Below are 72,089 nucleotides of genomic sequence, written 5' to 3'. Positions count from 1 at the left end.
ACTATCCGTATTTGGGAAGTGTTGGTGTGGCACCATGGTTAATCTACTCTGATGCATCAGGCATTGATGGGTGGAAATCCTGGCTGAACCATGCCTGATTCATCTTCACAAAGGTCAGTCTCTCCACATTTTTCGTGGACAGATGAGTTCTCCATGAGGTTACTATGGCCCCCGCCGCACTATACACCCACTTTGATGGCACACTACTGGCCGTTGGCATTGTCATGTCAAGGTATGCCACCACCTGCTGGTTCAGGTCCTGCTCCAGGTCTACCTGCTGCTGATAAGTTGCTTCACTATGCAGGTGAAGAAAGCTACTCATCAGTGACTGTAGACTCAGGCTACTGCTGATAGAGCTGGTACTGCTCCTGCCTCCCCACCCCTCCCCAGCAGCCATGGCAGTGGAAGGTGAGTGCAGAGGGCCCCCTGAGTCAGACCTGCGAGAGGATGGATGATGGCGCAGATAGGCATCAGCCAACTGACTACGTAGGATGTCTCTGTAGTAGGTCTGTTTGTCCTCCCTCTGAGTGGGTGTAAAAAAGACCCCCATTTTGTGCCGGTAGTGAGGGTCCAATAAGGTGGAGAGCCAGAAGTCATCCCGCTGCCAAATGGTGACAATTTGGCTGTCACTACGCAAGCAATTGAGCATGCATCATGCCATTTGTGCAAGTTACTCGGAGGGACTCCCTTCCTCCATCTCCACTGCATACTGCCACGGTGTGTCTGGGTCCTCTGTCTCGCTTTCCTCTAGCTCCTCTGGCTGCTCCTGCTCCTCCTCTCCTGTCAGATGACTAGAAAAACCACCCATATCGTGAAACCTAAACTGTGCTCCACTGTGCCCCTCCTTTTCCTCCTCCAGTTCAGCCCCCACAGAGCTCATGTGGCCATGAGATGTAGGCGCCACGTCTCCAGTGTCCTGACCAGCCATTGTTTCCAACACATGTTGTAGGAAATTAAGCAGTGGAATGACGTCGTTCATCCCATAATCCTGGCGACTGACTTATAATGTGGCTTCCTCAAAGGGCCTGAGCAAGCGGCAGGTGTCACATATGAGCTGCCACTGGTTGACATTGAAGTTACACAGGGGAGTCCCCATATCCGCTTGGATCATCAAGAAATTGGTGATGGCTTTTCTTTGTTCCAATAGTTGGTCTAACATATGGAGGGTGGAATTCCAACGTGTGGAAACGTCGCAAATCAGACTATGTTGTGGGATACCATTCTGCCGCTGCCACTCAAGGAGAGTGTGCTTTGTGGTGTCCAAGAGGCAAAAGTGCATTCAAAGTTTCCTTCCCATTGTTAGGATGTCTTGCAGATGGGGGGAACACTTCAGGAACCGCTTGAAAACCAAATTGAACACGTGTGCCATGCAGGGCACATGGCTCAGGCTTCTTTGTGGCAGTGCAGACAAGATGTTCTTCCTGTTGTTGGTCACCATGGTTCCCATTTCCAGTTTTAGTGGAGTTAGCCATGATTCAATTTCTTGATGAATGACTTTTAGCAGTTCCTCCCCTGTGTGACTCCGTTTGCCAAGGCAAACCATGTGAAGAACAGCGAGAAACCGCCGTGCCCTGCACACATGGTATGCTGGAGGGGCACTGAGACTTGTCTGTGCAGTGGAGGCTGAGGACATGGTCGAGGATGAGGAGGCGGAGTCGCACACCGTCACAGGACCAAAGTCCTGAGAGCATGGAGGTGTAAGTGGCAGGACCTGTCCAAGTTGCTGTTTTGGCTGTGCAGGAACCACATTCACCCAGTGGACTGTAAAGCACATGTAGTTACAGCTCCACATGTCGGCGCTGCCATGCACTTTGGTACACACTGACATTCTCAAGGACTGGCCCACCTTCTGTTCCACAAAATTGTGAAGGGCTGGTACTGTCTTTTTTGCAAAGAAATGACGGCTTGGCACCCTCCACCTTAGCTCGGCACAAGCTATCAGTTCTCTGAAAGCTGCAGAGTCCACCACTTGAAAAGGGAGGGACTGCAGCACCAGCAACTTGGACAGGAACACATTCAGCTTCAGTGCCGTTGGATCAGTGGGCACATACTGTTGTCTCTTGGACATGGCTTTGCCGATGGATTGCTGGCAGAATGACTGACTCGAAGTAGGAGGAGCAGGAGCATCTGGAGCGACATAAGATGGGTATGACAAACAGCTCTCTTTGGCTGAGGTCGTGGAGCTTTGGCTGGCTGAAACAGGGAGTGGCATGCCACTGGATGATGCAGCAGGCTGGACCACCACATCGGAGCCGCCATTCTCTCAGGCCGCTTTATGGTGACGCTGCATATGTTGACACAGGGCCGTGGTGCCAACATTGGGACCCTGGCCATGCTTCACCTTCTGCCAACACATCTTGCATGTGGCCATGTTAACCGGATGCTTGATGAAAAACGGACACACCACCGAGTAGCTAATTTTCTCACCAACAGTCCTGTCACGCACCTGGATGTAGGCAGTCACGAAGTTGGAAGTGGATCCTCCACCTGTGTGGCAGATGACTCGGACCGTATCGGGGAGTGGAGTCTAAGGTGCCGCTGGTTTTCACCAGAGCCTGCCGCAAGGCAGGATGGGCTTGCTGAGGCAAGCGACACCCAGGTCGCTACCCCCGACACGGCTCAACCACACAGGTAAATGTGAGGTACCGAAGGATAAGGCTGTAGCGTAGTCAAACGTAGCAGAAGGTCTAGGCAGGCGGCAAATGTTCGAAGTCAAAAAACGTAGCAGGAAGGTCTGGATATACGGCAATGGCAAAACAGGCAATGGGAACGCTTTCTCTCCGGCAGGGGTGTGTGGAGGTGCAACAACTTATAATGTGCTGTCAGGTGCGTTTACTAATTTTGGGTGTACTGGCCCTTTAAATTTCAAAGCTTCGGCGCTCGCGCCCTAAGGGACGGGGACACGTACACCGGAGCTGAGAGAGTGAGGAAGCTGCATGAGTGGGACTAGGTGAGTGAGGGCCTGGGGTTCGCATGCGGGCGTGTCCCGCGATGTGAATCCCGGCCCCGCCGGCGGTCGGGGACACTGCGCTCCTGGCCGGTACTTGCAGAACAAGTCCGCACTGATTGACTGCTACTGCTGCCAACTCCAGGAACCCCTGTTCCACTACCTCCCGGGAAGGTAAGCTGCCGTGAAGCAGATGGTCTACCCCGGGCACATTTGGCTCCAGACTTTCTACTTCTGCCACCATGCTGCCTGCCAACCATGCTACCACCTTGCTGGCTCAGCTGCTGCTTCATGGGCAACCTGCAACCCTCTTCTCCTGATGATGATGAAGCCCCTTCTGCACCCGGCTCCCAAGTGCAATCAGCTCCATCATCATCGAGTTGTGTCTGCGTGTCACTGATATCCTCCTCAGGTTCCTCAACAGTGTTTGCTTCCGGAGCCTGAACGCTCTCAACACCACCTGCCATGTCACTCTCCTCATCACTACTTGCCCGCCTATCAGAGGAAGTGGCAGATGTCTCCTCCACTTGTTGGCTGGGCAGTAGCTGCTGACTGTCCTCTGGTATATCGTCCTCACTAAATAGTGGAGCTGAACCCACAGCATAAGATACTTCTGTTGGGGAGGGATCAGCATAGGACAGAGGCAATGGTAGGACAGGGACTGCTCCTGGGCCATGCCAACTAAGGCTTTTGTCTGAGGAACACACCGACTGTTGGCTGGGGGTGTCAGATGTCACTTTTGATGAAGTGGATGACCGTGTTAACCAATCGACAGCAGATGGGTTGCTGGTCGAGACACGACTGCTAGCTGATACTGGGATCTCAGGCCTCTCGCTGCGTCTCCTGCTGCCACTCGCCCCTAGTCTGCTGCGGCCTGTGCCTGATGAATTTAGGCCTTTGCCACTCCTCTGTGCACGTCCTGGTACTTCTCTGCCTGACATACTTAGTACATATATGAGGGGAGGAAAATACACTCTACTAAGCTTAAAACATTATTTGTCTACAATACCAGCAGGTGTGTACTTTTGGATGGCCTTTCAAGGTAACTAGGCCTTTAGAACTTTAACAGGAACAAAATGGTACACCACTTAGATGTATGTACGTGGTATGCACTTATGAGGGGAGTACAATGTGCTCCACTATGCTTAAAACAGTATTTGTCTGCAACAGCAGCAGGTGTGTACTTTTGGCTGGCCTTCCACAGTAACTACACCCATAGGATTTTAACAGGAACAAATTGTACACCACTTAGATGTACGTACGGAGCATACACTTATGAGAGGAGTACAATGCACTCCACTGCGCTTAAAACAGTATTTTTCTACAACAGCAGGTGTGTAATTTTGGCTAGAGTTACTAGGCCCTTAGTACTTTAACTGGAACAAAATGGTACACCACTTAGATGTACGTACGTGGTATGCACTTATGAGGGGAGTACAATGCCTTCAGTACGCTTAACCCTTTAACCTCTTAAGGACGCAGAGCATACCTGTATGCCCTGCGCACGGTCCCGGTATAAAACGCGGGGTCACGGCGTCGGTCCCGGCGGCTAATGACAGCTGGGACCCTGGGCTAATAGCTTAGGGCACCGATCGTTGTGCCGCGCGCTATTAACCCTTTAGATGCATCTAAGATGAAAGTAAAAGCTTCCCAGCAGCTCAGTCGGGCTGATCGGGACAATTGCGGTGAAATCGCGAGGTCCCGATCAGCTAGAACACGAGCGGGGGTCTCCTCACCTGCCTCATGCCCAATCGGCGATTGATTGCCCCCAGCCTGAAATCCAGGCTTGTGCAATCGACCGCCAATTACACTGATCTTTGTCGTGTCAATGAACGGCAATGGTCTGTGTATGAGATCGGTATGTGCAGTGAAATAGCCACCAGGGGGGGCTATAACGCTGCAAAAAAAAAAAAGGTTAATAAACATCATTTAACACCTTCCCTAATAAAAGTAAGAATCACCCCCCTTTTCCCATTTAACCCCTTAAGGACTCAGACCCGGTGTAATGCGGGACCGGGCGCAGGGCAGAGGTTAAAAAAAAACTGTGTAAATAAAAATAAACATATGTAGTATCACCACGTGCGTAAATGTCCAAACTATAAAAATATATAGTTAATTAAACCGCACGCTCAATGGCGTATGCGCGAAAAAATTCCAAAATAGCGTATTTTTGGTCACTTTTTGTATCATGAAAAAATTTATAAAAAGCGATCAAAAAGTCCTAACAATTTAAAAATAGTACCGATAAAAACTTCAGATCTTGGTGCAAAAAATCCGCCGCCCTCATATCGGCCCGTACGTGGAAAAATAAAAAAGTTATAGGCGTCAGAAGATGACAATTTTAAATGTATACATTTTCCTGCATGTAGTTATGATTTTTTTTTAGAAGTACCACAAAATGAAACCTATATAAGTAGGATATCATTTTAATCACATGGACCTACAGAATAAAGATAAGGTGTCATTTTTACCAAAAAATTTACTGTGTAGAAACGGAAACCCCAAAATTTACAAAATTGAATTTTTTCTTCACTTTTGTCGCACAATTAATTTTTTTCCACTTCGACGTGGATATTTTGGTAAAATGACTAATGTCACTGCAAAGTAGAATTGGAGGTGCAAAATTGAAAGGGTTATGATTTTTAGAAGGTGATGAGGAAAAAATGAAAATGCAAAGATGGAAAAATCCTGCATCTTTAAGGGGTTAAGGACTACAGGTTTTTCCGTTTTTGCACTTTCGTTTTTTTCCGCATCACCTTCTAAGAATTATAATGCTTTCGATTTTGCGCCTACAGACTCATATGAGGGCTTATTTTTTGTGCCATCAATTTTACTTTGTAATTACATCAATAATTTCACCATAAAATTTACGGCAACTCAGAAAAAAAATATTTGTGGGGCAAAATTTAAAAAAATGTGCCGTTTTGTAACTTTGGGGGGGGGGGGGGGGGGGGGGGCTTCCGATTCTACATCATGCACTTTTTGGTAAAATGCCATCATATATTTATTCTGCAGGACCATACGGTTACAATGATATCCAATTTATATAGGTTTTTCTTTATTTTACTGCTTTAAAAAAATTATAACTACGTGCACCAAAATTTGTATGCTTAAAATTGTCCTCTTCTGACACCTATAACTTTTAAATTTTTTCCGTATACGGGGTGGTATGAGGGCTCATTTTTGGTGCCATGATCTAAAATAGTATACAAAGTATACAAAGATCTAGCAGACAAAGTGACCAAAAAGATGCAATTTTGGATTTTGGTATTTTCTTACGTATATGCCATTGACCGTGCAGTTTAATTAACTTTATATTTGTATAGTTCGGACATTTACACATGCGGCAATACCACATATGTTTATTTTTATTATGTTTTTATATTTTTTTATGAATTGAATTTGGGAAAAGGGGGGGTTTAAACTTTTAATAATGTGTTTTTATTTACTTTTATTTAACTTTTTTGTTTTACACTTTATTAGTCCCCTTTGGGGACTTTTAGGAGGAATCAGTAGATTCCTCATACAGATCAATGAGGTCCCATAGAACCACATTGATCTGTGTGAACTGCGCTCCATTGATAAAGCCTGGTCCTGCGTATGTGCTATGCACTTATGAGAGGAGTAAAATGCGCTCCAGCATGCTTAAAACAGTATTTGTCTACAACACCAGCAGGTGTGTACTTTTGCCTGACTTTTCACAGTAACTAGACCCTTAGGACTTTAACAGGAACAAAATGGTACACCACTTAGATGTACGTACATGGTATGCACTTATGAGGAGAGTACAATGCGCTCCAGTACACTTAAAACAGTATTTTGTCTACAACACTACCAGGTGTGTATTTTTCCTGGTCTTTCACATTAACTAGGCCCTTAGGACTTTAACAGGAACAAAATGGTACACCACTTAGATGTACGTACATGATGTGCACTTATGAGGGGAGTAAAATGCGCTCCACTACACTTAAAAAAACAGTATTTGTCTAGAACAGAAGCAGGTGTGTACTTTTGCCTGGCCTTTCACAGTATCTAGGCCCTTAAGACTTTAACAGGAACAAAATGGTACACCACCTACAGTATGTACGCACAGGTTACACTTAATAGAGAACAATAGGCTCCACTACTCAACCAGTATTAGGCACTAATAGCAGGTGATTGTGGCTTTTAGTGCTCTGCTCACCCTAACTGGCACCACCAGTGCTGCAGCACACAGTCGCTGTGTACTACACCCAAAATTGCACTTTCTCTCTCAATCTCTCTCCCTTCCCTATCTGTGCTTCTAGTTTGGATTTGGGCTTGAGGTGAATCGCTGCTGTAATAGACGCACAATTGCACTTTCCCTCTCAATCTCTCTCCCTTCCCTATCAGTGCTTCTAGCCTGAATTTGGGCTTGAGGTGAATCGCTGCTGTAAAAATGCTTTTCTGTGCAACACACACACTGCTCTCTGTCCCTCTTTCTGCAATAGAACACTGATGTGAGTGGCCGCAAAATGGCTGCCGATCATATAGAGCTGTGACATCACATGGCTGGCTGCTGATAGGCTGCATGCTGCATGTGATTCAGGGTCATCCTGCCTACCTTTGTTCCAGCCTTCCCAGCATTCCTTGCCCCATATCCTGACATGTGGAGCCGCCATCTTAGATGCCCTGAAGCCTGGACAGCACTAAATGGAGTTTAATGAAGCGATTTGTGCAATTGAATCGCGGTGATATTCGCATTCGTTGCAAAGCAAATTTTTCATGAAATTCGTAACAAATTCGCATTCATCAGATTCGATTCGCTCATCCCTACATGCTATGATAGAATATACAAGATTAGGGAATTTCTAAATTGTGACTCTTGTTTTTTAATATAAAAAATCACATGTTTGAGCTGCAGATTAACATATATAGGTTTCACTATGTGTCAAATGTGTCCCAACATTTTCGTGAACTTCATGATGGTGATATCACTAATATGCAATTTTTTGCCATTGAGAAGGTTCACAAGCAAGTTAGAGAAGGGGACTGGCTGAAAGCACTTAGAAATCGAGAAACTCTGTGGATATTTAGATTTGATTGCTTTCAGCCAAAAGGATTAAATAACCATACTGATTTGTTTTTCCACTATTGAGTTTGTTTTCTTTTTTCCTTTTTTTCCAGCTTTTACTTTATTTTATTTGTTTCACATTTTTTCGTACTGTTCAGATTGTGTGTTTGTTTTAGTCTCAACTGAAGTGCATGTAAGGGGTTTGTGAGTGTTTGGTGAAGGACCGGAATGGGTTAATACTCCTGCAGGTATTACTATTACCCCCCACTCCTCCTCCGATTTCATGATTATAAATGTGTTACTGCTACATTCATGCTACAGGTTTCATTAAAGGATCATGAACCCGAAACGCGTCAACTGTACATGTTGCCTGTTTGATGCTATCATTGCTTTGTACATCCTGATGATTTCATGGCTGCAATAAATTCAGAGTTATATTAAGTGCCGGTGCTTATTCCAATGATTTCTTCCATCATTGGAATCATACTTACCAATAGAATAAAGCTAGCATGTCAGATTTACCGTACTGTGAACCCCAAAAAAATTATTGCTCCTCAAAATTGCACACTTGCATATTCTTTTTCATTTTTGCCTTACATATAGTTTTTTTCTGGCTCCCTAATACATTACATGATAAACTAAAGTGTGCCAATTAAAAGTACAACTTGTCCCACAAAAAGAAGCCCTAATACAACTTTGTCAGTGGAAAAATAAAAAAGTTATGGGTCTTAGAATGTGAGGAGGAAAAAATGTGAGCCAAAAATAAAAAAAATGCTGGGTCATGAAGGGGTTAATGTCCATGATACAGCCACAACTCTTGCAACCTAGAAGTCCACTCAATTGAACTTAAATGATTATGGATCTCTATGGTGATCTAGGCTAATTTCCGCAGAATGGTCAGGGTGTAGATGTTGCTGCTGTAATACAGATGCTAGAATAAGGCCAGTTTTAATGAGCACTGTCAGATACAAAAACTTTTTATATGTTGTACATCAACCTCTCTAATATACTTCATTTATTTCCTTTTTATAGAAATCATGGCTTTGTTCAAGCTGAAGCACAGGCATGGACAAAGTCCAGTAAGTGAGGATGGGCTAGTACTCTTCTGTGCTCTCTCCTGTCTGATAGGACTCCTCTGTGTTCTCTCCTGTCTGATAGTACTCCTCTGTGCTCTCTCCTGTCTGATAGTACTCCTCTGTGATTTCTTCTGTCTGATAGCACTCCTTTGTGCTCTCTCCTGTCTGATAGGACTCCTCTGTGCTCTCTCCTGTCTTATAGTACTCCTCTGTGCTCTCTCCTGTCTGATAGGACTCCTCTGTGCTCTCTCCTGTATGATAGCACTCCTCTGTGCTCTCTCCTGTCTGATAGGACTCCTCTGTGCTCTCTCCTGTCTGATAGGACTCCCCTGTGCTCTCTCCTGTCTGATAGTACTCCCCTGTGCTCTCTCCTGTCTGATAGTTCTCCACTGTGCTCTCTCCTGTCTAATAGTACTCATCTGTGCTCTCTCCTGTCTGATATTATTCCTCTGTGCTCTCTCCTGTCTGATAGTACTCCTCTGTGCTCTCTCCTGTCTGATAGTACTCCTCAGTACTCTCTCCTGTCTTATATTACTCCTCTGTGCTTGATCCTGTCCTATCAGAAAGGAGAGAGCACAGAGGAATTCTAGAGCACAGAGGCGTGCTAGCCAACCTTCACTTACTGGCACACTTGTTGCTATTATTATTCCAAGAGGATCGGGTCTGAAAACCCAGATTTATTTCTCTGCATCTACCACACTGTCCTTATCGGTACAGAGTCCCCGCAGCACCGATCTTTTGGGAGGCAGCACCACATCACGATTTTAGCTTTTTGCTTTTACAAGTTGTGTCTTTCTGAACACAACCAATCCAAGTGAGCAGTTCATTGTAGAATTTAATTACATGATCCATGTCATTTAACTTTTTTGCAAGTTAATTTAAATTTTATTTCAACAACAGTTATACATTCCATATAAAATCACATTTCCATTTTTCTTTGTCTATTATCAATATTTCAGAAAAAAATAATTTTTGCCCCCCCTTAACATCTCTCCAATTCGGTTCCAGTGCCCTGTCCGACCCTCCCCATCTAAATATTCCTTTGCTTTATCTAATACTACCCACCCTCCCCCTATATAAACCTTCCTATCGCTAAAACCAAACAAAATAGGAAAGTAGCATTTACTCATTTCCTCCCCCTCGCCTATTTCCTCACTCTCTCTCTCTCTCTCTCTCTCTCTCTCTCTCTCTCTCTCTCTCTCTCCTGGTCTTTACCATACATATCTTCATTCAATTACCCGTTTTATTCTTTTTTTTTTCCCCTTCCTTTCCCCTTTTTTCCTTCCCTTTCTTTTTCTCCCTTCCCTTTTCTCCCTCCCTCTCCCCCTACTAATTTAGTATTTACAAATTTCCTCCACTTGCCAGCGAGGAGTGCTGCGCCTTCACGCCCCACTCCTCCCTGACTACTTGTTCTCCACTGCTGAGGCATTTATTATGTATTCTCCAGGATCAACCATTTCGGGGAGGACCTTTGAAGAGCTATTTTACCTTTTTCCCCCTCAATTTATTGGGGAAACCACTCATATTTAATTCAATCACTTGATCCGGTGCAAGGGCTCTCAGTTTTCATTCCAACTTGGAGAGAGGGGGAGCGGGGGAGCCAAAAAGCATGAAAGAAAACCCATTAAAAAAAATAAAATAAATAAAAACAGGGAAGATAGAAAGAAAAAAGACAATAATACCTACCCATCTTATAGTTACTACTGGCTTCGGTCAGACAGAACCTTGTCACTTAACTTTACTACTCTATGGGAAGCTCTGAACTTTTCTTTTCTTGTCCAGAACTGCATATTTGATCGGACCGCGAGGCGGTCTCCGAGTAGATGCTATATGACAATCACATTTGTCTGATGTCCCTGAAGTTTTAACATCTGACTCTGGTATTGACATACACACTGCATCCGAGTAGCATGGAAGCATCCCTTATTAGACAACACTAATTTTGATCACCAGGCACACCCATTGCAAGACAACTCGTGACTCTTGTTGGGGTGTCTAGAACTTATGGACAGTTCCTTTGATGTGTGTTGTCAAAATTATCACAGTAGTCTCTTTATCCACCAGAACCTTTTGGCTCGGTTTAAGATGCATGCCTTAGCTACTGGCGTCTTCTTCAGATCTGTTACCAATAGGAATTATGGCTTCTGCAAACATACTGTGTGATTTTTAGTGTGTACCTAGATAATACAGGTGCTTCAGTAAATTATCAGGGTCATGCATTCAATCTTTGAAAATGAGTTACAATAAAACCACATTCCTGACTCTCAAAGGAACAATAAAAATGTCAAAATCTAGCAGAGGTGACTAATGTCAAACCACCCCCTTAGGGGACTTTGGAGACAGACAGTCAACGAGATTTCCTGAAGGTAAAACTAATGAGGGACAAGAAGCCCTCTAGTGCTCTTGCTCCTTAGGTGCTGATTGAATGGTATAGTCAGTCTCAGTACTGGTTTTTCAAGTTCTTCTAGATCTTCACATTTTTGCAGGGTCCCTTGGTATTAGTGTGTTTTATTTGTTAATAAATTGATTAGTGAAAGATAACAGAAGACAATATACTTGATATCATCAATGTGAAACCTTGGAAAGCAACTAGTGTTTCACTGTAAACACCCTTTTATTATTTGGCCTATATTTATATGAAATGGACTTAATAGTAATTCCATTCTAATAGTTCCTTACAATTATTAGTTCAGAATTAAGTAATTAAATAAAATCCCTGACTGCCTTTGTTCATATTACACATTTTTGATTATTTACTTTCTAAAGTTTTAAGTGTAGCATCTTAATACAGTCTTTATATTAAAACTTCACTTTTGAGAGGCTTCAAGGGCATCTACATCATTCAGTATGATTACTTAACTTAAAATTAGCCCCTGAACTATGAAATGTCCAATTAATCAACATAACCACCACCTGGTCCTATATATATCTAGTCAAACGAACACTGACTATGTGCAGTAAAATATTTCAATTGATTGCAGCATAACTAAATACTTATTTGAATAGTCTTAAGCTTTTGATGTGTGATTTAAGGGTCATTATACTGTTCAGTTCAATAGAACTCAATGGTGAATAAGTGGTCAGGTTTAGGACATTTTTGAAAGTCAAGACAGCTGTTTATAGATTGTTTTAGATTCCAGAAAATGGCCCAAAAACTGATAATAATTACAATAATAAACTACACAATCTCCTGCAGCTTAAAAACAAACAAACTTATCCTACTTCTATTACAGGCATTGGGCACATATCACAATATTATATACTGTCTGTTGTTTATGAACCATGGGCAATTTTAAGTCAGAGATATAGAGATCTTATTTCCATAAAATCTACACACAGCAGATACTCTTCTACATTCTAACATGGAATGCTAGGTCATTTCCTTATATATATATGAAAACAGGTACCTTTACTTTTACAAAGCTGAACTAACATGAATAAAACAGATTGTCTCATAGTTGTTATTAACATGCTGATCACATAAATCTACTGACAGATTATATTTAATGTAAATCCATGTACAGTAAACTTAAATGGAAAGTACTTATCTATACACATTGCATTTCAAAACTTTAAAGGCCATTTCACTTTTTTTTCCCTTACATTTTGTTATACTGTGGCCTGGTGCTAAAATAGATTTTAAAAAATCTGGGTTTTCCATAAATCCCTTTGCACTCAATACCCCATAACAACAACGTTTTGCAAATCTATTAAAATGGAAAAAAAAAAGTTTATTTTTTTCCGAGGCAAGTGCTCTCTATCACCCAAAGTTCAAGAAAAAGTGCAAATGTGTCACACTAAAAAAACGTGCACAAAGGATGCGGTCTATGGCTAAGCCCTTCTCCAACAGGAGAGAGGCACTCCCAAAAACCTACCCTTCACCTCGGGGCCAAAAGGCACCTGCAAGGATTTAGGTTTGATTCCCCTTTTCACCGAAGCTACTAAGGACCTGAAAATGCTCCTGGCTTCAACCTAGGTGTTAACCAAGGTATCAGCCGAGCAGCCGTATACTGATGGCATCTTGACCAAAGCCAACATGCCCAGGGAGGTGAGGAACCTAATGGCCACACACACCTCCCCTAGAGTGCCAGGAGGGACACCCAGAAGGGCTACCGCATCCTGACAATCCTGTGTACAAAAACAGACACATAAAAGTGGCACAGTGACAAACAAAAACAAAAAAGTGGACGAGTTCAGATATACTGTCCGGTCATCCGGCTGGATCTATAAAAATTTCCCTGATCCTAGCCAGAAGGCCAGGATGCCAAGGGTGAGTGCCAAAGGTGAAGAGTAATGGTGCAGTGCTTTCACTCAGTGAGTTTTAACACCCACACTCTTCTGAACGTGATTATACCTGTTATTCTCCGACGCATAACACATATTCACGTATTGACATTTTTGGTATAGATCGCAGTACCTTAGACATATTAAAGTCGTCTTCCATTTTAGAACCGTCATGGTCAGACCACTCTCCCATACTGATAGAACTGGAGGAACGCAACTCTCCCCCTCCGAATTACCTATGGAGATGCAACAACTTTCTTATGTATCATGTTCAATGTGGGGGAGTACTGGAGAAGGATCTGGAGGAATACTTTGCTAGCAATGTAACGGATGATGTGTCCGCTACCACGATTTGGAATGCTCACAAAGCATACATTAGGGGATCCTTTATTAGAGTAGGGCATACATATAAAAAGAAAAGGGAAGAACGTCTAAATAATCTCCTACTTAGACAAAAACAACTAGATACAGAAAATAAAATAGGCAAAACACCTCAACTGGCGCAAGAATTAAAACTGATTAAAACGCAGATCAGGGACCTAATGCTAGATTCGTATCTCAAAATGTCAGTTAAATCTAAAGCTAAATATTATGCCTTTGATAATAAATCAGGTAAATTATTAGCTGCAAAAATGAAAGATAAACATATCAAATCCAGAATTCCATTCCTCTTGGGTGACTCTGAACACTCTAAGCTATATAACCCATATGATATTGCAAATCAATTTATGCAGTATTATGAATCTTTATATAATCTAGATCAAGACCCAGAGATTTCTCCGCCCACAGATATAGATATAAATAGATTTCTTCAACACATAAATTTACCAAAAATCTCAGACTCTCACTTATCCTTACTAAATGCTGAAGTAACCCCTCTAGAAATTAAAAAGCTTATTACCTCCCTCCCGTTGGGTAAATCCCCGGGACCAGATGGCCTGTCGACTTCTTATTACAAACGCTTTTCCCATATTCTACTACCACACTTACATAACTTTATAAATGAGGTTTTCCTAACTGGCTGCCTTCCTAAGGAGAACCAAGCGGCTATAATAGTCACGTTGCCTAAACCTGGAAAAAACCCAGACTCCCCTAAAAATTTTAGACCTATCTCTCTATTAAACGTGGATGTAAAGCTATACGCCAAATTATTGGCCTCTAGACTGGCCCCTATTTTGCCCTCAATAGTGAATGTAGACCAAGTAGGTTTTGTGCAAAAACGTCAGGCATGCGACAACACTCGGAGAGTATTGAACCTTCTTCATATAAGCGAAAACAGGGGGGAGCCAGCGCTCTTTCTGTCGCTTGATGCCGAGAAGGCGTTCGACCGAATTAACTGGTCGTTCGCCTTCTCGGTACTGGAGAGAGTGGGTGTGGTGGGGACGATCTTTCAGGCTATTAAAGCATTGTACACTCTCCCGAATGCGAGAGTATTCACTAATGGGTCTCTTTCTCGGGAATTCTTGATAACCAACGGCACCCGTCAGGGATGTCCGCTGTCCCCGCTAATTTTCGTTCTATGTATGGAGCCCCTAGCACAGGCCTTGAGGGAAGATGGAGAGGTTAGATGTATTAAAATTGGAAATAGTGAACACTTGATTTCTTTATATGCGGATGATGTAATCCTCACCATAACAGACCCAGAGACCTCTTTACCAAGAATTTTATACTTAATTCAGCAGTTTGGATCACTTTCATATTATAAACTGAATATGCAAAAATCACAGGTGTTGCCTATTCACATGACCCAACAATTGCGAGACTGTCTAGCTAGAACACACCCCCTTGACTGGCAAACAGACAATATTACGTACCTAGGACTTAAAATACCTACCTCCTTTTCAAAGCTATATTCTTGTAACTATGTGCCATTTTTACATTCCCTGAAGAATGAGCTAGAGAAAATAGGGAGATATGAAGCATCATGGATGGGACGAATTGCAGCATTTAAGATGCTCTTACTTCCGAAACTGCTGTACTTATATAGAACATTGCCCATACAACTTCCAAGATCATTTTTTCAACAAGCACAATCTTCACTTTCCACTTACATCTGGAAACATAAGAAACCTAGAGTTTCTAATAAACTATTAATGAGGGATAGACAGAGGGGAGGACTGGACCTTCCTGACCTACACAGATACTATGTGGCTACACTTATATCTCAATTAAAATTTTACTGGGCGGGAGCTGTGGAAACACCTTGGGTCAACATAGAATTGATCCTCAGTGGCCTGGTGGAGGTGAAAACTCTCCTTTATCTACACATATGGGACCAAAAACTGACCCAGGGGGCGTCTCCGTTAACGTTCGCAGGGCTAGAATGCTGGCAGATGGCTCATAAGGGGTCGTCCCAAACGCACACCTCCCCACCCCCACATTCCCCAATCCACATTGTTTCTTATGTCATACCTGACCTATATCTCCTAAATTGGGTAGATAATGGTTTAGTAGCTATATCCTCTATACTCCAAGATGATCACTTACATCAATTTAGATACCTAAGCTCCACATATAATTTGCCCAAATCGGACTTCTATAAATATTTACAGGTCAGACATTTGCTTCAATCACACAACAAATCCGGTTGGAAATACTCCACTGACTTATTTAGACTGTTCCAATTACACTATAAAGGACTTAAACCAATCTACAAATTATTAGATTCTGTTACTGAACCGTTTCAAGATAAGCCATACCTTAGGTGGTCTAGAGAACTTGCATGCGATATTTCACACGTAGACTGGGAACAGTCATCCAATTGGATCTATAAGTCGTTAAAAAGCGTATCACAAATTGAAGCAGTGACTAAAACGCGATTATGTTGGTATTTTCCCCCTGTACGCCTGCACGCCATGTACCATGATGCATCACCACTGTGTTGGAGGAATTGTGGACAGAGGGGGACATTGTCACATATTTTGTGGTTCTGCCCGAAGATACATACATATTGGAATAATGTTGAGTTGATCCTTAAAAACGTATATCCATTGTTTCCTAATCTTTCTCCCAAATTAGCCTTGCTTCTGATAGGAGTACATGAGATACAGCTGGAGATGCGAGCGTTAACTTGCAAGGTCCTCACAATAGCTAAATTGATAATTACAAGGCATTGGAAGGAGATAGAACCTCCAGATATAAAAGAGATGGTGGCGGCAGTGGACTTGGCGTGTAGGTACGAAACACTACTTGTACAACATGGAGGTGATTTAGATACGCGTACTATAGATATATGGAAATTGTGGTCGCTACGTTCTTTGACATCTATCTAATGTCCTATGGACAGATCTAATGCTATCTCGATGTTAAAGAGAAGTTCTGGGAGACATGGGAGATACATGTGTCAATTATGTCATCTATGTCATATATATCGTATATGCTTTGCATATATAAACATCTCAGCAACGAGGTAATGTACCTGCGTTCCACAGGTTGACTGTTTAATGTTCAATATTCTTTTGATGTAAGACTGACGTGATACTTTAGAGAAACTGTTTGTAACCTTTCTTTTGGTTTGATACTTGTATGTTCGATAAAACCTTAATAAAAATTATTGAAACGAGTTTTAACACCCAGTGAGTTTCGGCACCTCAGGGTCACCACTCCCCGAGGCACAGAAGTACCTCGGCTCTACACCCCTCTACCTCATGGCGAGACCCGGAGGAAACAGGTCACATCAGGACAGCTGTCGAGCTGATTCCTCAGAACCAGCCCCGGAATGCCCCGGTACACCTGCCCCCTCCATGCAGCACCCATCCCCACCAGCCCCAAACCGGTGTGACTTCTCCACCAGTATGAAACTGATAAGAACAGATACTACACTTGATCTTAGCCAAAAGGCCGAGAAGCCTGTCTTTTTTTTTTTTAAGAGCCGAGGAACGTGCTCTTAAGAGCCGAGGAACGTGCTCTCAAATCACCCAAAGTGCAAGAAAAAGTGCAAACGTGTTACACTAAAAAAAAATGTGAACAGAGGATGCGGTCTATCGCAAGCCCTTCTCCAAAAGGAGAGAGGCCCCCCAACAAACCTTACCCTTCGCCTCTGGACTAAAAGGTACCTGCAAGGTTCCAGGTTCGATGTCCCATTTTGCCGAAGCTACTAAGGGACCATGTATGTTACCGGCATCCCCCTTGGCGTCAGCCAAGGTATCTGCCCCCCAGAGCTGATAACGGTAGGTACCCTGCCAAAGCAGGAGTACCCGGGGTGTTTGCAGGGAGGTGCGGAACCTAATGGGCACACACACCTCCCCTAGACCGCCAGGACACCCAGAAGGGCTACCGCATCCTGACAAATCCGGTGGACACACAACACGCAAAAAAGTGACACAGTGAGACAAAAATAAATAAATAAGGGAATGTGTGCAGATATACTGCCCGGACATCTATAAAAATGTCTCTGATCCTAGCCAGAAGGCCGGTAATCAAGAGGTGAGTGCCACAAGGTGAAGAGATTATGGTGCCCGTGCTTCCACTCAGTGAGCCAGTACACCCAGTGAGTTTCGGCACCTCAGGGTCACCACTCCCCGAGGCACAAAAGTACCTCGGCTCTAGACCCTCTCAGCCTCATAGCGAGACCCGGAGGAAGCAGGTCACATCGGGGCAGCCGTCGGGCTGATTCCTCAGAACCAGCCCCGAAACGCCCCGGTACACCTGCTCCCTACCACCCATCCCCACCAGCATGAAACTAAAAAGAACAGATACTACACTTGATCTTAGCCCAAAGGCCGAGAAGCCTGTTGCATGGGCATAATTGCTATGACACTTGAAATATAGCTTTAGGAGGCCTCCAATTTCTCTGGATCATCTTTGAGATGTTTTTACACCTTGAAGGGAGTCACCTGTGGAAAATTCAGTTGACTGGACAGAATTTGGAAAGACACAGCCCTGTCTATATAAGTATATATGAAATAGATAGAAGGCGCTCCATAGGGTAAATAACACCAGAGACAGGATGGGAATCTGGGAAAGATACAAGCCGCTCACCCTGGGTGGTTGTGTAATAGCATACACAAAAATGCAAATCACATAGTGTAGATACAGTCATGGCTGTAAATGTTGGCCCCCCTGAAATTTCTCACAGAAAAGGATTGCAGTAACACATGTTTTGCTATGCGCATTTTTATTCCCTTTGTGTGTATTGGAACTAATCCAAAAAAGGGCAGAAAAAAAGCAAATTGGACAAAATATCACAGCAAACTCCAAAAATGGGCTGAACAAAATTATTGGCAACCTTAACTTAATATTTGGTTGCACACCCTTTGGAAAAAACAACTGAAATCAGTCGCTTCCTATAACCATCAATAAGCTTCTTACACCTCTCAGCCAGAATGTTGGACCACTCTTCCTTTGCAAACTGCTCCAAGTCTCTCTTATTGGAAGGGCACCTTTTCCCAACAGCAATTTTAAGATCTCTCCACAGGTGTTCAATGGGATTTAGATCTGGACTCATTGCTGGCCACTTCAGAACTCTCTAGCACTTTGTTGCCATCCATTTTTAGGTGCTTTTTGACATATGTTTGGGGTCATAGTATAACCTTATGCAAAAGTGAGCGCTCACTTTAGCATAAGGTCATACTATGTTTTTAATTGTGTTTTTAACTAAGTGTCTGCATCCTCCATTTTCGTAGTGCATGTTTGTATATGCCTCCCTCCTGATGACGTGGGGTTTCAGGAAGTATTTACCTGACCCCTGTTCACCTGGAGAGGCGTGACCCGAAGAAGTGCCGGGAGCAGCACGAAATAGCTATCGTCTCCTGACGCCCCGCTATTGTTATGGTTTTACCTGCACCGATGAAATAAAGAAGCCTGTTACCTGATCACCCAAACGTGAGTGCCCCCACTAATAATAACGCTTTATTTATTGTTGTCCTTAGTAGGATTTGAACCCAAGTCCCCAGCACTGCAAGGCAGCAGTGCTAACCACTGAGCCACCATGCTGCCCTTAGCATATATCTGCTATATATCTGCTATACATCTGCTATACATTTGCTATACCTCTGCTATGCATCTGCTATGCATGGTTGCTAAAATGGACAGAGATGTCAGCAGAGAGCACTGTGCTCGTGATGTCATCAGTGTTCCAAAAAGAAAGGAATTTCCTCTGTAGCATTCAGCACCTAATAAGTTCTGGAAGAATTAAGATTTTTTAATAGAAGTAATTTACAAATATGTTTAACTTTCTGCCACCAGTTGATTTAAAAGAAAAAAGGTTTTCACTGGAGTACCCCTTTAAATAGTGAGGTGTTAACCATTTCACTGACAAATGAAATCATTGCAGAAGATTTAACCATTTCACTACTTGACAGAACATTCACTACTTGACAGAACATACACTGTAAACACTGTAAAAAATAATAAATAATAGATGGTTAAATAATAAATGGTTATATATTCTGTATAACCATTTTGCATAATTGAACTATTTTATGTAAAGCCTGTACAGTAAAGTTTTAGGTGATATTTACTGTTGTATGTTCTATCAAGTAGTGAAATGGTAACATTTTCTTCAATGATTTCATTTGTAAATGAAATGATTAACACTTCACTATTTCAAGGGGTACTCCGGCGTTTAACATCTCATCCCCTATCAAAAGGATAGGGGATAAGATGCTAGATCACAGGGATCCCGCCGCTGGGGACCCCTGCGGTCTCTCCTACAGCACTCCCGTTTTTCACCTGCAGAGAGCGAGTAAAAATGGGGGTGCTGCAGGAGAGACCGCGGGGATCCCCAGCAGCGGGATCACCGCGATCTAACATCTTATCCCCTATCTTTTTGATAGGGGATAAGATGTTTAGCGCCGGAGTACCCCTTTAAGTCTACAACTTTTGCCATGCCTGATGAAGCTGCGCTTGCGCAGTGAAACACGTTGCATTCTGGATATTAAACTTGATTTTACTTGATCCTGCTGCTGTTCCGGTCCTGTCAGCACCGACTAGATCCCACCACTCCTTGAAGCTGATACAATATCACGCTGATCTGTCTATATAAGGTCTCAAAGCTGAAAAACCAAGCCATGTGGGGGGGGGGGGGAAAGAACTGTCTGAAGAGCTCAGAGACAGGATTGTTTAGATCTGGAGAAAGGTACAAAAAAAATTCTGCTGCATTAAAGTTCCCAGGAGCACAGTAGCCTCCATAATTCTTAAATGGAATAGGTTTGGAACAACTCCCTAGAGCTGGCTGCACCATAAAACTGAGTAATCAAGGGGAAAGGGCCTTGATAAGAGATATGACAAAGTACCCAATGATTACTCTGTCTGAGCTTCAAAGATCCTGTGTGCAGATGGGAGAAACTTTCGGAACATCGACCATCACTGTAATACTCCACCAATCTAGTCTTTATGGCAGAATGGCAAGAAAAATACTTCTCTGTTAAAGACACATGAAAGCCAGCCTTAACTTTGCAAAAACAAAAAAAAAAAAGGTCCTAAAAGACTGTTAGACCAAGGGCATTAGTACCAGAGACCATGCAGATGCTATGGGACCCTTGCAGAGAGGAGACCCTTCCCCAGTTGGTCCCATTTATTTTTCTATTGGTAAAAAAAATAAATTGCATGACTCCACATTCTTTATCTGGATTGTCAACAAGTTAATGGATTGGAGTATCTACCATTGGGTTACGGAAAGCAAATGTGTCACATTGGCCAGGAATATGTGCAGCCCTCAGCTTACCTATAGCTTATATCCCTGCCTACTTGACAATCTGCCCTAAGCGACAGACTTCTAGCTGGACGGCGGTCCCTATACTAAGTGCAAGGCATAGCGAGGTCGAAACAATAAAATACAAACACAGTACCAAAGTCAGGAATAAGGTCAGAACACAAAGGGTTAACATCAAACTGAATAGCAAACAGGACAAACACAAGAAGCAGAATCTAAACGTATAAGCAATGTCGGATCAGTAACAGAGATAGCAATGCAGTACAGAAACAGTAAGAAAAAAGAGATATCAGAGAACAAGCCAAAAATAAATGCAGGTAAACCAGGTGATACAATCAAAATGTCAGTAACTGCCGCCCGTAACTCTGCAGTTTCTGAATGAGGCTCCTGCCGCCTCCATAGCAGTCGTGCCTATTGCATGCTTCAGCTCCTTAGGATCGCATTACACTTGAGTGTGCACTAGGTATAGCTACAATGGAGACAGCAGGAGACAGTTAGGGGCATCGGGGAGGGGAGAAGGAGTAAAAAAAACTGCACTTTTTTTTAAGGTAATTAGCAGCCGATTTGTCCAATGAAAAATTACTATAGTACATAGTGCTGCAATAAAGTGGATTTGGGCTTTGAGCAGGAAGCAGGAAGAAGACCAGCACTGGAAGACATTGGTGCAACGGGGAAACGTAGGAAGGTTTGTTTTAAAGTTTGTTTTTTTAGTTTTTGCAGCCCGGGCACAGGGCTAAAGAAAATTTTCACTACAGTTTTCCTTTAATTCTAAGCTTATATCTGGAGGAAACTAAGCACTGCTCAACACTTGCCCAATAACTTTCTCTACAGTAAAGCATGCTAGTGGCAGTAGTATACTGTAGGGGTGTATTTCAGTGGCTGGAACAGGGAGACTAGTCAGAGTTAAACCTTTTTTTTTCTGAAACGAGCCGAGGAATTATCACCCAGGTGCAAGAAAAAGTGCAAACATGTAACACTTAAAAAACATTCACAAGAATGCGGTGAGAGAGGACCTGCAACAAGTGGAAACTTAGCCTAGTTTTTATCTGTTTTACCTTTTTCTGGATCAACACAGTAGGGCTTTAGGTTGAACTCGATGGACTCTATTTTTTCAACCTTACAAACTATGTAAGGCTGGGTTCACATATGTCTGGTGTCCGGCATAGTTTGCATCCAGCGTGCACTGGAGGGAAACTGATGCTAGAACTGATCCTATTCATTTGTGACAGTTCACAATCACCCAGCGTCTCAATTTTGACGCCGGATGGTTAGACACGCCGGGTGGCACCAGACAGAAACGCAGCTTGTCATACAACTTATTCCATACAATTGATGACAACCGATGCATGCACCTCTGTCCCTGTCAGGAACTGTCCAGAGCAGGAAAACTCCCCATGAAAAAAAAAGGTCTACTGCTCTTAACAGTTTCTGACAGGGACAGAGGTGGCAGCAGAGAACACTGTGGTCAGACTTAAAAGAACTACACAACTTCCTTGGGAGCATACAGAAGCTGGCAAGTACTGGAAGGTTTTCTTTATATATTTTCTTTATATAAAAAACTATAGTTTTAAAAACAGAGAACTACAAATTCCCATTCATGGTGGGTATCTATAGGTGACATTTTCAGCTTTAACAGCAAATATTGTCGCTATACATTTGCCACATGCACCAGGCTTTTGTGATCTATGCCAGGCAGAGTTGAGTGGACTTTTAATACATTTGTTCAAATAATTTTGTCAAAAAGTTAGGTGTTGAACCTGTAACTCAGCTATGACCTTCCACTTTTTTTTTTTTTTTTTTGCAAAAACGCAAAGAAAAACACCAAATCTGCCCCATGGTGTTTTTCCAGTGAAAAAACGCTGTGGCCAGATGTTAGCTGTAAGTCAATAGGAAAATGCTAAATGCCTTTTTCACTTGGCATTTTTAATTTTGGCACTTTTTAGCGTTTTTTTCACTCCTCTATGGCATTTTTCCGCTCCTTTTTTTAAATCGCATTTTCACTGAAATTGCGGCATTTTTCTCCCATAGAAGTCTATGGGAGTGAAAAAACGCCAAGAAAAATGCCATGTGGGTTTTAACTTTGGTGTTTTTCCAGGCATTTTTTTTTCTTTTTTGGACTTTAGTGATCCAAAAAAGGGATGGAGATACCCTTTTTTATTAAATTTCGTAGGGTACCATTAAAAAAAATTGTATTTAACGAAATTTATATATTTTTAGAACAAAAGTTTTATACATTTTTTTAAACAGGGACCAATTTATGTGGGCAGGCAGGTACCTAAAAATTTAGCTGGCAATATTATAAATGTACAAAGGGGCCAGGTAATTGTAAAAATAATATATTTTGTATAACTAATTTTCTGAAACTTTATATTATTAATATTTAATATTTTAATGATGTGTTTAATAAAGTGTGTTTTTCTTTTTTTCTTTTACTTTTTTAAAATTCTTTAGCTAGTACTACTACTCCCACCATGGAACAGACTGTGCTAATAGACAGATCTCCCGGGTATCACTTCTGACACATTGCAATCCTTCCCTGCACTATACTCTGTGATGTGAAGTTCTCTTTATATCACAGATTCATATTTCCCGCTAAGAACTGTGATTGGCCAGATGGTTCCAGCCAATCACAACTCTCAGCAGCATATACGAATCTGTGATGTGAAGATAACTTCACATCACAGAAGGCAGTGAACCAGAGAAGTGCAGCCGTACCGCCCGCATCTATAGCTTATACAGGAGGATCGCAGCGGATGTCAGGAGTGATACCCACTGTGATCTGTCCTTAACTGCTGGTACTACTGCTCCCAACATGGAGCACAATCTGCTCCATGCTGGAAGCTGTAGTACCTGCATTAATAGATTGCAGCGGGTGTCACTTCTGACACCCGTTGCCAACTGTCTATTAATGCTGGCACCATTTGGCCAATCACCACTCTGGGTGGCAAATATGAATCAGTGATGTGAATTTCTATTTACATCACTTGCCAGCCCAGAGTACAGAGCAGAGATGCGAGCGCTGTAGAAAGCCGCTCCACATCTCTGCAATACAAAGGACGATCGCATCGGGTGTCAGGAGTGACACCTGGGGCGATCTGTCTATTAGTACAGGTACTATTACTCCCAGCATGGAACAATCTGTTCCATACTGGGAGTAGTAGTACTACCTAAAAAATGAAAAAAATTAAATAAAGAAAAAAAAAGTAGATAATACACACACTTTAATAAACCAGTAATTAAAGTAAATTACTAATAAAAAGTTTAACAAAATTATTATAAAATATTATTTTTTACAATTAAGTGGCCCATTTATACATTTTTCATATTACCGGCTACATTTTTAGGTCCCTGCCAGCCCACATAAATTGGTCCCTGTTTAAAAATTTATAAAAAAAAAATTCTAAAAAATATAAATGTTGTTAAATACAATTTTTTTCCATCCCTACTGCATCCCTTTTTTTTGGTACCGAACAAAATTCTTAAAAAAAAAAAAAAAGAAACGCCAAAGGGGCCAAAAATCGAATTTTTCCGACAAAGACAAAAACGCCATAAAAAATGCAAGAAAAAAAAACACCGAACGCAGGAAAATGCCGTGGCATTTTTTTCTAGCATTTTTTTGGCCGGAAAAACAACCAAGTGGAAACTTAGCCTAACACTGCCAGGTTACCTAGGAATGCATTCAAGTACTTTTTAACTATTTTTAATTTTACGTTAATATCAAAGCTGGGGCAACATGAGTTTGAATGCTTTTTAAAAAAGGTTCAAAAAATATTTTTTATAAATAATACTTTTTTATAAATATTTTTTTTTATAAATAATACTTTTTTTTGGCAGTTGCCTGCCAGTGTTAAAAGGTACCCAAAGGTATCGGAAGAAGCATCGGCTTATTCCAAGTATTCCAAAATGTATGCCTTATTGAGAGTAGCAACAGGTATTGCACCTTGTGAGTGAATAAGCAATGGCTTTTTACTAACTGTCCAAAAAAAAAAGAAGTAATGGCTTTTTACACAAGGGGTCCAGGAATAGTTCCCACCAGAGAAAAATCTTTTACAATAAAAACACAAGAAAACTCTAATAGGAGGGAAAGAGAGCTCCATAAAAAAAATAAACAGACATATTGGCCCTTATTTACTAAGAGTGTTGTGTAGGTTTTTTGTGGGTTTTAATTCCCTACAATTTGTTTTCCACAGTATTTACTAAGCTTTCCCTACAGTTTCCTCTTTCCCTACATTTTGCTTTTTTTTACACCTGCTCTGACCTGTAGGGTTTTCCTCAGCTGAAATCCACCACATTTTCTGTGGAAATTGAGATTTTGTGAAAATGTCGGGAACACGCCCCTTTTCTGTGATCACGCCCCCTTTTCCTGACGGCCACACCCCCTTTTTGGGTTTTCTTTGCAAAATGGAGAGTTAGTTGGGTTTTTTCATTTCAGGCGCAAATTCAGGCGCAGACAGAATTTCAGGCGCAAATTCTGGCGCAGACAGAATTTCAGGCGCAATGCGCCTGAAAATGGTACACGACCCAACAAAACATGTTGGGTTTGCAATAGTAAATGACGGCCATTATGTAGTATAGAGAGACAGTCCAATGCTCCAGTGATGCTCATTTGGTCTCCTGACTGAGGCACCAATATAACAGAAAGGTAACAGCTTTGTGCGCACCTACAGTTTTTCCCTGATCATACTTTTTTTTCGAGAGATTAAATGGAAAAAAAGTAAATTTTTACAATACAGTAAATATTTCTAAGAATTTTTAAGATAAAGGGGTAGGCCTGCATTTTAAAACATAGTCCCTATCCACTATAAGTTTTTCATAGGGGAGGGTCCGAAAATTGGGATCTCTGCAATTTCCAGAATTGAGCCCGACTCTCTCTGAGTACGGAGCATGAGGCTGACACACCCCTCTATGCACTCTCTAAGGAAGTGTCAGAGATACACGAGCACTGTACTCCAACACTTCCATAAAGAGTGCATAGAGGGGACATTAAGACCCGGGGATCCATGCACAGAGAGAGCCAGGCCCAGTTTTGGAGGTCCCTGCTATCAGACACTTTTTACCCATTCTGTGGATAAGAGATACGTTTAAAGACGTTGGAGTATTCCTTTTATTAAAGGAGTACTCCAGGATCTGAAAACGTATCCCCTATCTTAGGCTGGGTTCACACTACGTTTTCTCCCATACGGGAGCGCATACGGCAGGGGGGAGCTAAAAGCTCGCGCTCCCTTATGTGACCGTATGCGCTCCCGTATGTCATTCATTTCAATGAGCCGACCGGAGTGAAACGTTCGATCCGGTCGGCTCATTTTTGCGCCGTATGCGCTTTTACAACCGGACCTAAAACTGTGGTCAACCACGGTTTTAGGTCCGGTTGTAAAAGCGCATACGGCGCAAAAATTAGCCGACCGGACCGAACGTTTCACTCCGGTCGGCTCATTGAAATGAATGACATACGGGAGCGCATACGGTCACATATGGGAGCGCAAGCTTTTAGCTCCCCCCTGCCGTATGCGCTCCCGTATGGGAGAAAACGTAGTGTGAACCCAGCCTTAAGTTGTCATGCCCACTCAATACAACGCTATGGGAGAGACGGAGCACTGCATTGGGCAATCTCCGGCTCTGCTATAGTGCTGCATTGAGGGGGAGTGCCAGCCGCCTCTTCGCGTGGTGGTCGATACACCTCCTATCTGCTGACTGCCGGGGCCCCGTATGGGACATCGCAGGAGGTCCCAGCGGTCGGACCCCCCTCGATGTGACACTTATCCCCTATCCTTAGGATAGGACCAAATATCCCCTGAAATCAGGGGGCATCAAAGGATTAATGTAAAATAATGAAAATATCACAAACTGAATAACCTGTATAATAGTTATTTATGGATTCTGCTATGAAGAGCTATAGATTTGCTCTACTTTATTACAGCGAAAAGATCCCCTAGCCAGTCCATGGTAGAATTCAGAATTTTTTCAGACAATTTCTGCAACAGATTATCTCTAGATTCCATGGTAGATTATTAAAGTAGAAATCCAAACCGTGTTAACATAAAGTGACCTCAAATAGCATGTAGACAAAATGTACTTGTATTCTCCTCATGTATATATATTTTTTTTTCTCTTGATTCTCAAGAAAGACAAATGAATTTATTTTTTGCTTTAAGGGAAATGTTCTGAATTCTCCCTTACATGTGATTTTTTTTTTTTTTAATCTAGTCTGATAAAGAAAATATGCTTTGAAATAGAAAACAATTTAATAGATTCCTGTATATAAGTCAACACCCTAGTTTTAGCTGTGAGAATGTGAGTCCATGGCAGCACAAAAATGGGTTAAATATCTGCTTCTACCCAGATAGTAGAGGTGTCACCTAGTAGTGATCGTACTCACACATAATGTATGTAGCAATAGAAATATTATTTGGTGTAAACTAGCGATGAGCTGAATTGCCCATATTCGAATTCGCAATATTTCGCGAATATATAGACGAATATTCATCTTATATTCGCAAATTTTGCGTATTCATTATATTCGCATATGCAAATATTTGCATATGCAAATATTTGCATATTCGAGGAACAAAACAGTGAGGGGGTGGCCAACTTTACTATTGGTTGCTAGGGATGTTGTTGATAACCTCTGACAAGTGTATTTGCATAATTCTAATTGGGCCGCAAGTGAAAAGAAGGAATATGTGAATATTCACATATGCGAATATGCGCATATGCGGGAAAAAAGTGAATATTCGTAATTTCGAATACATACAGCGAATATATTCGCAATATTCGTGAATTTGCTATATTTGCCATAAAAATTCGAAATGCAAATATTCGCACCCAACACTAGCGTAAACCCCTTCTGAAACCCTTCCTGGAGAAACTCTAGAACGGTAACTTCTTTACAGGTTTGCAATTAGAAACTCTAAAGAAAACCTTTATTGTTCTTCTAGATGGAAAAATATTATTTACGACCACCTCAGAAAAAATTGAAGGAAAGGATCCAGCTCTTGGATCCAAAACCTTTTTCTCTCAGAGATGACCATTTATCCTCCATGTAGTAAGCTGGAGGTTGATCATGGAATACTACAGACTGACTGAGAAGATCCTTTCAATTAATTCAATGCAAGAGATATCAGTCCCTTCTGGGTTAATGAGGCAGGATGGCTATAGCTTTCACTCTTGTCATAAATCTTCTTCAAAACCTGAGGAATAAGGGGAAAAATGTACCTGAATATCTTCCTTTAACTGCCCGCCAGTGGATGTGTAAAATGGAACAATATTCAACAGAGAGTGCAGGAAAATGGGAGTTAATCGCGCTGCCACCAAACAACCAATCACAGGATGTCCCTTTTCAGTAAGTTTATTGTGCAAAGTTCAAAGTACAGACGCGCAGCACGTTTTAAAGCAGTTCCAGCTTTTTCATCAGGCGTAGTTTCATCAGATGCCTGATGAAAAAGCCTCCACGGCATTGAAACCTGTTGCATGTCTGTACTTCGCACTTTGCACAATAAACTGACTGAAAAGGGGACATCCTGTGATTGGTTTTTTAGTGGCAGCGCGATTAACTCCCATTTTCCTGCACTCTCTGTTGAATATTGTTCCATTGTACATGTCCACTGGTGGGCATGGGGAGCCGCAGCAGCTACCTCCATCAAAGAATTGCTACATGAGTGTTGTGCCTCTGTTTGTCACAACACAGCCAGGTGAGTACATTTCATATACGGTTAAAAAACCCAGCTGCTATGGCGAAGATAATCTTGGAGGTGACAAAGAGCTAACTTAATCATGCTGAGTTCATTGATTTCTCTTTGGGTGACCACTTCTCCATTCAGAAACTCTCTACATGGACACCCCAGCCTAAATTAGAGGCATCTGTCATGAGTATTTTGGGAATACGAGTAATCAGAGATCTGTCTTCGCATAGAGTATCTGAAATCAGCTACCTCTCAAGATCCTTATTGATTGCTGGTGTGACTGGCATTCTTGCTTTCAGACCCACTGATGTTCTCTTATAGTAGTGAAGAATACTCTGCTGAAAAATTCAAAAGTGAGCCTTTGCCTAGGGGACTGCTAAAGAACAAACTTCGGGACAGGAATCTTAGGTATCAGACTGATAAACCTCAAATGCTGACAATGTATATCAGAGCAAACTCCAAGCTATAAGACAGAAAGAGCTGCCTGTAAAGCTTAGAGACAGGATTGTGTGGAAACATAGATCTGGAGAGGGGTACGCAAACATTTCTTCTGCACTGAATGTGCTATCTTTAATTCTAAATTGAAAAAGTTTGAAATAACCAGCAAGCTTGTCACACCATCAAACCAAATTTAGCTCAAACAGTGTCTGCTACAATCAAGATATTGTCCAAGTATGGAGTTATGATTGTCTCCTTGCATAGGAAAGCTATTACTTTCACTATTACCTTTGTAAATATCAGGGTGCTGAAAAGAGATAAAAGGGAAGGCACACAAACTGGAAATGTATGTGACAGCTCATCCATATTGTGAACCTTAGGAACTGATGTGAGGAAGTGTGGATTGGAAGATGGCAAAAGGAGTCTCAAATCGATCACTGCCTCTTTATTAGAAGAACTGTCATTTTTATTGTCTCAATTTTTAATATTCTGTAAGGGTGCGTTCCCACAGGGCGTATACGCAGCGTATCTAACGCTGCGCAAAATGTATGGCAGCAGCGGGAAATACGCTGCGTATCCCTTGCTCACTATACACACAGGGCTTTCCGGCGGCAGCCCTATGTGTGCAGTGAGTTTTGGAGGCGGGGCCGTGTGCCAGGGTGTCTGTGACGCGCGGCTCCGCCTCCAAAACTCACTACACACATAGGGCTGTCGCCGGAAAGCCCTGTGTGTATAGTGAGCAAGGAATATGCAGCGTATTTCCCGCTGCTGCCATACATTTTGCGCAGCATCAAATACGCTGCGTATACGCCCTGTGGAAACGCACCCTATATCATTAATCTGTTTAAGGTTTCACATTGGATATGGTTCTGTATTGACTTTTGTTTTTTTCACAAGAAAGAAGCATGAATAGTGACCTAATCCTCTTTGATCCAGCTTACAGCCTCCTCAAAACATCCTGAATATCTGCCACAAGGAGAGAAACTTCAGAGGCTGTGAGTAAGGGTCTATTCACATGGCAGAATTTCCACATGCAGAATTCCGCACAAGCCAGAAACCACCCAAATTAATGTGGAAGCAGAATTGGTGCGGAGGTGTGGAAATTCTAGCATGGTAATAGACCCTAACTGACTAGTTGTTGGAGGAATAGAATCAAATTCTGATATCCTTGTTCTATTATGTTGCCAATCCATATTGGGGCAAACTGTCTTTCCCCGAAACGCTTGGTGCAAGAGGAGACAAGTTGACCATGAAAGGCAAGAAAGTAGAGTTTGGCTAAAATCTTTGTTGGACAACAAAGTCTCAAAAAACAGAGTACTAGTATGGTAATGTTAGAAAGTACAGCCATATTAGTAGTGTCAACCAAAATATCTGCAAGAAAATCTTTTAAAATCTAAGGCTATGTTTCCACCTGGCAGTTTCTTGGAAAACTGCCACTGCACTTTTTGAGCCAAAGTCCGAAGTGTTCTTAAAAGAAATGAAAAAAAAAAAAAAATTATTATAAAAGGACTTCTACATCTCCCTCCTCATGGATCCACTTGTGGTGTTGGACCCAAAAATGCAAAGTTAAAGGGGTTATCCACCATAAGGTGATTTTTAGTACATACCTGCAAGACAGTAATGCACATGCTTAGGAAGAATCTGCGCTTGTCTTGGGGCTAAATGGCTATGTCGTGAGATTACCATAATACTGTGGCTAGCTTTGTGAACTGGTATTTCCTTTTTGAATTTTCTTCTTTGCCTACAAACCCCATAATTCCATTTCCTCCCTCCCACACATCAGCCCCCCCCCCCATTAAAACAAAAATGAGCTGCATCCATTCAAAAGACCTGTGGTTTTCAATCAGGGTGCCTACAGCTGTTGCATCAGTTGCAGATTGATCTCTCTTCCGCCAAGCGATCACTCCACCAATTGAAGCAGACAGGCTCCCTGTCATCAGCTAGTGAGAGTCAGGTCTCAACCACATTGCAAGTTGGGAAAAATCTGAGACAACAGTCATTTTGTATGCTGCTAAAAATAAATATTGGGGTGAAAATCACAGAAGAATTGTGAGAATACCGTCACACACAGGTACAGACACTATATTATGAACTACACTAACTTTACAGCCCCTGTAGCATAGTCAAATAAATATTTTTTCCTGGAATACCCCTTTAAAGTGCAGTTTTAAAAGGAGGGGAAGCAATGCAACTATTCTTCTTCTAGAAAACTACCAACATATTCTCACTCTTCAAAATCACAGACCGCAATACTGTCTTCAGAATCCCCAAAACAACAGTTCTAGGTCTTTTTGAAACTGGTGCACAAATCGTCCTAGGAGCAGAATAGGTAGTTGACAGAGCCAAACAAATTTTTGGCACCGTATTTTGCTTAGTAGTAGTGGAACTTACATAGAAAAAAATATTGAAATAGTGAAATATTTGTTGGAGAGATTTATCACAACCTGTGCAGAGGAAAATTTGCCAGTTGCTTATAGTAACCAATCGGATCAGAGAGAAATTTTTAAGCATCTTTTTGGATTTATCTGATTGGTTGCTCATCTTCTCTGTGCAGGTTTTGATAAAACTGTCCATGTATCTTTTTTTTTTTATGTTTGGAACTAACTCCAGATTTTGGCTTACAAATACTAAGCCAAATCCTGCCATTGGAAGCCAATCTTAAAAGGGGTAGTCCGGAGAATTAAAAAGAAAAAAAAAAAATCAACTAGTGCCAGAACGTTAAACAGATTTGTAAATTACTTCTATTTAAAAATCTTAACCCTTCCAGTACTTATCAACTGCTGTATGCTCGACAGGAAGTTCTTTTCTTTTTTAAATGTCTTTTCTGTCTGACCACAGTGCTCTTTGCTGTCACCTCTGTCTGTCTCAGGAACTATTAAGAGTGGGAGCAAATCCCCATAGCAAACCTATTCTGCTCTTGACAGTTCCTGAGAGAAACAGAGGTGTCAGCAGAGAGCACTGTGGTCAGACATAAAATAAATTAAAAAAGAAAATTACTTCATGTGGAGCATACAGCAGCTGATAAGTACTGGAAGGGTTAAGATTTTTAAATAGAATAAATTTACAAATCTGTTTGACTTTCTGGGACCAGTTGATAAAAAAAAAAAAAAAGGGTTTTCACCGGAGTATTCCTATAGCCACTTAAGGACCAAGGGCGTACCTCTACACCCTGAGTCTGCTCCCTTTCTATAACTCAGGGCTACGCTGTGGTCCCGCGTTATAGCGGGTCGTGCCTGGCCTCTAACAATGGCCGGAACTCGTGGCTAATAACTGATCGCGGTGCCGCGCCCTATTAACCCTTTAGACGCGATGTTCAAAGTTGATCACCGCATCTAAAGTGAAAGTAAACTACCCCTGGCTAGCTCAGTCGGCTGTTCCGGACCGCTGCGGCTAACAGCTGGAGCACACAAGGAGGACCCCTACCTTCCTCCTGTGTGTCCGATCGCCGAATAACTGCTCAGTGCCTGAGATCCAGACATAAGCAGTCAAGCAGCAGAATCATTGATCAATGTTATCCTATGGGTTAACAATGATCAATGTAAAAGATCAGTGTGTGCAGGGTTATAGGGGGCAAAAAACATTGCAAAAAATACATTGCAAAAAAAAAGGTGAAAAAAAAGTTAAAGATCATTTAACCCCTCCCTTAATAAAAGTTTGAATCACCCCCCCCTTTTCCCATAAAAAAAAAAAGTGTAAATAGATGTGGTATCACCGCGTGCAGAAATGTCCAAATTATAACAATCATTAAACCGCATGGTCAATGGCGCATGCGCAAAAAAAGTCCAAAATAGCGTATTTTTGGTGACTTTTTATTGAATGAAAAAATGAATAAAAAGCGATCAAAAAGTCCAATCAATACAAAAATGGTACCGCTAAGAACGTCAGATCACGGTGCAAAAAATGAGCCCTCATACCGCTCCATATATGGAAAAATAAAAAAGTTATGTGGGGTCAGACAATTTTAAAAACATATACATTTTCCTGCATGTAGTTATGATTTTTTCCAGAAGTACAACAAGATCAAACCTGTATAAGTAAGGTATAATTTTATTCATATGGACCTACAGAATAAAGAGAAGGTGTAATTTTTACAAAAAAAATGTACTGCTTAGAAACGGAAGCCCCCAAGGTTACAAAATGGCGTTTTTTCCCCTCAATTTTGTCATACACTGATTTCGCCGTGTTTTTTGGGTAAAAGGACTGATGTGATTGCAAAGTAGAATTGGTGGCACAAAAATATAAGCTTTTTAAAGGTAAGGAGGAAAAAATTTAAGTGCAAAAACGGGAAAAAACCCTGGTCCTTCAAGGGTTAAATTAGTGTCTTAATATTCTGCATTAAATCCGGGGACTCCTCACCTACAATTTTATTGATACACTGTTTACAAAGCAGCTTGTTTGTCATATACAGCAATTCTTTACCACAGACGGCACATTTTGTTTGACCTTAGGCTTATTTTTTACTTAGGTATAGAGGTAGCACACTTTTGTATATAGGTCAGAGTAACATTCCCATAGGACTATTACATTACAATCACAGCAGAGCCTACAGTAGCTGAAGGAACGGCAACTATAAGTGCTACTGAACAGATTCTGGTGCCTTAAGTAGTTGTAGGGTGCCCTGAGAACATCCGATACTCCCATCCTGCTACCAGAAGAGATGTCAAGCGTTCCCTCTCCATGTAACCCCATGACCAGAAGTGAAGTCACTTGGGATTCCCTTAAGCAGCTGGAGTCTGGATGTTATGCCCAGCACTCCTATCAACATTCCACAGAGAACACCAAAATATTGGCGTTCCACGTAGGACTGAGCTGCCAATGGTCCACTTGCTGTGCTGCCACTGGACATATCCAGCAGGCACAATCTACTACAGGTCATCCATCTGGACTGATATGAATGGGGAGCCAGAAGATGAGCAACCTAGTGTTGATCCTATCATCAATATTATCCAAGCAAATCTGTGGTCCCTGCAAGGGACACCTATCATCTCTCGAGCCTTCTGGAAAAAAAGAGGCAAGGAAGGGGAGCCCACCAGCAGCACTCAATCCTTAGGCTGCTTCCACACTATAAAATTCATCCTTTTTAAAGATCAGTCTGATGTTCCGTCATGAAAACCCTGCAAATCGGTCATTAAACAGCCGTTAGAAAATCCCATTGTAGTCTATGGGATTTTTACATTATCCGTTTTAATCCGTTATAGTCCGTTATTAATAACGGACGTTATTTTGTGACGGAAGATGGTAATGGGAGAAATAGTGCATGCATTATTATTAATAATAGTGCATAACATCTGTTATTGATAACGGACTATAACGGATTAAAATGGATAATGTAAAAATCCCATAGACTATAATGGGATTTTCTAATGGCTGTTTAACGACCGATTTGCAGGGTTTTCATAACGGAACATCAGACGGATCTATAAAAAGGATGAATTTTATAGTGTGAAAGCAGCCTTAGCCTGCTAAGTGGGAATGAAAACCAAAATTAAGGCGACTAGACCTAGTCTCCTCACCTCTCAGATAACCTGCACTGACAGGGACAGGATAAACACTGGCACATGGAGGAATGGGTGGGTTTAGCTTTATTAATTAGCTTTATTTCCCCTCTTAGACTAAGGAAAGGGTGCTGTTGTGAAGACAATGGGAAAAACTTGGTCCTAAAATAAGAGATGAGCTAGAAAGAGAGTCATATTTATGTGGTCTATAGACATACTTTAAAAGGACACTTATACTTTCAAGGCATATTTATTTTCCCTTTCACTAAATCTAAGTAATAAAATATCTAGAACAAAATATACAAAGACAGAGAAATGTGGTAAGACATTGTTGAAATGACAAATATGCATTTCTGCATTGTAAAATACAAATAACATAAAACAGCAAATATATACATATATATTCTTGTAAAAACAATATGAACCAGCAATAAGAAATGTATAAAACAGTATTCTTTTCTTAATCAAAGGGGCATTCAAGGCAAAACTGGCAGCTATTTAGCATAAAAAAGTGTAAAAAAAAAAAAAAAAACTATATATATATAACCTAATATCAGCAGCAAAGGAAAATGTATACTAATGTAACATACTGTGATGAGCTTCCGGTGTATTGGTATGAGCAGCAGTGTTGTGTGTAATATCCCATGTTAGAATGCAAACCTCCATAGGATTTTCGCTGAGTGAACAATATTGTAATATTGCTGGTACATCCACTTATTTTAATTGCTAGTTAGTATGCAAGCAACATTTGCTCTCCAAGCAGACATACACATTTCAAGACCACTCAACAATAGGGCAGAATTATTGGTGGTTACTTAAAACTCTTGTTGGTGCATCAGCTAAACACCTATAAGCATTCATCTTCATTCTCAAGCTCAATGTACATGTGGCTCGTGTCCATTCACTTGTCTTCTCGCCTTGAATTCACCCGAGTTATGGATACCATAAAAAAATCATTTCATATTTTACAAAGTCTCTTTCATACAATAGTCTTTTGTGACACAGAAGTCCCATGTCTGTTTTCCCAAGAAGCACTGGCTTCACAATACTTGGTGGTATGATGCTCTGCTCACTTGGGTCAAGTGCAAGCGCTGAGCAATGTTTTGAGGTCAGTCGTGTTTGGGTCTCATCCCTTGGCTCAAGTCTTTTAAGAGTGTCCTAAAGGAATGTTATAATTCTTTAAGTGTGACTTGAATATTCCCATCTCTGTCTGTCAACTCAAATTCGAAAGCCATATGGTTGCTGTAATGCTGGATAATATTATTGTCCATGTTCACTAGGATCCTAAAAATAAAAGGAAAGTAACATTAACATAACTTTAAAAAAATAATAAACTCACGTAGTATTACAGCCATTGTTACCCTATATCAATATAATCTAAATAGTCGTTGACCTTGAAGAGGTTCTATGTTAAAACCAATAGGGCTCCTTTAATACTTAAGTTACATCTATGGCTGCCTAGTAGAACTGCATGTCTTCAAGATGTATCTAGGATGCGTGACTTTCCTTATAAAGCAGATTGTGTAACATAAGGAGCATACTAATTCCATTCTTCAGTTTCATACTATTGGGAAAAATACGTTTGGCTGGTGGCCAGTAACAACATTGCCTTAGCAGTTCTAACAAAGTCAGTGGGGCTTGCAATCTGATTATATCTTTCTGTCGTCAACAAACGTTCATATTTTTTACAATTCTCTACTTCCTGGTGTTGCAGTTTTAGTAGTTAACTTTTGGATTACTGGATTTTCTTTTTTTTTGTATTTCTCTACATCTTTCAAGTTATGTGCATATTCAAAGATCTTTAGGCCATATTTTATGGCTCAAAAATTAAAATTTTCAAGCAAAGTGGGGGAGATTTATCAAAACCTGTGCAGAGGAAGAGTGATGCAGTTGTCCATAGCAACAAGATTGCTTCTTTCATTTTTAAATGATTGTCTGCTATAGGCAACTGCACCACTGTTCCTCTAGACAGGTTTTGATAAATCTCCCCTAATAAGTCTAAAATTTTGACTTAGCGTTTTGGAGTTTTTTTTCAAGCCATAAATTAAGGCTATTTTTAGTATGAATTTTCAGCTCTATGAAACATTGTAGCTCCTTAAAAATAGGTTAAATATGGTGTATACAGCTAAAAATAAACTAAATAAAATAAAGGCAAAAAAACTTAAATGTTACGGCTGGGATTCTTACAGCATTAACTGTGTGTACAAAAAGTCCCTTTTTTATTGGATTCAATAGAATGCAATTTTGGGACTGTGTCCACATAGCCTCGATAGGGCACAAGAAACTTTACTTTGATCCAAGCATGTTAATACAATATACCAAAATAATAAATGTTAAAAGTGCAATCTTTATTAGTTTGAATCCACAAATTAGTTGTGATTAAAATATACAGGCGCCATATTGTACCATCTGTGGATAAATGTCCTGGCCAATCGGTCTATAGAATATGCACCATTCGGAGTACTACAGGGTGCCTGCAGGAACACCCGTATTCTTAAGAGTAGGACACTGGCACCTGGCTTAAAACCTATTTCACACGGCAGCCCTCGACATTTTTCACTACCGAAGTAGCTTTATCAAGAGGCAAGCAGGCACTGAGTTACAAAATGCCATGCAGGGGGTTATAAAACCTCCCATCATGATGTTACAGGAAATTACAACAACCTGACAAATTATCATCCAATAGATTTTCTCTATCACTGATCAGCAGCTTATCTGACCAATAAGAGCACCCCAAGCAACCTGCACCAATCAAATACAGGTCTCCCCTTCTCCAATCATAAACACTATAGATAACTGGCAGTCTAATCCTCCAATAGCCCCGAATAGGATCCATTGTGACGTGATGTGCTGTTTTTTACATGCGCGAGTAGATAGACTCTCACTCGATCCATAAAGGAAAAAAGTATCATTTGCGCAAGTGCCGTCATCTGACGTTGCCAGTGTCCTACTCTTAAGAATACGGGTGTTCCTGCAGGCACCCTGCATTATTCTGAATGGTGCATATTCTTTAGACGGATTGGTCAGGACATTTATCTACAGATGGGACAATATGGCGCCTGTATATTTTATTCACAACTAATGTGCGGATTCAAACTAATAAAGATTGCACGTTTAACATTTATTATTTTGGTATATGGGGAAAAAAAATTTTTTTTGGGATGCCTGTTGGTAACCTATAAGCAATTGGTTTAATAATTCACCCTCCATATATTGGTATCATTAACGTGTGTACCAAGCATGTTAATACATCACACGTGTATATAATAATTTTTTTCTGTGTGTTTACTCCCCATTGAAATAAGTGTATTGGTCCCCATTTAGTGCATTTTTACAAGAAGCCACCAAGTTAATATATTGCAGAAAGAATGACATTCTATACTTGCCAACATGATATGGGCTTTTTATGGGTTAAACATTCTTAAACCTCCACCTGACTCAAACATAACCTTTGATTTCCAAACACACATATCTCATCTGCCAAAAACACTAGCAATACAGTATTTCAGTTTATATAAAGTTGCCTTATTAAACTTGCTTGTTTCTACCTGCCCTTATCTGTTGGGAAGGTCTAGGCTGATAATGAATTACTATGAAAAAAAAAAAAAAAAAAAAAAGCTTTCTAGTAGAAAGCCAATATGTCTGTACAAGTTACTAATAAGACCAACGTGATGAAAGAAAAAAAGGTCTTACCCTCTTTTACACTTTTTGTAGACTCTGCAGATCCTTTCTTCTGGTACACCGTATTTTTCGGAGATCTATAAAAATAGGTCCAGTATTTTAGTTTACATTACAATTATGGTGTTGCCTTTCCGAAGCAGGAAAGGTTGAAGGTTTAACAAAGTGATAGTAACAGTGAAGTAACCTTCCAGAAGGAAGCGAAACTACTACAGATCTTCAAGATCTCTTTAATGGCAGTAAACAAATACACTTACCGCTTTCCGCAAACCTGGGAGATCTGGTGTTTTTAACATTAGGGCATCAAAAACTTCTTCCGTTTCCCTTCGTACATACAATAACACTAAAGAAAAGATATATTATGTGTTATAAAAAGATACATTAATACATTGTGGCCTTTATAGTACTTCATTGCAGTTATAAATACTGTTAATTCTGGTCCTAGACAACATATATTTTTGACAAAAATGTGTAAGCAGATATTCAAGAAATTTTCTGGGAATTTACATTGACAGCTATTAAAAGGGGTACTTCGGTGAATTTTTTTTTCTTTTTAAATCAACTGGTGCCAGAACATTAAACAGATTTGTAAATTACTTCTATTTAAAAATCTTAATCCTTCCAGTACTTAGCTGCTGTAGGCTCCACAGGAAGTTCTTTTCTTTTTTAATTTTTCTGTCTGACCACAGTGCTCTCTGATGACACCTCTGTCTATCTCAGGAACTGTCAAGAGCAGGATAGGTTTGCTATGGGGATTTGCTCCTGCTCTTGACAGTTCCTGAGACAACCAGAGGTGTCAGCAGAGAGCACTGTGGTCAGACAGAAAATAAATAAATAAATAAAAAAAAAGTACTTATCAGCATACAGCAGCTGATAAGTACTTGAAAGATTTACATTTTTAAATAGAAGTAATTTACAAATCTGTTTAACGTTCTGGCACCAGTTGATTTAAAAAAAAAATTGTTTTTCACCGTACCCCTTTAATGTGCTTCAGTGTGTGTATTTGAACCAATGGGACTTTACCAAGCAATAGAATTAAGAGGCTGAGTTACAGTAACAGGCACAGACACACATATGGACAAACCATTGTGCCTCGGTAAAACTAGGTCGTGGTGCCTCCTTTCTCCTGGTGATAACACAAAAAAGGACCTTCACAAATAAGGACCTTCACAAATTACACAAAAAGGACCTTCATAGGGATAAGTGATCATTTGAAAAGCAGCCATCCAGTAATGCTAAAAAAAAAAATCATAACTCCAAAATCTAACTTCTAGAAAAATGTATACCTCTTTGAGAGTCTTCTGTTGGCTGTTTCTTGGAAGGTGTCCCATCAAAAGCATCTGTAAATGATGGACAACTTCTCTTCATTGCCAACCTGTAAAGAGCAAGTCAAATAAAAATTATACTCAATGACCTTGTTCCACATACATGAAAATAGATAAGTAGATTCATTTTATATAAAGAGTTTAGAGAAAAGGCAATAACATGAAGAATTTCTTACCTGTCACTATCTGTAATAGCAGGAAGTACCTGCAATCAATAGTAAAAGGAAAATGTGTCAAGTTAGAGTAATGCTGAAATAATTTGAGATTTATAACACATTCTCTTGTGCTTCCATGCTGTCTGTGTTTGAAAGGGCAGCCATTGTATTCTGTCCGTAACTCTCCCTGCTAAATCCTACACTGAAAGATATGTTTGTCTTGTTGAATTCCTGAGGTTGCTATTGATTCAGATGATGGTTTAACACAAGTGGTCGACATTCTAAATGCAACATAGAAAGACTGAAGGAAGCCAACAAGATTACCAACGCCTCCCATCTTGGCTACATACATGACATAAGTAACATTTACACAGATATTTCTTTTTTAACTTCATGTAATCCCCCTCAGAGGTGTAGCCTGAAGTTTCTAGGCCCCAATAAAATATCTATAACCGACCAAATGCAATTTATAGTTCTGATGGCTCTGTGTTAGAGAGGCCTTTGGGCCAACTCAAACACTAGGGCCTGGATGAGTCTATTGCCTAAGTAACCCCATAGCTATGTTTCTGATCCATTTGCAATAATGGTGTTTTCATAAAGAAAAGTACTTACAATGCCGCATCTTTGAAGGTTGGAAAAATGAACATTTGGGATAAACAAGACTGGTTGGCTTTCCAAATTAGTCATTGGTCTAAAATACGTAATATCTGTTCCTCTGTATCCTGGTAGCACATTTGTTTTTACATCTGTAAAATTAAGGCAATAATTAATATGGTGGCAGTCTTATAGCTCAATGTATATATTAGACAGGTCTTGCAATTCATTTTTTTTAAGTTTATTTCTCTAGAGACATCCAGATCCTTAGCGATACCATAGCGAGTCATGGGTTTCATATTTTAAGAAAATATGAAGTCATTGTATTAATAAGCAATGCAGTAAGTGTGTCATTGTAAGATTTATGACTCATCAAAAAAAATTCTCACAGACTAGCACTATTTTTTTATCATAAGATAAGAAATTTTGTTTATATACCTTTACTTGCATCTGCAACCTTTCCTTTCCTTCTAAACTGTTTTCGTTCCTCATCACGCATCTTACGTTCAGCACCCTGAAAAAAAATCAACTAATAAATCAATCAATCAATCAAGGAGTTGGAATTTTCTTTTAATAGAACAATCTGGAGGTTGGCAAACCTTAGGACAGCTCATCAAACTAGTCAGACTATTTGCATATCATCCTTTAAATATATAACCACTATGACATGCTTCATTTGCATCTAGTCATACCTTATCACAGAATATTTTGATCTGGCAGATGGCCCGATGGATGAGTCTCTTCACTCCAGTCTCGTAGTCATATGTGTCAATCTGGAGGTTTAGAGGCACACCCTTGACTCCCTTCTGAGATGAGAAGTCTGTGCTCAGACAATTGATGCCAACAAATATCTAAAAGCAAGCATGAAATGACTTGTTAGTTTAATGTATTAAAGAATAAAAATATTAATATATAAAATTATGTTCTAGATATTTGGGAGCCTCACTGTAGTGCTGCCTTACTACTCACAACACGATAGTTCAGGCATTACGTCTTGTTGCTATATAAAGCTAAACTTTAAAATGCAGGCAAATCACCAGTTCCGATGCCAAAGTTTCCAACTGTTTCCTCCCTTAAAGATAATCCTTGCAAATCCTAACAATTCCCTCTGCCTGAGGCCACAAACTCACCCATAGAGAACCTCTTCTCACCGTGGGAACAAAGATTGTATCAAAAACGGTCTTCACTGATTTTTTTTTCCATTGCCAAATAACTGTCTTTATACCTCTTCTCAAAGTACCTCAACAACATGTATCTTGTTTTTTGACTTCCAAAATAAATGTATTGTTATGATTACTGGGTTTATTCAGAAGATTTCTATCCTATTGACTTTTATCTGTACAACATTTTAAAGGGGTTCTTCACTTAAAAGTGGCATAAAGCAGAAACTTGACTGTACCTTAGCTTCTTCATTGATGTTCCACACAAAGGACAAAGCATTGTATGCCACTTCTTCAATACCTTCTACAGTGTTGCAGTTTTCTTTGTAGTCAGCTAAAAATTAACAACAATTTAAATACATAAGACTATGAATCTCCATTCGATGCATGAAAAGTATAGAAAGATTGTGTTGCAATATAGTCAACATGGGAGGCATAATAATCAGAAAATATTTAGAATGCAACTGGAAAGTTTTCAGACCCTTTTACATAGTGTTATGTTGTGGTTTTATAGTAAAAAAAATAAAAAAAATAAATAAAGAGGCCTCCCCCCCTTCATTCTGCACTCAATGCCCCATAATGACAAATTTTAGAAATGTTTTCAAATTTATTAAAAAGGATAAAACTAGAATTTGCATAGACATAAGTCTTCAGACCCTTCTTAAATGGAAGAAGTTTGGAACAAATCAGGACTCTTCCTAGAGTTGGACGCACAACCAAACCAAGTAATTGGGGAACAATGAACCCAATATCTACTCTGGTTGAGTTCCAAAGATCCTGTCTGTAGATGGTTGATCTTCTGAAAGATTCACCCATGTGAAAAATGTGAAAGGGCATGAGTGCACGGTATGTGTTACGGAAAGATATTGTAGATCAACTTACCAACATCTATAACTCTCTGCTTAGCTGTTGGCTGCCTGGAATGCCAATGCTTCCAGCGTTTTAGCTGTTCTTCTGGATTCTTCTCATTGTCAAAGACTACCATGACAACGCTCTGAGAACCAAAGGATATGCTGTTAGATGCACGAAGAACCATATGCTCTAAACACAATAAATAATGTTAGTTTTTCAGCCTAACCAATCCTGTTCACCTGTGTTATCCCTAGTTTGTTGTGCATTTGTAGATTTACTTGGTGTATTTTATGCTATATTTGTAAAGTACATGTATGTTCATCAATACACTTATGCACTTTCCAAATTCCCAGGTGCTCAAGAAGTCTCCTACTACTTCCTTTCTAGCTTCCATGGGCATGTTGGTGCAAAAAGAAAGAAAAATAATATGGGAGGCAAGGTTTATCATGAGTTAAGATTCCAAATGTAACATGCTTAGTGCTCAGCACACATGAGAAGCAGCAATTGATATTCATTATCCTTTCATTATAGAATGGTTTAACATCTAAAAGGGGTTTTTACAAAGACTGAAAAGCAGGTAGTTTGTCAGGGGAGACACATTTCTGTATGTAAACTCCACTTGTGGACTCAATCTGTTTGCCTTGGAGAATGAAGCTTGTATTCTCAATGACTCATGTCCTTTTACTAGACTTTCAGAAATAGATGCATTTGTTCCATTCTAAAATGTCTTTTTGTCCTTGAGTTTGTTTATTGTGTGGTCCTATTTATCAATGTCCACTACATTTCTACCAGATTATTATTTTTATGTAGTTTAATGCATTTATTTTTATCTGTTTAGACACTTGATCTACATGTTCCAAGAATCACAAATGTTAGTATAAGCAGTTTGTAGCTTCTTGGATAGTCTTCTGTATTAAACTCTGAATTAATAACAGCAAATAGGCTCTAGTATTTCTTATGACAACAACAACAACAACAACAACAACTGGTAATCTCGATACATACCTTGACTTTATTAGAAGACAACTGCAAACATTTCCTGGTGTCTGTCATCCTCAGGTTGACAGGGTAAAATTGACCTTTATTGAGATATGCCATTGGAGAATCTCCAGACTTTACATGAATAGCTTTGGGGGATTCCAGTGTGTACTCAAAGTCACTGCATAAATAACACAAGCATTCATACTTTCAATCAAGATGTCCACATCTTAAGCATTATGAATATATGAAGTGTAAAACAGAAAGGGCAGTATTCAAAGTATACTTTTTATTTGCACAGGTGGGTGGTGGCTAATTTTCAACTGGACTTATGGAGTTTCATGGAATACAAAGTGGCTCAGATGTCTGCAAGCAAAGTATTTGTCTCAATCGAATTTACATCTTATGCAGAGAAAAAGTATTCTTTAAAAAGGTAATTTATTTACTTTAAACTTTTTTTTTTTTTTTTTTTTTAAGCAAACTTACCGATCCGCTTCCCCTTGTAAGCAGCTTTCAGGACAGGTGGACTCTGCCTGGCTTCTTAGTATGTCACTGAATATTAGGGGCTACAAAAGAAACAAAAAATACTATGATATAGAGAAGATGTATACTTTTAGATAAGATATATGTAGCATTGTATAAAATATATTATATGTACCTCTGGTGAGTCCTCTTTGAAGGTACTGTCTGGCTGCCATCTCTGTTGAGGTTGTGGTACATGGAGTGGTTCAAAGAGAGTGTTCATTGGATTCTTCTCATACACATCACACGATGGAGTCATGAAATCGTCATGTGTTTCATTGGTTAGTTTGCTGCTGTTTGCTGGTAAAGTCAGTTTGTTGGGGTTTATAAAACAGTCCAATGTTAGATAGCTGCTCTTTTTGTGCATTTCTGTGTATTCTTGTGCAGTAGATGAACTATCAGTTAGAAATTTCAGAAGCTGCGTAGAATTTTCGAAGGTTGAAATGTCGGAATCGTAGTCAATGCAGTTCCTACAAAGAAAAAATAAATTAGTATGTACAATTAAACCATTAATAAAACTATTTTTATGAAGTAACTTTTTCTGGAGAGTTTGGGTCTGTTCACATGGCAGCATTTCCACTTGCGGAATTCTGCTTCAAATTAAAGCCCATGGACTTCTATGGGATTTTGCACTCCCATTCTGAAATTCCGCAGAAGTGTGAATGGGAGTACGGAATCCCATAGAAGTCTATGGGCTTTAATTTGAGGTGGAATTTCGCAATTGGAAATTCTGCCATGTGAATAGACCCTTTAACTCGCATGTGTATTGGAATCACTGAACAGTCTTCACAAATATACAGAACACACATAAATGTATTAAGTTTCTATCAAGCCAGTTATTGAGCCTCACCTTTTTACTTGTTCACAGCGGTCTGTTGAACTTGGGGAAATTATTCTTTTTTCTCTTGGTACCTTAATAGAAAAATAAAAATAAAATTATTGTCATTACAGGACCTTAAAGATAATACACATGATATCAAATTCTTTTACCACCCATGGATCTTCTTTACTATTATATACTATACATTTAGGCAATAAAGTGTTAAAAAAAAATATGAAGTATGGGTAGTAATGTTAGGAGACAAGACATGGATCACACATGTCTGACATTTAAATAGAAAGTTATTTAGCAGAAATGTTTTCAGTGATGGATGTCCTTTCAGTCTAGCCAGGGGATAACAGGTATTGTGATTATTGAAAAGCCAATGAAGACTGAAGTCATTACCCTGTAGTAATCGTAGAGAAGACTCAGTGCAGCCACTCCATCATCATCCCCATTTGCTCTCATCATTGCTTTGGTAGCTGCTGTCATTGGATTGTCCAAATACTTAGACCAAGCCTCATCTTCCCCGGCGTAGGGATACTTTTGAAGGTTTATGCTGTCATTCTGTAGGAGCATGACTGGCCGATAACTGAGGAAAACAGAGATAATAGTGTGAATACTACTTTATTGGTCGTTGCATAATATTAATTTGCCACCTTATCACAATGGATCACTGGCTTCTGTGCTCTCTGCTAAACACAATCCAAAGAGGGGAGTGTGGTTACCACACACCCTTAAGTCAGACACTTGCCGACGAGGATGACAGGCTTGCATTGTTACCAATTCTCCGGCTATAAGACCACAAGCTAAACCTTTATGGTAAAGCAAACATAGGTTGCTCAGGGTTGCCAGCTCTGCTTAGGGAGGTTACAGATTCATTCAGGTGGAAAGGCACCTGCCTGTGTTGTTTTAATGCCTTAGCTTCTATCTTCAAGCCTTCTTTTCATACGTACTCTATAGATTGTTTTCACCTGTCATTTCTGTACATTTTGCCGCTCCTAACTTGCTCCTTTTGTTTTCAAGGAAAACACAATTTTCAGTCCCCCCAGCATAATGAAATGAATAAATATGTACTCTGTACACACACCTATAGCTAAGCCAACTTAGAAATCATGATAAGCCTAGCTATACTGTACAGCCCTTTGGCCATGTGCATTGCTCATAGGATTAGTAGCTGCAGTTTAGTCAAATTAACAAAGTACATACACTATATAGTAGCATACATGTACTGTGAGTGCATATAACACCCAAGCAGTACCAATAAATCCTCAGTAGCATCATGGAAACATTAAAACTGTATGTACAACTAGTATGTTTGTTTACCAGTATATTGTCTTGTTCTAGGATAAAGCATTTCATACATATATAATACACTATGCGATACCGAGTAGAAAAAGAACATTGCACTCACCCGGTAAAATAAAACGTCCTCTTTATTCGGTAATTTCTTTAAAACGGGACACATTTTAAAGAAATTGCTGAATAAAGAGGACGTTTTATTTTGCCTGGTGAGTGCGATCTTCTTTTTCTACTCAGTCTGCATATGCTACAGTTCACTATTGATCTGCTACCCTGGCTAGTCACTTTCTCATTCATCCCTGCGACACGAACAATCCTTTCATTTCCAGCAATAGTGCCTGCCGCACTTCTCTCAGCCAAGTCTATAAAAAATACACTGTATGGGTATTTCGATCAAAAACAATAATACTATCCAGTAATGGCCATTTAGTGAGACAAGTGTGCTTTGTTCTTTCCTTTACACTAAAAAGGTAATTGTATGGGACCAATGCCACATGCAGTCAGAAAGAGTTAACAATCACACTTGTGTCTGGTGTCAACAAAGGTAGGCAATGAAGTCACGAGTGTTTGATGGACTAACTGAATGTGTCGGCTGAGAGCTGAGGGTGTGTGCTACCTTGAGAATATTGTGTAGGTGGGCTAAGCTACTGAAATGTTCATTTTATGCACTGTTGGGTGTAGCTACTATTTCTTACTTACTGAAGACAGTAAGGTGATCATCTTCTGGCTGTTTGAAAGGAGCCATGGAGGCGACCAAATTATCAACACTGTTTTACTGAACCTTACTAATCCATTTAGGTTGATGAATGTTCTTGAAAATGCGCCACTGCAGTTTTTGAACCAAAGCCAAAAGTGGATCTAGCAGGAAGGAGAACTATATGCCCCCCTTTATATTTCTCATTCCTTTTGAAACCATTTCTTGCTTTGGCTGAAAATACTGAATGCAAAACTGTATGGGTGAAGTATTACAATTCCATTCCATTGAAGTGAAAGCAGAAGAGTTTTAATACTGCACACAACCTTAGGACAGCCGTGACTTTGTTGTTTTTAAACAGTTATGTCTTTTCCTATCCTGGATAACTCCTTTACATTTTATTTTATGCATTCTGCTACTTATTACTTTTCCTGATATCACAAGCCAAATATGTATTTATATATATATATATATATAAAAAGAAAACTGTATATACTGGTTTTATCTGCTCACTTAGGCCTAGTTATCTGTTACTAGGGAAACAACTCCTGTCCAGGTACTTGTTTCCTCATCTGACAATTGCTAGCTCATGGAAAGCTGGCCAAATATTAGTGTATGGATTATGGTGACACCTAGGAAGAGCAAGATGTGCAATACAGGCATAAAAAGAGTGTGAAATGACAGATATTGTAGGCAATAGAATTATAAAATTGTACTAGAAATGTGTGTTCTCCCTATGGGATATCCTGAAATCTTGACCTTTTGTGACTACTGGAAGACTATTTAACTTCTCTGAAACAGTGAAATATGTAGAACTGGAAATTATATGTTTGGCAGCTAGAAATGGATATCTGGTCTATGGACAATAGACAAATAAAGACATGCCTAAACTTCATGTTTTACACCAAATAGCACCACTAAGCAGTAAACTAGATAGCGCCCATTGATGGCTGTAAATAAACATGATTCTGTTATGGTCCTATAATGTCCCATTCATCTACTATGGATTTGGGTCACTTTACAATAAAACCAATTAGAGTAACACTAGAGTAATTGTATTCATAGCATATTAAAGACCCTTAAAAAGGAGATTCCAGACATGTACAGCTCCTTCATGTATTAGCATACAGCTACAAGAAAGCTTTGTTCTAAAGTCTGTCTATGCAAATGAACACAACTTCTATAGTAATGAAGACAAAAAGTAGAATATTCTGTACTGTGTTTACAGTGAAACTTCAGTACAGCAAGACTGAAACCTACTGCAGAAACACCCAAACTTTTTTTGTATTCCTGGTGCCAGCTTGTCTCAAGACTTCAAAACTTTTTTTTCTTAAAGACACATACTAGAACACCTTTTTTTGTCTACTGATCTACGAAAAATGTTAGAAAAATCCCAAGTTAATACCCCTCTAAAAGTGCCACGCCAAAGAGTTTAATTGTAGCGTGCGTCTTTTTAAGAGGCTCCAATTAGATGGATTATGTCCTCTTTATTTTATTAGGATTTGTTTTATTGCTGGAATGCAAATAAATTTCCAGTTGAGTACAAGTAACTCCACATAAAAATTCTTTGAAACCCAGGTCATCCTTTGAGCAATCCATGTTATCAGCCATACACATCACTTCACTTTCCTGCCATCCACAGCTGTAGTAAATCCTGCAGTGCCAAATGACTTTTCCCCTGTACGTAAATCCACCTGTACTCTGAAACTACTCCAAGTGACACAGCAAACTCTTCAGTGTACGCTACAACTATAGAAAGGTTTATTATGACATTTTACTGTATAGTATTGTCAAGATGAAATAGAAGCAACTGCACACCAAATAGCCAAATGACAGCCAAATGACAAACTAAACTCAGCTACACCTCAGCTCCAAGTCTAAGTATTATATAATGTAGTAGCATCCCTTCATACAATTTAATGTATAACTATACAAGCTAGACTCAAATCTACACAAATGATATACAAGTACACCTTGAAGTAGTTTCCAAAATATGATAACATAGGGACCATTAGTTATTCCAATAAATACTTCAATGACATCTTTTACGATTATTGGCTAAACCATACAATTTTATAGACACCAAAACAATACAAATAAAATTGGTAACCAGTACAAAGAAACCTACAACAATATTATTATACTCTCTCATTCTGTATACTTGAAATACAAAACAGGCCAAAAAAAAATAAATAATAATGATAATAATAATAATAATAATAATAATAATAATAATAATGATCTCACTATACAAACTATGCAAGTAATGCCTGTAACCAAATCTTAAAGGATTTTCAAGAGATAAAAAAAATGCTACATATATCAGTTACGTTATGATATATCTTGTAAAAATGTACACAGACATATAATATAGCTAATAAAAATACACACACATATGTTTCACCATATCAGAAAGCCAGGCAATACTTACTCAAGTTCATTAGACATGGTCTCCCAAGGCTCAGCAGTAACTATGAATACACCTTCTTGCAAGCTCCGGTTTCTCTTCTAATAGTGGTTATGCTCAGACATCCCATGTAGAATGAAGTGTTAGATTTATGCTGGAGGATTTGTGTACAGGTATTTTCTTTGACAGGTGGGCTCTTGTCCAACGGGGAATCTCATTGGCTGACGAAACAGGTGCCTTAAGACAGGCACACCCCAGCAGGTGCAGTACTTAACTCTCGGTAAGCCAACATACACATATGAATGAACCATAGCTAAGCAAACACCTCCCCTTAGACAGGTAGAAAAAAAAAATCTTAAAGAAACTCAGACTTCAGGCGAAACTTAACCAAAACTACCGACATGTCTTTGCTTGCTGTAGGCTTGTGGTTGAATAATAAAAAGGTTTAGCAACAGCTTAATTCTTACTCTCGGAGTTGGAGATCTATGAATGCTTACCATTTAATGTCGGACAGATTCTTGCTACATCACTTTACTGAATACTGGCCAGCAATGTATTGTAGTCATTTGTGTGGCACTGGTTTTACAGCTGGATCTGTAGTAATATAGGTAATGCTATTGTTTCTTTTCTCTCCCATGATGACATTATGAACATACTTGTATGTACAAACTATTATATACCCATTACATGGAGTCCATAGATTCCATTCTTTAGTGAGTCAATTTGATATGGTCCATCACAATACTGCTATTAAAATTATGGGCAAAACACTAATGGGAAAGAAAAAAAATTAATAAATAAAATAAAATAAACAAATAGATTATGGTAATTGTTAGGGTACGGTACAGTCACGTGATGCAGGTTTGTTACAGATATTGCTGACTTAATTCTGCTGGAGCCTGACTTGGATTGTTTTTGTGGGCACATGGATTTAGCAACGTGTGAATATAGTTATGATAAAACTTCACTTAGCTAAAAATATGAAATCCTCTCTCCAAAATTGTAAAAAAGAAGTATGGCTTTATTTTTAAGTATACATATTTGTTGCAGATACATGAAAAGCAACACAATATAAAAAATGCACCTTTTTTTTAAATATTATTTGAACACAAATTGAATAAATGCAAATGCAAAATGAACTAAATGACCAGTTTTACAATTTACTGTATACTCCAATTGTTTCATTTGCATTGATTCATATATTTGCACATGGTCCTTAAAAATATATTGGGAGATTGATCAAAACATGTGCAGAGAAAAAAAAAATGACCAGTTGCTCATAGCAACCAGATTGCTCCTTTTGTTTTTAGAGGCCTTTTAAAAAAATTTAATGAGCAATCTGATTGGCTGCTATGGACAATCAGTCAACTTTTCCTTTGCACTGGCTTTGATAAATCTCCTCATCAATGTATTAAAAGTTCTCAAACTATTGCTCCTTTAGTTATTCGATTTAGTTCTCATTTGGTTTATTTTATTGTGCTTTTTGGGGGGTTGTTCATATACTGCATTTTTCAGAGGATTTTCCTGATAAACACAAAAAAAAAATATAGAAAAATGTTTGTAAACAAAACAGTATGCATTTCCCCTACTTGGCAGGTTGTTTACCTATTTTTACATTGCAGAACACCCAGCAATGTTCCATCCTAAATAAGCCCCATAAGTAGATTAGCTGTGTCATCATTGAGGTGATCTGGTCGCCCAGCATGATGCCTCAGTTGACAATTTTAAATCTCACTAATTTGTTCCTTTTAGCCATAAAATTGACTCATTGTCCATAAAATTGGAGCAAGCAGAAAATAGTGCCGAGTTATATCGAGACTGTCCATTAACCTCTTAATACCACATACAATCTGATATTTGGGACTCATTCATTTGCTGGGATAGCTAAATCTTAAAGGGGTACTCTGGTGGAAAACTTTTTTTTTAAATGAACTGGTGCCAGAAAGTTAAACAGATTTGTAGATTACTTCTATTAAAAAAAATCTTAATCCTTTTGGTACTTTTTAACAGCTGTATGCTACAGAGGAAAATCTTTACTTTTTGAATTTCTTTTTTGTGTTGTCCACAGTGCTCTCTGCTGACACCTCTGTCCATGTCAGGAACTGTCCAGAGTAGCATAGATTTGCTATGGGGATTTTCTCCTGCTCTGGACAGTTCTTGATACGGACATCAGGTGTCAGCAGAGAGCACTGTGGACAGCACAAAAAAAATAAAATAAAAAAATAAAGTTTTTCCTCTGTAGCAAACAGCTGCTAAAAAGTACTGAAAGGATTAATATTTTTTAATAGAAGTAATTTACACCATAGTACCCTTTTAATGTCAGAGATTTATGAAAACCTGTGCAGAGAAAAAATAAAAAGTCAATCAGTTGCCCATAGCGACTATTTCAATAGAAATTTAAAGCATTCTTTGGGATGTGAAATTACCCAAAAAGGTCTTTTTTATGTCCCAAAAGACAGTTTTATTTACTAATGCAAGATGCAGTAAGAAAAAAATTAAAAAATGCCCTCAGGTAGCCTTGGCATTTTTTGGGCTGTAGATGGCAATACTAACTGGTGCCACACTTACTCGGCTCTTCCATCCATGCACCGCATCCCATCACTCAGCCATGCCAGGCAGACCAGTCATGCCAGCGAGGGCACCAGAACTGCATCATGAGTGACATAAGCCCTCTCTACATGCAACTTCAGAGCCAATTTGTAACACCAAATTTTGCAGAAAACACCAACAGCTTAAACCTGGTATATATTTCTGTGTTGGGTGCCAAAAGTAAACTTCAAAAGGATGGAGTTTTACGTATGTGCTTGGATGAAAATGCCACAATAGCAAACCTTTATGTTTACACCTATGGTCTTTGTTCAATATTGGGGTCCTTGTATGTGGGTCTTATATCCAGACCTTTTAGGTTTCTTTGTGACCAGTTTTCCCTTGCCACAGCACTTTATTCATACAAGTGTACAGTCAAACAGACAGGTAACCCACAAGTTTCCAGCTTCCGATATTACACAGTGGAATCTCCTCAGCCAAAAATTTGCAGCAGATGGGCTTCCACTGTAACAAAATAAATAAAGAAACATATCGGCAACAGGAAACTTGCGGGTAACCTACCCATGGGTGCATACCCTGAATTGCATTTTTTTTTGTATCATGAATTAATAGTTTATCATTATATGAATCATATCTCCCCTCTGCATTATGAATAATTTATCCCTATATGAACTGATGTTTGGTAATTGGGTTTGGCTTTTTATATTGGTATTCCATTTTAATGTGGTCTCATAAATTGTCAGTGCAGTGGTATTTATGAATTATTGTAGGACTCTAGCCCATATAGTCAGTGGGGTTTTTCATGTTACCAATTATGAATATTTCTATCAGGTTTTGGTGCCCATCCACACTTTTTATTTATGTTGTGTGTTTTTATGTTTTTATGGGATCATTGGGAGCAAATTTTAAAAAATAAATGTCAGTGTTTTATACACCATTCTGATTTTTGTGTTGGGTTAAAGCTCTGGCACCTTCAAGGGTACCCACAATCAATAGGTCTCTCTGCTCACATGTTTCACTTGGAGAGTAGTCCCTGACCACATGTGATCCACTAGTCCATACAGTACAAGTCCAAATTCTTTCCTAGGATCATTGCCTCCCTTAGTGTATCAACAGCTCGCAAAACAATTTGATTAGCTAGAAATTTACATTATATATCAGTCACTTTGACCTCTAGACTTTGGTTAAGGTTTTAGTGTTTCATTGGTCCAGTCACCAACCAGTACATGCAACCCTCCTACTTTACTCCACACCCTGTATATGTTCTATGAGTCTAGCTTTATCTTTGTCTGGGCTGTTAGTACAATGCTGACCTTGCCTGGGGGCATAAGATGCTTCAAACAATATAGAGCCACTAGCTTTCCATGGCAACTTTTTCTCAGACACACCAGCCTATCCTATTACAAGTTACTGTTTTCAGAGGCCTTCAGTCTCCTGGAACCATCTCTGTCTCTCTCACTGTCTACACATTTCAGTATCTCAGGCCCCACTTTCCTTTAGTTTTTAGTCACTCTCTCTGGCTTAGAATCAGCCCAGAATGCTCCTTGGTGGCTAAACCTAGACCTTCGCTCAGTCTCATTCTGTTGCACACTACTATGCACACATACACGAGGAAACAAAATAGGCACCTCAATCCCAACCTACAGACACGTTGATACACCACTTTTGGCTGTGCAATCTCCTAACAGGGCACCAGGACAATAGTCCCATGTGACTGACACCTCCTTGTCCTGAGCAATGACATCCAATAATTCAATTTGTGGTGTCATCAACATGACTAATGGCGACACAGTTGAGGCAATAGTTTGCGAGTTCCTACTTTGTGCATTAGGTGGAGTCCAGACTTTGTGGCTACAAAAACATAAATAGTAGAATACAGCTTTATACAGTATTTGTTGTAATAAGCAGTGCTTCTAGATCCGTAGCAGTACCTTTTGTAGGAGGGATACTTAGGTGTGGTATTACCAGGCTGTAATGTCCCAGACGCTTGGTGCAAACTATTTATTTCTCATACAGAGGCACATTGAGGGAGATTTATCGAAACCAGTGTAAAGGAAGAATGGTGCAGTTGCCCATTGCAACCAGATTACAGCTTTCATTTTTCAGAGGACTGATTGGTTGTCATGTGCAACTGCACCACTTTTCCTCTACACAAATTTTGAAAATCCCCCCCCCCCCCCAGAATATTCTTAGCGGATACTGCAATTTAAGTAATACACGTGCAATGTTACAGTCTCTAGAAAAGCTTTACAGCCTGGCAGTTTCTCTCATATTTGGTGGGCGCAGTCTCTTTAACAGCAGAACTGTTGCAGAAATCTTCAGACTGTTTGGAATTCTAAGGCAAGGTCATGGCCAAGGTGACGGCAGGCTTTTTGCTTGAATCTTCTGTGGGTATCCCCTACCACAGCATGCATGCCCCACCTAGCCTTATATGCAGGGTTGTACCAGAGGCCTAGTCCTAGTGGCTCGAAGAATGTAAGTGATCACTACGCTGTTTTCAGATTCACCTATATGTAACGTGCCTACTGTAGCCTTAGATTTTCCAAAAGCCTGATCCCTTCAGTGCAGATTGAGTGCCAATTAACTGGACCTGATGCTGTAAAAAGACATCCTACAGGCATGTCAAAACTTTTGATCGGTCAGGGTTTGAACACTCAGACCCCCAAGGATCAAAACTTTACATGCCTCTACACATTAAAAGGTTTCTTTTAAAGGGACAGTGCCCATTTAAGTTTATATTTTGCAACACTATACATAGTTAAACTTAATGAGAAGTTGAATCTTGCACCTCTCTCTGTAAATACCATACTACTAAAAGGAGAGAAACGCTCTAATCCCGTAGCCTCAGCCTGTCTCACTGGATCATTCTTCATCCCTTATGTCCTTCACTCACAGCACACTTAATTCTAGTCCGAGTCTCTGTTTGGCGCTGTTCAGAATTATTGGTCCCAACACATTGCTCTGTAATACACAGCTACTGGTTCCTTTCTACAGATGCTCTGACTCACCCGACTTTGCTGCTTTCTCACCTCCTACATGAAACTCCCCCCAGGACCCATTTCCAGTATGTTCGCAATAGTGAATATATCATAATATTGTGACACACAGCATTTAGGGCCTCAGAAAAAAACGTTATTTATATGAAAAGCTTGTAGTTTTTTTTCTGATTCTTTGAAACTTTTATTTCATTTTTTTGTAGTTTTGCTGCAGCAATTGCTATTATGCAATTTGCAAACCAGCTTTTTTTTTGAGATGTAAAATGCCCCAAAGAAGTCCCCAGCACTTAATTGTATGTCAGTAATAACTACTGACATAAGATTGATGGATGTGATCTGACAAATGCTTTTCCACTAAATTTAAAGCAAATTAGTGGCATTAAAAGGGGGTACTCAGGTGTAAAACTATTTTTTTTAATCAACTGATGCCAGAAAGTTAAACAGATTTGTAAATTACTTCTATTTAAAAATATCAATCCTTCCAGAACTTATCAGGAAGTTATTTTCTTTTTGAATTTATTTTCTGTCTGACCACAGTGCTCTATGATGACACCTCTGTCCATATCAGGAACTGTCCAGAGCAGTAGAGGTTTGCTATGGGGATTTGCTCCTACTCTGGACAGTTCTTGACATTGACAGGGGTATCAGCAGAGATGTGAGGTGCAGAGGTGTGATCAGACATCTTACCCTTTGGATAGGGGATAAGATGTCTAGGGGCGGAGTACCCCTTTAAATTTCTGGCACCAGTTCCAATTCCACTGGAGTACCACTTTAAACTGATCTCTCTCTCTCTCTCTCTCTCTCTCTCTCTCTCTCTCTCTCTCTCTATATATATATATATGTGTATCTCTGTCTCTCTCTCTCTACACATATATCTCTCCCTCTATATCTCTATCTCTCTCTCTCTATATATATATATATATATGTGTATCTCTCTCTATACCTATCTATCTCTCATATATATATATATATATATATATATATATATATATATATATATCTCTACATCTCTCTCTCTCTCTATATATATGTGTATCTCTCTATCTATCTATCTCTCATATATATACACTCTCTCTCTATATCTATCTATCTCTCATATATATACTCTCTCTCTCTATATCTATCTATCTTTCATATATATACTCTCTCTCTCTATATCTATCTATCTTTCATATATATACTCTCTCTCTCTATATCTATCTATCTTTCATCTATCTATCTATCCTCTCTCTCTCTCTATATCTATCTATCTATCTATCCTCTCTCTCTCTATATCTATCTATCTATCTATCCTCTCTCTCTCTATATCTATCTATCTATCTATCCTCTCTCTCTCTATATCTATCTATCTATCTATCTATCTATCTATCCTCTCTCTCTCTATATCTATCTATCTATCTATCCTCTCTCTCTCTATATCTATCTATCTATCTATCCTCTCTCTCTCTATATCTATCTATCTATCTATCCTCTCTCTCTCTATATCTATCTATCTATCTATCTATCCTCTCTCTCTATATCTATCTATCTATCTATCTATCCTCTCTCTCTCTATATCTATCTATCTATCTATCCTCTCTCTCTCTATATCTATCTATCTATCTATCCTCTCTCTCTCTATATCTATCTATCTATCTATCCTCTCTCTCTCTATATCTATCTATCTATCTATCTATCCTCTCTCTCTATATCTATCTATCTATCTATCTATCTATCCTCTCTCTCTCTATATCTATCTATCTATCTATCCTCTCTCTCTCTATATCTATCTATCTATCTATCTATCTATCCTCTCTCTCTCTATATCTATCTATCTATCTATCTATCTATCCTCTCTCTCTCTATATCTATCTATCTATCTATCCTCTCTCTCTCTATATCTATCTATCTATCTATCTATCCTCTCTCTCTCTATCTATCTATCTATCTATCTATCCTCTCTCTCTCTATATCTATCTATCTATCTATCTATCCTCTCTCTCTCTATATCTATCTATCTATCTATCCTCTCTCTCTCTCTCTCTATCTATCTATCTATCTATCTATCCTCTCTCTCTCTATATCTATCTATCTATCTATCCTCTCTCTCTCTATATCTATCTATCTATCTATCTATCCTCTCTCTCTCTATATCTATCTATCTATCTATCCTCTCTCTCTCTATATCTATCTATCTATCTATCTATCCTCTCTCTCTCTATATCTATCTATCTATCTATCCTTTCTCTCTATCTATCTATCTATCTATCTATCTATCCTCTCTCTCTCTATATCTATCTATCTATCTATCTATCTATCTATCTATCTATCCTCTCTCTCTCTATATCTATCTATCTATCTATCTATCTATCTATCTATCTATCTATCTATCCTCTCTCTCTCTATATCTATCTATCTATCCTCTCTCTCTCTATATCTATCTATCTATCTATCCTCTCTCTCTATATATCTATCTATCTATCTATCTATCTATCTATCTATATATCTATATATATATCTCTATATCTATATATGTGTGTTTTTTTTATAAGTGCCAAAATGCTATGTGTGCAAATAGCCTTACTATGACTGGAGAGATGTTAACACATCGCACAGGACCAGAACATGTTTGATGCAATAGAGAAGGGCAGAGTCTGTGAGTCAGCCAGCAGATGGGTTATCTTGGGCAGGATGAGTTTCTGTGGGACACACAAGCACAGGCTTGCAGTCAGTTTGTTGTCCTCTTGACTGTTCACCCAACCAATTCTGTGATCTTTTTTTCCTAAGATTGTATTTTTTTCTTTTTTGCTCAGGAAGATTTGTATACACTATGGTCATCAAACAATGTGATGTGTATACATGTTTACTTATACACAGTGCCTGGTGTTTATACACAGAGTCCCAGTGACACTGACATATACAGCTACTGGTATAAGTATGCTCAGAAGCCAAGGTTTTGGAAAACAATAGCTCATCTATCACCACCAGAAATAATAAGAGGTGGGATGAGAAAATATTATAGCTTTATTCACCACTTACGTAAATCATGCAAAATATGATGAACTGAAACATATAGAAAATATGAACAACTACTGTCTAGTCAAATCTAAACAGGACATTCATATTATGATAAGAATACTTTGAGAAAGTTTTATGCTGGACTGGGAAGTTTATCCTTTAATTGTTCTATATTACCAGCTGAGTACCCGGCGTTGCCTTGTTTTTCCTTTCTAATCCTTGTTGGGGAGGAAAATCAACAAAGGAGGAATCTTTTGACTTCATATCCCATCCTCATATTCTGACCTCATATCCTATCGTCATATCCCGACATCATGTCCCGTCCTCCTATATTGTCGTAATTTCCCAACCTCATATCCTGTCCCCATATCCAGTCCTCATGTCCCATCCTCAGGTGGGACTGAGTTGTGATGAAGATATTGTAAGCCAAAAATAGAAGGGGACATGGCTTTGTGGAAAAGTGCATGATTTGCAAGCCAGACTGTTGCACAAAAAGGGTAGAAAATAAAAGGGGTGTGGCTTAAACAATGGGCATGGCATGTATGGCGGGTGTGGCTTGCAAGCAAGACTTCCACAATTACCAGGAGATGCAGAGCGGAGCTTGTGGAGTAAGGTACTGGAAGTCACATATACTTGCATGGGACTTAAAAGAAAAAAAAAAATTTTATATGAGGGTGTAGGCAAGGGTTAATTTAACTTAGGGTGTGTTCACACTGAGGAATTGGGGCGGAAATCAAGCAGAAATTTTCTGCCTCAAAATATTGTTACTTTTCCACAAGAACTCACAGAGATTTTGCGTGGAATTTCGTGTGGAATCGGCGTGGAAATCGCGCGGAATAGGCGCGGAATTCCACGCGGAAAAGCAGGTTTCATGCTGAGGAGGAGTATCAAGTATTTCTAATCATAAAATTATTTATTTTTCATAAGGAAATTCCGCGCGGATTCCGCGCGGAAATACTTCTGACAAAAAAAAAAAAAAAACAACAACATTGATCTCTATGGGAGAACTACGCTGATTCAGCCTGAAAGAAAGAACATGTTCTTTCTTCAAGCGGAACAGACTTCCTCGTCAGAATTCTGCTTGAGGAAATTCCTCAGCGTGAACTGAGGGGCAGAAATTCTGTACAACTCTGAGGATTTCACTGCTGAATGATTTGGAGAGGAAAAAAAGGAGCAGAATTACTCGTGGAAATTCCTCTCCAATTCCTCAGTGTGAACATACCCTTATAACATGTGACAAGGTATTATCTAAATATCTCCAGCCGTAGAGAAGTTATGCCGGAACATACATTTCCCGTAGATTTGCATGAGACTTAAAACAAAAAACCCCGACCCTCACAAATAAGGGTAGTTAAGAGTTAATTTATGTATCCTATATTTTTAGTGGACATATAAGTAACATCTGACCAAGTATTATCAAAATATTTCCAGCCATTTGGAAGTTATGCAGTAACATATATTTCACATAGACTTGCATGGGACTTTAACCCCTTAATGACTAAAGCCGTATATTTACATCCTTGGCGGGCTCCCGCGATATAACGTGGGGTCACGCGGTGACCCCGCCTCAAATCGGGTCGGTCCCAGCATGTATTTGATGCTGGGACCCGGGGCTAACAGCCCGCGGCAGTCATCGCGGTGCCGCATGCTATTAGCCCTTTAGACGCGGCGTTCAAAGTTGAACACCGCCTCTAAACCGAAAGTGAAAGCTGCCCGGCTGCTCAGCGGGGCGGATCGGGACCACTGCAGTGAAAATGCGGTGTCCCGATCAGCTGGGACACGAGCGGAGGTCCTCTCACCTGTCTCCGGTGTGTCCCCTCGGCAATTGATTGCTTCAAGCCTTAGATTCAGGCTTGAGCAATCGACTGCTGATAACGCTGATCATTGCAAAGCTATGGCTTTGCAGTGAACAGTGTTGGCAATCAGTGTGTGCAGTGTTATAGGTCCCTATGGGAGCTATAACACTGCAAAAAAAAGTGTAAAAAAAAAAAGTTAATAAATGTGATTTAACCCTTTCCTTAATAAAAGTTCAAATCACCCCCCTTTTCCCATAAAAAACACCATGTAAATAAAAATAAATATAAACATATGTGGTATCGCTGCGTGCGTAAATGTCCGAACTATAAAAATATATCATCAATTAAACCGCACGGTCAATGGCGTACGAGCAAAAAAAATTCAAAAGTCCAAAATAACGTATTTTTGGTCGCTTTTATATCATGAAAAAATGAATAAAAAGCGATCAAAAAGTCAGTTCAATACAAAAATGGTACCGCTAAAAACTTCAGATCACGGCACAAGAAATGAGCCCTCATACCGCCCCATACACAGTAAAATAAAAAAGTTATAGGGGTCAGAAGATGACAATTTTAAACGTATTAATTTTTCTGCATGTAGTTATGATTTTTTACAGAAGTCCGACAAAATCAAACCTATATAAGTAGGGTATTATTTTAATCGTATGGACCTACACAATAAAGATAAGGTGTCATTTAGTTCGTGTCGTTAGTAAGTGAGCATTGTAGTTCGCTCGTAGTGCACTTCAGGTCAACTTATGGGGTACCTCCATACTCAGAAGAGATGGGGTTACAAATTTTGGGGGTATTTTCTGCTATTAACCCTTGCAAAAATGTGAAATTTGGGGGGGAATCACACATTTTAGTGAAATTTTATTTTATTTTTTTACATATGCAAAAGTCGTGAAACACATGTGGGGTATTAAGGCTCACTTTATTCCTTGTTACGTTCCTCAAGGGGTCTTGTTTCCAAAATGGTATGGCATGTGTTTTTTTTTTTTGCTTTTCTGGCACCATAGGGGCTTCCTAAATGCAACATGCCCCCCAAAAACCATTTCAGAAAAACGTACTCTCCAAAATCCCCTTGTCACTCCTTCGGTTCTGAGCCCTCTACTGCGCCCGCCGAACACTTTACATAAACATATGAGGTATGTGCTTACTCGAGAGAAATTGGGCTACAAATATAAGTATACATTTTCTCCTTTTACCCCTCGTAAAAATTCAAAAATTGGGTCTACAAGAACATGCGAGTGTAAAAAATGAAGATTGTGAATTTTCTCCTTCACTTTCCTGCTATTCCTGTGAAACACCTAAAGGGTTAAAAGGCTGACCGAATATCATTTTGTATACTTTGGGGGGTGCAGTTTTTATAATGGGGTCATTTGTGGGGTATTTCTATGATGAAGACCCTTCAAATCCACTTCAAACCTGAACTGGTCCCTGAAAAATAGTGAGTTTGGAAATTTTGTGAAAAATTGGAAAATTGCTGGTGAACTTTGAAGCCCTCTGGTGTCTTCCAAAAGTAAAAACTCATCAATTTTATGATGCAAACATAAAGTAGACATATTGTATATGTGAAAAAAAATCAAATATTTTGAATATCCATTTTCCTTACAAACAGAGAGCTTCAAAGTTAGAAAAATGCAAAATTTTCAAATTTTTCATAAAATTTTCAAATTTTTCACCAAGACAGGATGCAAGTTACAATTTTTTTTACCACTATGTTAAAGTAGAATATGTCACGAAAAAACAATCTCGGAATCAGATTGATAACTAAAAGCATTCCAGAGTTATTAATGTTTAAAGTGACAGTGGTCAGATGTTCAAAAAATGGCCGGGTCCTAAGATGTAAAATGGCTGGGTCCTTAAGAGGTTAAAAAAAAAAAAAAAGTTTTCCACCAGAGTACCCCTTTAAATTACCTATCCTATATATAAGTAATGTGTGCAAAGTTTTATGGAAATATCTTTAGCCGTTTGGACGTGATGCAGGAACATACACACATACATTGAGTTTTATATATATAGATTATATACAGATGCATAACACTACATTTACAATGGGGTATACCATTAACTATTTATAAGAGATGTGGTCCCACATGAGCCCTGGCCACTGCGCTCTCTCTCTTTGGTGGTACTGACAACAGCCAAAATCCTGGCACAGAGGGACAACCTGTAGGGCAAAGGATAAAAGTCGCCAAACAGACAGCACAGATCATCAGGTACACAAGGAAAATGAAGAGGAGGGGAAGCACTACACAATTTAAAAGGAGTAGTAGTACTACCTTAAATTAAAGGGGCCCACAAAGATCTGGAGCCAGGCCCTAAGTTTTAGCCATACAAAATGTAACTATACATCCTGATGTAGCCACTAAGGGTCATCATTATAGTAATTACATACTCCGGGCAGGGCTATTGTGAAATAATAATGGCTGAATGATGGTAGCTAACAGCCTCGGGTGTAGCTGAGGGAGGTCTTTGGCTGTTTGAAGATGCACAGTCTGGCTACGCACAATGGTAACCGTCAATAAGCACCAGTTTTAGGTAATGGCCCTTCACAAATCACTCTACAATTCAGATCACCTGCTAAAATAAGCGCAAAATATACACATGTATGTTTTGTTTCTTCCAGTCTTTATGCCCTCCTTTTTCTTGTTCCTATTACGTGCTTCATTGTTTAAAAAAAAAACAAAAAAAAAAAAACACTTCTCACACACTGTGGCTCTTCTTTAGGAGGAGAAAACAAACAACATTTTTCCCTTTTACTGGCCAAGCACTAACATCCCAACATACACTGTTTTGTTCTAGTATACACCTAAAAACTAAAAAAGATCTTCCCTTAAAAGTTAAGGCTTTTTCACACCCCCTTCAGGGTGTATGTTCGCTATATATATTGGGAGATCTACTGATGCACCAGGCAAATATATTGATAGAGCGTCATCCCCCAGTGAGGGCATTTTGGCCTCTGTTCTGGTGGTTCCCATCTGGTATTCCCTTTATTTCTTGATTAAATTAACGCAGAACACAGTATATTTTCTGAACCTGGGAGTCTATGTCTGATGCCTTATGGGTAGGGTCACATGTAGTGTATACGCTGCATATTTGATGCTGTGTATTTCAGTGCTGCCAAAATCTATGGGTGTTTATTATTGCTCCTATAGACTTTGCTATGACAGAAATACGCAGCGTCAAATATGCATACATCAAAAATGCATACATTACACCTAGTGTATTCGCTTGGTGTGACCCTTCCCTAAAGAGGTTGTCCGGGGAGCGGAAAAGGGATTCCTTCTTCCTCTCCCCGATGCTCTCCCGCATGTGTCCAATACCTGTGCAGTGTTTTTGATGTTACAGCAACAATGACTATTAGACATCACAATCAGAAGTGATTTCGCCAGCATACCATGATGGCCACTTGGTACCCATTCCCCCTCATTTTGTAAGGTAAACTAGCGCAGGGTGAAAGTAGAGTGAGCAGAAGTAGAAGAGGCAATACATTTTCTGCTCTCCAGTATACCTATCCATCATAAGCATTTGTCAGAGGTGTAGGGCGATAAGTCCCCCAATGTATACTTCTGCTGGAAATAACAAAATAAAAAATGAAAACTGAAAAACTGCATTTTTTAAAACATTTTATTGCAGCAGCTGCTTCTTTAAAAGCAAGAATAAATATTTATTGCCAGCTCTGAATTAGCAGATGATAGAAGTCACTTTGTTCTTACTTTAGCCTATTAATGTTGTGTATAGAGCACACCCAGAAATTTTAAAGTAAAGGTTCACAGGTGGATTTAGTTCAATATGGGAGACTTTCCTTGTAAAAAGACGCACGAGTAGAAGTGAAGGTAAACTGAGAAGCTGTAGGAAGGATCCCTATGGTTACCTGCCTGAAGCTTCAGTTAACAGGTTTGATACTTAGTATTAAAGGGGTACTCCACTGTAAAACATTTTTCTTTAAATCAACTGGTGCCAGAAAGTTAAACAGATTTGTAAATTACTTCTATTTAAAAAACGTAATCTTTCCAGTACTTGAACAGTACTTGTACTACAGAGGAAGTTCTTTCCTTTTTGAATTTCTTTTCTGTCTGACCACGGTGCTCTCTGCTGACACCTCTGTCTATGTCAGGAACTGTCCAGAGCAGGAGAGGTTTGCTATGGGGATTTGTTTCTAATCTGGACATTTCCTGATATGGACAGAGCTGTCAGCAGAGAGCACTGTGATCAGACAGAAAGGAAATTCAAAAAGAAAATTACTTCCTGTGGAGCATACAGCAGATGATAAGTACTGGAAGGGTTAAGATCTTTAAATAGAATTAATTTACAAATCTATTTGACTTTCTGGGACCAGTTGATAAAAAAAAAAAAAAAAAAAAAAAAAGGTTTTCACCGGAGTATTCCTATAGCCACTTAAGGACCAAGGGCGTACCTCTACACCCTGAGTCCGCTCCCTTTCTATAACTCAGGGCTACGCCGTGGTCCCGCGTTATAGCGGGTCGGGCCTGGCCTCTAACAATGGCCGGAACCCGTGGCTAATAGCTTTCTTTGTAGTATACAGGAGCTGATACGTACTAGAAGTCATTTACAAATCTGTTTCATTTTCTGGCACCAATTGATTTAAAGAAAAAATGCTTTCCAGTGAAGTACCCCTTTAAGTGATGTTACTGTTTGGACACAGTGACATTGTAGCCTCAGTCCAAAAGCCCAAGCTTTATCCGTTGATAGCAGTAGCTATAGTTATTGTGATTGTTCATGAATGGGTATAAAAGTTTACTATTTTTATGTTTTTATATTATTATGGAGTGACCTGAGTATATTTGCTTAGTTTTTCACACAAACCAATAGATTTCTGTTCGTCCTCAAAATCTTTGTGACCCACTATCTGTTTACAATCTCATAACACATTAGAAAAAAATGCCACAATGCAATAACAAGTAACTAATATTTAGAAGCCCATAAAATCTCATCTTGGATGGGCTATACATAGTCACTGATAGGATAGACTGTCTGATCATGTATGACCAACCTCAATTGTCTTCTAGAAGGCATGTGCAATATCATTGTATGAAACAGCTGATACATTACACTACACAATATTGTGAAATAAACATTTTGGATTATATTTGCATATTGTTTTTTTGCAGCCAATTTCTGATATTCACTGTAACATTCTATATATACAGAATATTTTACTAACTTACTATTTGCTAATATATAATTGATGGTGTATGACACAAGCACTTTATTATAGAAAAAAAAACGTGTTCAGATCTCTGTAGATATTTCATAGACATTTGAACGGACTCCATGAAGAATCATGTATACTTTGCCTTAGGGCAGAACACAAGTAGAAACTACTGATGTAGTCATGTATGGTGGATGATACTTGAAATGGCATATTATTGAGAGATAATTATCTTATCTATGGATGGAGCATCTGTGGGTCATCTGCTGATCATAGGACAAATAAGTATCTAATAGTGAAGCGCAAGTTGTTTTATCATGAGCTGCTCATCTCTGCAGTCAAGTGTCTCTCAGCCACTGCTCCTTATCATCCATAGCAGGTTCTCTTGTCTGGAGAGGTGTGGGAAATGTCAGGGGTTTACAGCGGTAGATACTGATCTCTGACAGTCTTTGATGAAAGTGGAAATGCAAAGGGTTAAACTTTACATTCTTTTATATTACAGACATTTACAGTTCCCTGTGTCCCCCTCCCATTCTCCACCCTTCCCACCCGCTCTTTTATTTATGCCATTCTCTTGTCTACATACCCCTCCTTCTCAGTCTCCTGTATTTTCCCACTCTTATCATAGATGTCCCTCCAATTCTGTAAGTCTCTGGCAGATTTCCCTCTCTTTTCTCACTATCCCTCCACTGCTCAACTGTATACCCCTCCCTGCTGTGTACTCCTGCAACAAAGTATGCCATGCACTTTTCTATTAACACAATAGGACTGGACTAGATTACTGTGTGTTTGGCTCAGTCTATGCTACGCAAGACCACACACTAACTGCAAAAAGCAACACAGTCAATTCTACAGTAGTTATACGTAATTACCCTAGAACAGTGTTTTCCAAACAGTGTGCCTTCAGGTGTTGCAAAGCTTAAAGAGATACTCTGCTGCCCTGCTTCCTGAGCTCCGCTCCCCAGCGTCCGGAAGTTTATTGTTCCGAATGCTGTGTGCGGGCTTCAGTGTTCAGGGCCGCCCCTCGTGACGTCACACCCGCCCCTCAATGAAAGTCTATGGGAAGGGGGCACGATTGCCGTTGCGCCCCTTTCCCATAGATTTTTGTTGTGGGGGCGGGCGTGATGTCACGAGGGGTGGCCCTGAACACGAAAGCCAGCACACAGCGTTCGGAACAATAAACTTCTGGACGCTGGGGAGCGGAGTATCCCTTTAAACTCCCAGCATGCCCAGACAGCCGAGGGTTATCTGGGCATGCTGGGGGTTGCAGTTTTGCAACAGCTTGATGCACACTGTTTTGAAAACACTGTCCTACAAAATAAGTTGAACTCCATTCACTTTAATGAGCCGACCCGAGTCAAACGGTGACTCCGGTCGGCTCATTTTTGGCCTGTATCCAGTTTTGTGACCGGACCTAAAACCATAGTATACTACGGTTTTAGGTCCGGTCACAAAACTGGACACGGGTCATAATGAGCCGACCGGAGTCACCGTTTGACTCCGGTCGGCTCATTAAAGTAAATGGAGTTCAGCACTGGTCCAGCTGAGGTATGGGAGAGCCCGTTTGCCACTCGCCCAGCCAGATACGGCACCCGTAGTGTAAAAACGAGATGTGAATGCAGCATAACTCTCCATTTTACTGAGAAAACCAACTGGTAGTCAGAGGAAAAGTGGGCGTGGTCGCCAAAAAGGGGCATGTCCACGACATTTTCACAAAAAAACTAAATATTTACTAAGGTTTCCACAGAAAATTTTGTGTATTTGAGCTGAGGAAAACCCGACAGATCAGAGCATGTGTAAAAAAAAAAAAATGTAGGGAAACTTAAGTAAATACCGTGGGGAAAAAATTGTAGGGAATTAAAACCCACAAAGAAAACTACACAACAATCTTAGTAAATCAGGGCCGATGTCTCACTATACAAGTCATTTCTTGCTCTGGTTTTATAGGGTGTATAGATTTTATACAGTGTAATGTAATTTGATTGGGGGTTTATGGAATCATAGTTACGTAGAAAACATTTTGATCTGGAGCTCAGTTGCTTAAGCTACTCTCAAGTTAAGAAGCTACTTGTAGGTGCCCCCAATAAATCTGAAGTAATTATTATATGGAACAAAGTTGAATTGTGATATTGAATTTTGAACTCTGAGAAGAAGAGCGGATGTTCATTTTTATGACATTATAGGTGTTTACATTTTTTAGTGTTTGGCATTTGCAACATAGACAGCACTAAAGTCACTTGAGCATTTAGGAAACATGCTAACAAGACTTTGTCAACTCATGGTGATGACCCTACCAAAGTATCTCATGAGAAGGTCCTGAATTCTTAGGTGTTTTTGTTACGTAATGAGCTCACAATTTCTCTGATTTTATCTCTGTACATATTAGGTAGGGGCACAGTAAACAATGTTACAGGGTTGAATGCCTGAAAATAGTTTTCAGTTGTTATTGGAAATTATTTTTACAGAGGCTCAGATGGTGCCGGTCATGAAGAGCCAGCCAGTCTGAATGGGATGGTCTAGAAACCAGATAAAAACATTTACAGTATATGCAGGCAAGTCTTGCACAAGGAAGACTAGCTGCACAAATGCTGAGAATTCTCCAACATAATGTTAATAGTGTTAGGACTCAAACAAAATGATTCATGATTATTTTTAAAGTGCAAGGATTGTAAGAATGTGGCTTCTGCATACAGTATGTCAGATAGAGCTCTAATATGGGGGTCACTTGACTTATGTGTTAGGGCACAGATATGTAGATCCAGGTATGGAGAATTGTTGCGATTTTGTTTTTGTAGTCTGTCCGATGCGCAAAGTGGAGCTGGTTGGCATTTATCAAGATGCCTGCGCCTTTCATACATGCCAGCTTATGTTTACGACTAAGATTATTGAGCAAATAAGAGTTTCTAGAAATGCTTGTTGTCAATATTTAGCCCATGTTAAAGGACCAGCAACAAGCCGACAAATAAGTATATGCTGATTTGTTGGCCGACTAAATGTTTTGTGTGGTCAATAAACTCTTTATTGCTCATGCAGCTGCCGTTCTAACAGCTCCCAGTGCCTGCTTGCCACCACTGCTTTCTGGTTCCTGTGACACATGGTAATAAACAACATCTACCAAGTGCAGTGACATGTATGAGAAATTCTCACCATGTGTATAAACATAAGAAAAAAAAACTTGAATATATTACCACATAGAAAGCGTTTTGAGGAGAATTTGGTGGATTAAAGGGGTATCCAAAGGATAGGCAATAAGTTGCCTGATCGTGGGGGTCCCACCACAGGGGACCCCCGCAACCTTTCATGCAGGACCCCGCTATCATCAGCCTCTGGAGCGAACATCGCTCCGGGTCTGATGAATCACGATCACGGGCCGGAGTGTCATAACTTCACGGCTCTGCCCTCGTGTGACGTCACGCTCCACCCCCTCAATGCAAGCCTATGGGAGGGGGTGTGGCGGCTGATGATAGCGGGGTGCTGAATGAAAGATTGTGGGGGTGCCCAGCGACGGGACCCCCTCAATCAGGCATCTTATCCCCTTATCCTTTGGATAGGGGATAAGATGTCTTAGAGCCGGAGTACCCCTTTTACACTTCAATCAGAACAGGCCTAGTTTATCAGGCTTTATCTGCACTTCGATCACTGTCCACCATTTCACATTGTTTACTGTGCTAATGTTATAATCCACAACAATCCCGCCTCTCCTTGGGTCTGCATGGGAACAGATCTTACTGGTAATTTCTCACCCATGGAGACTACAAACTCTTCCCATCACATTAACACAAACATACGCTTTTTCTATTGTCATTGAAATGGTTAGATTACAGTAGCAATGATAACTGTGCTGAGCATTCTGGGTTTTATGACTTTGAAGCCAATTGACCCTTAAGCTTTGATGACACATACTAGTAGCTTTATGATGATGCCTTAGATTTTAGGTTACAGTTATCCTGCTTTGTTTTATTGCTGTTATACAGTATTTGTAATCTGGAACAGTAAGAAAGTCTAAAGAAGGTAGTGAAAGAAGGTAACCTATAAGATGACCATACACCAGAGATTATAAACAGACACATTTTTTAAACAGACATTTTTTTTTTTTTGCTATTTATAGGTAACTTTTCCTGACTAAAAAAGCCGATCTGATATGTTAATTTTGTTTTAAAGTCGATGTTGGTTAAAGTCATTGGCAATACATACAGAATCATTCATACCAAAAGTCAGGTGTATAACCCAACACTAGAAGCCCAGACCAGGGGACAGCTCAGGGAAAGATTGAGGAAATGTATTTATTTATTTATTATACATTTTTTTAATTGAATGATGTTGTTATCCAGAAAACATTCCTCTGGGATCACTAGTGTATAGCAAGCTTAGAGTAAGCTACATGATACTCAGTGGCATAAAAATTAATAAACAACATACACCAAAGCTGGCCATTCACATTATAGCCGTACCATACCCCCACCAGGAAGTGGCGGCAGATACGCGGAGGGGACATGTCGGCCGCAGTGTCATGCAGGGACAGAACGCCCCCTTCCTGCAGACTGCCATGGCCCCATTCAGGAGATCGCAGGGGGTCCCAGTGGTTCGACCCCCCCCCCCCCCCCCCCGCGATCTATCACTTATCCTATATCATTCAGAATGGGGATAAGTTATATTCCACCACAGTATTCCTTTAATCCGCTGTGGATTTCAGCTATTCATTTATATTGATAAATTGTCAAACTTCATTCTTAAAATCTATAGACCCCTAGAAAATGGCGCGACTACCCACACTGAGAAAGAATTCTTAATCTCAGGACTTCAAAAAGGACAGTCAATTATAAAGATCTTAGACAAAAAAAACTTGAATATATAGAATTTTGCATCATATCAATAGGTGCACTATAGACACAATATATAGTTTCAGTGTGCCCTACCCTGAAACTACTGTGCATAATGCAGCTTTCAGCCCTGACACCTCCAGCGTGCTGCAATGTAAATACTTGTTGTGTATGGATGCAGCAATGTAAACAGGGGCTTCTATTATACTTGTGAGTTATGATGCCCTACATTACAACAAAAACATCAAGAAAAGTTCTAGAGCATTTGCTCATAGAAAACATATTTAAAACATAACAATTTTGGTCCAGATCTTAATTGATGGATGTAAAATAATTAAATTAGTAGTTTAATAGTTTTCAGGATCAGACCTAAGACCCAATGTGAAAATAAATTAACAGTAAATGAAACAAATCTCCAGCTGTGATGAAAAAAGGCAATGTTTTGGTAGACACATGGTACAAAAGTACAAGTGACAATGGAGTCTCAGCTCTGTCTCCTGAAACTTTAGAGGTTGGGTAGACACAACATTAGCATTCATAATGAGAAAAGCTTTAATGTGTTGAAACTAACAGAAGGGAATTACTGTACATGTCACGTTTATATAAATGTACTTCTGAATGGCTTTAAACAGATTCTAATGAATCCTGAACAGTTCCATTGACTTAGTATGAAGTCTGTCAGGTTCCCATTAGATTTTTGAGTAGAAGAGTAGCACTGCAGAGTACACTATTTTTGCTATTCAATATTGATAAAAACATGGCTGAAAAATGTTTATAATCATATTTTAGGTTTTTTTGTGAAACTTGAATTGAATTATTGATGTTCTTCACAAAAAGGCTTTTAGAATGGCTACTTGAGCTCTAGGGAGTGTAGAATACTGCTAAAATTTGGCCCCAAATTGCAAACAGGGAAAAACTATCAGTAAGGCAATGTTCACATTACTTTTTTTTTATTACTTTTTTTAAATTTTTTTATACAAAAAAACTGACAACAGTATGGATTTCAATGCCCTATGTGGTTTTTATAACACCCAAAACTGGACAGACTTGTGCCCAAAACTGTGGTAGACCACGTTTTTGCGCATGGAAAAAAAATGTTCAAGAACAAAACTGTACACAACTGGATACATCTAGTTGTGTAAGTTTTTGTATGGAATATCAATGAATGATTTTCTTTTCATATGGCTTCATATGGTTTTTACATTGAAAGCCGTATACAGGAACCGTATGTAAAAAAACGTGATGTGAATGCACCCTAACAATATGCTCAAACCATATTAAAGGAAAAAATTCAATCATTTTGAGAGCCTGCTTTTTGCATTTAGACTATTTTATCATATACAGGGTTAGAATACACTTGGGGTCCATTCACATGGCAGAATGTATGCCCAAGAGGATTCTGCTGATAGAATTAACATGTTTATTCTTTCTGCGGAGTCCAGAATTAGAATTTTCATGTGTGGTGAGTAGAGATGAGCGAATCGAAGTGAATATCGCTGCGATTCTATCACGCAAATCGCTTAAACTCCATTTACTGTGGTGCAGGCTCCAGGGCCTCTAAAATGGTGGATTCACATGTCAGTATATGGGGCAAGGAACGCTGTGAAGGCGGGAAGGCAAGGCGGGATGACCCTGAATCACATGCAGGATGCAGCCTATCAGCAGCCAGTCACCCCTGTGATGTCACAGCCCTATATAATCGGCAGCCATAATTAGTAACATAGTAACATATTTCATAAGGTTGAAAAAAGACCAGAGTCCATCAAGTTAAACCTATAACCCTAATAAGTCCGGCTCCTCACTTCATTACAATACACTGCAAAAGGATCATAGGACGCAGAGCCTGTGTGTGTGTGTTACAGCAGAGAAAAGCGCAGTTCAGCAGCGTTTAACATCCTCCTAGATTTTTACTTCAGTGGCAGCCATTAACCTTCCAGTCATTTTCTTCAGCATAGTATTACAGAGAGGGACAGAGAGCTGTGTGTTGCCTTATACATTTCAATAAGCTGCATCAACTTCATAATCCTTAGCAGAGGAGGTAGGAATAATTTTTCAGCGCAATTCAGTGTCTTTGTTCCACAGCAAATCATCTGCTGGTTATACTAGTCTGTAGAAAGTATAATACCCAGCAGTCCATTCCTAATAGTCTTTGACAGAGTGCAATTTTGTGTTTAGTACACAGCTTTTTTTTGGCTGCAGCACTGTCGTGTACTGCTGGTGTTTTACAAAAATACGTTTTTTTTAAGGTTACTGTAGCGCATTTTTCTGCCCTCATAAGTGCATACCCCATACGTACATCTAAGTAGTGTACTATTTTGTACCTGTTAATCTGTCAAGGGCCTACATACTGTGAAAGGACAGACAAAAGTAATCACCAGCTTGTGTTTTACAAAAATACAGAGTTTTTAGGCATACAGTAGAGCATTTTTCTGCCATCATAAGTGCATACCACATACCTACATCTAAGTAGTGTACTATTTTGTACTTGTTAATCTGTCAAGGGCCTAGATACTGTCAAAGGACAGCCAATAGTACACACCTGCTGCTGTCCTAGACAAATACTGTTTTAAGCGAAGTGAAGCATATTGTACTCCCCTCATAAACGCAATAAGTATGTCAGGCAGAGTAGTGAAATTTCAATTTCAAAATCGTTAATTTCAAT

General features: G+C 39.6%; 1 protein-coding gene and 2 pseudogenes across 1 annotated transcript; all 3 read right to left on the bottom strand.

The window, feature by feature from the left end:
- Positions 1–17,109: 17,109 nt before the first annotated feature.
- Positions 17,110–17,191, bottom strand: LOC130359793 (U2 spliceosomal RNA; annotated as a pseudogene).
- Positions 17,192–17,919: 728 nt separating this feature from the next.
- LOC130360010 (U2 spliceosomal RNA) lies at positions 17,920–18,072 on the bottom strand (annotated as a pseudogene).
- A 17,054-nt stretch (positions 18,073–35,126) lies between these two features.
- GRHL3 (grainyhead like transcription factor 3) lies at positions 35,127–49,223 on the bottom strand. The gene is made up of 16 exons (XM_056560583.1): positions 49,117–49,223; positions 45,095–45,281; positions 44,720–44,781; positions 44,006–44,339; positions 43,834–43,913; positions 43,375–43,528; positions 42,400–42,511; positions 41,757–41,851; positions 41,050–41,208; positions 40,796–40,871; positions 40,376–40,509; positions 39,785–39,813; positions 39,570–39,658; positions 38,541–38,626; positions 38,299–38,363; positions 35,127–35,889 (listed from the first exon to the last, which is right to left on the bottom strand). The coding sequence occupies exons 1-16, from the start codon at positions 49,131–49,133 to the stop codon at positions 35,775–35,777; spliced, it is 1,794 nt and encodes a 597-aa protein (XP_056416558.1). The 5' UTR covers positions 49,134–49,223; the 3' UTR covers positions 35,127–35,774.
- Positions 49,224–72,089: the final 22,866 nt, after the last annotated feature.

Source organism: Hyla sarda, chromosome 2 (genome assembly GCF_029499605.1).
Source record: "Hyla sarda isolate aHylSar1 chromosome 2, aHylSar1.hap1, whole genome shotgun sequence".
Taxonomy (NCBI): domain Eukaryota; kingdom Metazoa; phylum Chordata; class Amphibia; order Anura; family Hylidae; genus Hyla; species Hyla sarda.
Note: the sequence above shows the minus strand (reverse complement) of the source record. Positions and strands in the feature narration are given on the sequence as shown.

Coding starts and splice junctions, on each gene's coding strand:
- GRHL3 (XM_056560583.1), bottom strand. Junction 44,782..45,094: donor TTCTCTACGATTACTACAGG/GTAATGACTTCA, acceptor TTTTCTATTAAG/GTACCAAGAGAAAAAAGAAT. Junction 40,872..41,049: donor TCAAAATATTCTGTGATAAG/GTATGACTAGAT, acceptor ATTTTTTTTCAG/GGTGCTGAACGTAAGATGCG.